At 34.8% G+C, this 71,023-nt stretch overlaps 7 protein-coding genes across 10 annotated transcripts; all 7 read right to left on the bottom strand.

The window, feature by feature from the left end:
* Window positions 1–1,637: 1,637 nt before the first annotated feature.
* Window positions 1,638–12,807, bottom strand: LOC132311937 (V-type proton ATPase subunit G 1-like). 2 transcript variants are annotated; one of them, XM_059810093.1, is made up of 4 exons: window positions 12,706–12,807; window positions 3,450–3,539; window positions 2,594–2,694; window positions 1,638–1,977 (listed from the first exon to the last, which is right to left on the bottom strand). In XM_059810093.1, the coding sequence occupies exons 2-4, from the start codon at window positions 3,535–3,537 to the stop codon at window positions 1,834–1,836; spliced, it is 333 nt and encodes a 110-aa protein (XP_059666076.1). In that variant the 5' UTR covers window positions 3,538–3,539; window positions 12,706–12,807; the 3' UTR covers window positions 1,638–1,833. The 2 variants fall into 2 exon arrangements, with proteins under 2 accessions (XP_059666076.1, XP_059666077.1); XM_059810094.1 differs by lacking the exon at window positions 12,706–12,807 and adding an exon at window positions 12,662–12,686.
* A 7,598-nt stretch (window positions 12,808–20,405) lies between these two features.
* Window positions 20,406–26,677, bottom strand: LOC132311933 (protein disulfide isomerase-like 1-4). The gene is made up of 12 exons (XM_059810087.1): window positions 26,007–26,677; window positions 24,749–24,878; window positions 23,759–23,924; window positions 23,559–23,677; window positions 23,396–23,476; window positions 21,966–22,052; window positions 21,797–21,871; window positions 21,625–21,693; window positions 21,455–21,535; window positions 21,213–21,347; window positions 20,910–20,966; window positions 20,406–20,804 (listed from the first exon to the last, which is right to left on the bottom strand). The coding sequence occupies exons 1-12, from the start codon at window positions 26,531–26,533 to the stop codon at window positions 20,631–20,633; spliced, it is 1,701 nt and encodes a 566-aa protein (XP_059666070.1). The 5' UTR covers window positions 26,534–26,677; the 3' UTR covers window positions 20,406–20,630.
* A 2,748-nt stretch (window positions 26,678–29,425) lies between these two features.
* LOC132311934 (protein disulfide isomerase-like 1-4) lies at window positions 29,426–38,898 on the bottom strand. Of its 3 annotated transcripts, none has more exons than XM_059810088.1 (13): window positions 38,353–38,898; window positions 36,296–36,425; window positions 35,263–35,428; window positions 35,063–35,181; window positions 34,893–34,973; window positions 32,305–32,391; window positions 32,138–32,212; window positions 31,930–31,998; window positions 31,760–31,840; window positions 31,526–31,660; window positions 31,297–31,353; window positions 30,947–31,179; window positions 29,426–29,836 (listed from the first exon to the last, which is right to left on the bottom strand). In XM_059810088.1, exons 1-12 carry the CDS (start codon window positions 38,841–38,843, stop codon window positions 31,054–31,056), a joined length of 1,617 nt encoding a protein of 538 aa, XP_059666071.1. In that variant the 5' UTR covers window positions 38,844–38,898; the 3' UTR covers window positions 29,426–29,836; window positions 30,947–31,053. The 3 variants fall into 3 exon arrangements, with proteins under 3 accessions (XP_059666071.1, XP_059666072.1, XP_059666073.1); XM_059810089.1 differs by having other exon boundaries at window positions 29,426–29,827; XM_059810090.1 differs by having other exon boundaries at window positions 34,893–34,919.
* A 1,377-nt stretch (window positions 38,899–40,275) lies between these two features.
* On the bottom strand, window positions 40,276–45,047 carry LOC132311935 (protein disulfide isomerase-like 1-4). The gene is made up of 9 exons (XM_059810091.1): window positions 44,402–45,047; window positions 43,210–43,348; window positions 42,782–42,947; window positions 42,581–42,699; window positions 42,387–42,467; window positions 42,143–42,277; window positions 41,636–41,692; window positions 41,411–41,539; window positions 40,276–40,901 (listed from the first exon to the last, which is right to left on the bottom strand). Exons 1-8 carry the CDS (start codon window positions 44,860–44,862, stop codon window positions 41,417–41,419), a joined length of 1,281 nt encoding a protein of 426 aa, XP_059666074.1. The 5' UTR covers window positions 44,863–45,047; the 3' UTR covers window positions 40,276–40,901; window positions 41,411–41,416.
* A 6,144-nt stretch (window positions 45,048–51,191) lies between these two features.
* LOC132311936 (uncharacterized) lies at window positions 51,192–57,346 on the bottom strand. Its single transcript, XM_059810092.1, has 2 exons — window positions 56,974–57,346; window positions 51,192–51,429 (listed from the first exon to the last, which is right to left on the bottom strand). The coding sequence occupies exons 1-2, from the start codon at window positions 57,239–57,241 to the stop codon at window positions 51,407–51,409; spliced, it is 291 nt and encodes a 96-aa protein (XP_059666075.1). The 5' UTR covers window positions 57,242–57,346; the 3' UTR covers window positions 51,192–51,406.
* Window positions 57,347–64,544: 7,198 nt separating this feature from the next.
* LOC132314298 (probable aquaporin PIP2-5) lies at window positions 64,545–65,305 on the bottom strand (the record flags this gene model as incomplete). The annotated part of the gene is made up of 2 exons (XM_059813173.1): window positions 64,545–64,973; window positions 65,108–65,305. Coding segments are annotated over 2 exons (318 nt in total), but the record flags the coding sequence as incomplete, so codon positions are not given.
* A 1,233-nt stretch (window positions 65,306–66,538) lies between these two features.
* LOC132311932 (probable aquaporin PIP2-5) lies at window positions 66,539–70,244 on the bottom strand. The gene is made up of 4 exons (XM_059810086.1): window positions 69,823–70,244; window positions 68,812–69,107; window positions 67,091–67,231; window positions 66,539–66,978 (listed from the first exon to the last, which is right to left on the bottom strand). The coding sequence occupies exons 1-4, from the start codon at window positions 70,118–70,120 to the stop codon at window positions 66,859–66,861; spliced, it is 855 nt and encodes a 284-aa protein (XP_059666069.1). The 5' UTR covers window positions 70,121–70,244; the 3' UTR covers window positions 66,539–66,858.
* Between the last annotated feature and the right edge of the window lie 779 nt (window positions 70,245–71,023).

The following is a 71,023-nucleotide window of genomic DNA, read 5'->3' as shown; positions in this document are numbered from 1 at the left end:
TTTAATTTTATGCAAAAAGGGTGAAATCTTCCATTATTATTTTTCTTTTTTCCGATGATATTTCACCACGGGCTCTAAATTAGTAATATCTTATTTACTTTTAAAAGTGAATGGTGACATTTTTTCTTTCTTTCTTTCTTTTATTTATTTATTTATTATTATTTTTTATTCCGACAAAACTCAATGCTATAACCAGTTAGTTTACGAAGGGATCTCGATCTTTTAATGTACATTCTTTAATGTCATAGTAAACGCATAACACATTATTCAAGGTGCAACACTATTATTTCAAAATAATAGCATTGTATTTTGATTTCCTGCTATGTAATGAAAAATGCTACACAATTAAGTGTAAGTTGCAATGGTGTTGCAACCTCAATGTGATATGTTACGAGCTCAATTGCAATACATTAAATCGAGACTACGATATAATTATTTCGGCCTCCATTGCAATTTTGGTGTTTGAATGCCTGCACGGCTCATGCCAGGGATTATCACTGAGATACTTTAGTCATTTAGCTGGTAAAGTATAAAAAAATAATACTCCATCCATCCCATATTAGTAGTTCATTTTTCTCTTTTTACATGCCCTAAATTAGTTGTCATCTTTAAAAAGTCAAAGCATTTTTTCATTATATTTCCATCATTGTCCTTTATCTTTGTAAAAAAATTCAAACTATCTAACTATATATATATTTAAATTTTAAAAGGATAATTTAGTAATTTTAAAAGAAAACAATGCATTAATTGCATGTCTCCTTGAAAACATCAATTTCTAAATATAAACTTCTATGTGGAACAAAGGGAGTAATAATAATAATAATAATAATAATATATATATATATATATATTGTTCAAGATCTATCATACAGTCAATTTAACAATACAGTCAATTTAAATTAGTATAAAAATTATTTCAAAAAAATTGCTTTACATGAATATGCAAAGCAATGCCGGCTCAAGGTAATATATATATATATATATATATATATATATATATATATATTTCCTAGTTGGTATTCACAAACACTCCTGACCTCCTTTGAGAAATAAGGCCTGGTACCACTAAGCCACATGCCTGTTAGTTATTTATTTTTATTTTCTTTTTTGTATTTTCTAATGTTTGGTTATTATAAAATATTTATAAATAAAAAAATTATTAAAACCTAACAAAAATAACTTATTCATCAACTTTCTACAAACTATTTTACACATTTTATCCGATAAACTCAACCTAAACCTTTACAACCCACCGAAAAAAAAAAATATATATATATTTTACGTTGGAGAAAAACTAGATCATCAATCTTACAAATTGACAACTTAAAGTCAGCAGCACCAAAAGGATAATCTGCACTACCATCCAAGTTGTCGGATTGTTTCATTTTTACGATCGGATTCTTTTTATTTTTTATTTTTTATTTTAAACTTTTTTCATATGAATATTCAAACTATTCGGAGGCAATTTTTAGCCTAAAATGAAATAAAAACCCTTCAAAGTTAAAATAGTAGATTTAAGTTGAGTAATGGTTGTCCAACTGCAAATTATCTAACTCTTCAAAATTTTCTGTTGTTTTGGCAAAATACAATGTGGAACTTCCTTTCATAGGGAAGAAGCCATAAACTGTGCAAGTTCCTTTCATAAGAGGGCACATATCGAATTGTTTTATTTGATGATCAAGATTCAAGACACGATTAACAAATACGAACGATGAATATAGTAAACATATAGATTAAATCAATCATAGTCATCAAGTGAGACATCCAAGTTTTTATATATGGGGTGAAAAAACAAGTGATTCTTCATAAATTCAGCAGATTACCCCCAAGAGCTCAGTTCTTAACAGTTGTCACTTGCTTCAGAAGCATCTGAACAACATCATGAGAAATTCTGGCAGCTTCTATCTTCAGGTGATGAATGTTTGCCTCCGTTTCGTGCTCGAGGCGCTTCACATTAGCACCTGAGTCTCCACTGCTCTGTTAATGAAACCGAGGGTGCTAATTACTATATAAATAGAACACTAAATGTATAGACATATCAATTAGCATTACCTTCTGTGTGTGTGTGTGTGTGTGTGTGTGTGTGTGTGTGTGTGTGTGTGTGTGTGTGCATATATATCATCAATTAGACATTCTAGATTTCTCCTGTATCATACAGACAACAGTTACAAATGTGGGATTGGAATATTACTCCCATAGTGATCAACTCTTGGCAAGATTATCGAGTTTGGAAAACAAGTTCAAACAACATTTGAGTGAGATTTAAAGAAATCAATAAATGGGGGAAGTATGTTTTTCCAATATGAATTTATTTTAAGTAGTTCATTTACGGTTTACCAATATATATATATATATACATACATACATACATACATATATAAATAGAAGCATTATACAACAGTCATCACATATTTGTATAGGCCTGGGTTAAATAACTTCAGTGAAAAAGCTACATGTAGACACAGTTCAGCACATCTTAGTTATAAATAGAATTTTTAGGTTGGAACCTGCCGGTAGATTTAATTCAATATAGCTTTCGTATGAATATGGATGGACTTTGATTGAGATATTAGTTTTCTTTTTTGGTAATTACCTCTGCAATCTTCTTTAGAAATTCATATTCCATTTGAGTACGGAATTGATAAGTCTCTTTCTCAGCCTCTTCTTTGGCCCGTTTTAGTCTAGCCATTTTTGCTGAAAACAAAAGCCAAAGCAAATATAAATTAGTTGTCAGAATTTAGAATTCAACTAATAAGACAGCTTAATATGGAAGCCACAAATGTCTATAATAAGTATGCAAGTAATTTTGCCTGCATGCCCTCCTTATTTGATGGCAAAACAAGGGTCGACCCACAGGCAGACAAAACATATGTGATGCTTGTAGAATGCAACTTGTGACCTCTTTCATAATCACGATAGAAAATTTTAATAAAAGATGCTTGTAAGGGATTTTCTATTGGCTAACACATGCCTCAGCAATCCGTTTCCAACCATCCAACACATGGGGCGAGAGACCTAGGGAGCATGGATGAGGATCTCAATTTGCAGGGGTTGCGACATGCAAGTGCTCGGTAGGACTCTACATGGCATGAGCAGAGTTGAGTTCTAGAGCCTTTCACAACTATGTAGAGAAGTATGGAATAAGGAATGCGGATGTCTATAAATAAAGGAGGGTGTCATTAGTAAAAAAACAAACACCAAAGCACATGTAGTGTCTTGTTACGGATGGAGCGTCTTGTGAAGATTGTAGCAAGATGCAATAATGATAACTCAGACAGGAGCATAAGTGCGAGCATAACTGCACACACACCAATCTCCATCTCCTTGACCCACACCCATCCCAATCCAATTCTTCAATCAATCATTTTTTTATTAACACAAATTTGAATTCAAAGTTAAATTTGAATTCAAAGTTAAAACATATCAAATATATAAAGGGAAGTGTTTACCATTTCTAGCAGTATTAACAATGTGCTGAGCATCTTGTTCTGCAGCTAGTAAATGTTGAATTCCATTCCGACTCGTGTTGGCTTCCATAGCTGTTCAAAGTCGTTACACAAAAATATAAGATTTTAAAAGATGAGATAAAAATTACATGTGATATACTGAACACAACCAAAATGACTTCAAAATTATAAAATTACACAAAATTGAAAAAAGACACTCTTCTGAAAGTACTTTATAAAATTAAAAAGGGCATTCTCTAAAACTACTTTGGTTTTATAATGCCGGACAAGAATTTAACAGAGCAAGTTTAGCATCATATTTCCTGAATATATTTACCTCTCCATTGAATAACCTCATGAAAAGCAGATTTGTTATTAGGTGAGGTGAAAAAAAGGACGCATTTCCATATTAGTATCCTTCTTCATACTAAGAAATAAAAATGCTCTAAAAGTTGCAGAATCCGTATCATCACAATTCAAAAGGGTTAAAAGCTATCTACAGTCATGAAGATCAGTTGATGCCACCATAATGTGAATGGATTCTGCTGAAACTGAAGCACAACTTTGGCTGTGCTTTCCAATAATACTTCATCATCACATTCAACTTATATTAGAGTGCTGGGAATGCAGCAGTCTGGGCAGAAAGGTGAAGTGCTGAAGCAATTCATTTTAGATTGTGATTGAATTAGGCCTCATTTTTGTTGGGCACAGCGAAAGTGTAACAACAAACAAACACACATCACAAAACAAAAAACAAGATATGCAAGGTTCACCCAAAATCAGAGAGAATATCGAACACCGTACCGTGTACACAAACTCCTGCTCACCATGTACCACCCACAAGACTCCCTCTTGCCATCAGTGCTCTCTCTACCAAACTCATAAACTCCCTCGTGAGGCTACATTTCTCAACTCAAAACTCTCAACAATGACCTAGGTATCTATTTATAGATCTCAAAACTCAATTCCTTGTTGAACAATAATTACAATTCCTTAGAGTCATATTTGCCAACCAAGAAATTACCTAATACAATACAACTCTAAAATAGAAACCTTATTACAATAGGAATTTGAGACACAATCCTAACAGTTTTGGTATAGTTATTGCTTCGATTTGACTTATTTATTAGTTAGTGTTTCAAAACAACAGTTTGGGAATACATATGTTTAAGTATTTTGCCTTCACATGGAGTTTTTCTAACCTCGTTTGGCAACTCAATTTTTATTTTTATTTTTATTCTTTGGCAACGAAAGAAACATAACTTGAAAGCTCAATTTCATTGCCAGGAATGATGAAGTATGTGGAGTGTTGACACCATGGCAGTCCTTGAAATATTGAATTGTAGGATTCAATTTATTCAGTTTCTACCTTTGGGTAGCCCATCTTCCATCTCAAATATGTGAATCTTTTATACCATTATAGCAGTAAGGAAGGTTACGGCCAAGTTTTGGGGTTTGGGGGGGGGGCGGGGGGGGGGGTGGGGGTAGCACTACCATGGTTACTGTCTCTCCATATTTTTCATAAAAATGACAGGCTGACAGTATGCCACATTAGCATATCAAAGAGTACTACTGCCATACTGCTCAAAATGTTAAACTTACATATGTATAAAATTTATTCATGTTTTCCATGTTTATACACATCTTCTAAAATGCAACAAAGAAAATAAATCAACCCAACCCACCATTACCAGCCATGCACATGCATCTATACTACTCATGGCTGTTTCAAAGGGATTCTTAGGCATCATAAAAATCCATGCCCAAAGCTAGTAAAGTTCCCCAATTCTCTCTGCCCTTCGATCAGACCATTTAAGAGTAACTGACATAGGAATAATGGACCACAATTCCATAAAAAGTTCAAAACTAATGACTGTTCTAAAAGGCAAAGCATATTTTGATTCTGAGCTATTCAAAGACGTCAAAACTGAAAATCCATAGGAGAAAGCGCCTTATGAAAATTTGAATTTTTATTCTGATGCATAGAAGGCAAAACCTCCAAGTACTGTTTAGAAATCGAAATATAAAATAGATCATAAAATAAATAAATAAATAAATAACCACTCTAAATTGACATTTTCAACATGGGTTTAAAAGAAATTCAAGGCACAAAACCCTTAATAAACACAAATAGGAAAGCGACAAACATAAGAAGAAGGAAATTGAGAGGGAGACAGTAGAGAAGATTTACATTTATGTATAGAAAGAGAAAGTAAAGAAGAAGAACAAACTGTAATCTGCGCTGTAAGAGGGAAGGATGCATTTCCTCTTGGTCCTACCTTCTTTTCAATTTTTATTCATCCCTCATATAAAATGGAACAAAACTCTCCTCATTACTCTCAATTCCTTAACTGATCAATCAATCAACAGAATGGAAGCATATTAATTGTTATATTGAAAGGTGTGTGACCAATTGGAGATTGGTTTAATGAGTGAGCTTAGCCCCGTGTTTCTCTTAAGCTCTTAGAGTTATTTCCAGACCACTACCCTCCCTTATGCCACACACCACTATACTAGATCATTCTTCTTTTTATTAGCAAAAGCAAGTTTAAATATTTGCAAACATGGATAATGACAAATCGCAATCTAAGTCAATGACCAATATCTATTCAATAAAATTGTAGATAAAGTTTTCGCGAGGAAATTTTGCCATACTTCCCTTTGGGGCAACCCACTGTCGTAATTTGACTGATTTTCATTGGCATTTTTAACCAAAAACCAAAACAATCATTCACATTGTGGATCTACTAAAAAGCATACAATCCAAGAAAATTGTAACAATTTCCTTAAAAAACAATCATTCACATTGTGGATCTACTAAAAAGCATACAATCCAAGAAAATTGTAACAATTTCCTTAAAAAATATATAATAAAAAAGGAAAAGAAAAAAAGAACATTTAAGGCTACCAATCTAAAGAATAAGAAGTTCAGATGATGTGTAACATCCAAATACATCCACACCAGTTTTGATATTAAGCCTAAAGGCAAAGAACTATAAACTATGTTTTTTTTCTCTTTTCTATATGTAAGTTGCGCACACAGACACCTATTATTGTCCATTGGGACCCTAAACCTTCCATATGGAAGGAAGAGGTGTGGTATCATTTGGGCTAAGTTCTTGGTTTTAACCATAAACTATGTTAATGACAAGATGAAAACGAACATAGAGTCAAAATTTAACCAATTTCTTTGACCATAACAAAAAGGGTTGAAATAGAGAGAGAGAGAGAGAAAAAAAAAAACTATGAAAACTAGAAGGGTTATAACGATTGCAACCATTGAACAAACTAATGACCACCAAAAAATACCACAGGCAACAACCTGCCACAAGTTAATTCCACACAATGTGACTTGATGATTTAAAAGAACCAGTCATTACAGTCGAGCAGAACAAATAATCAAGAATAACCATCTAAGGCATGTGCCTTGTACACTTGAATAGCTAGACAAATAACCAAGAATTACTGTTCAAATGTTACCAAATGTGTTTTTCTATCTAAAGGATGTACCTTGTACATTTTAACAAATTTGGACACGGAATTTGTTACCACAAACACAGCGAACCCAAGAAACGACCAAGAAACGTGACAAAAAAAAAAATAAACACGCCGCACACAAAGAACACAAAGATTTAGTGTATTTTGGCAAAGCCTACGCCCATGGTGAAGGAATTTTTTTTTTTTTTCCTAAATGCATGGTGAAGGAATTCACTATGTGAATCTCAAGATTACAAGTTTCATCCCCCAAACCCTAACTCTCGCTCTCACTCTCTTTTTATGATTTTCAGTGTCTCTCTATTTCCCACTCCAAACCCTAAACGCAGTTATATATCGGGCTACAAGAGAGTACTAATTAGAGTCCACGACCAGCAAACAAAACGACTCAAAAATATTCCAAAGGGTCGTCAGGTCGAAATTGGTCGCAACGCAACCCAAAACCAAACTCGGGCCACAACATCACAATTCTCCACCTTGGCTCAAATTACGCCAAGGTCCACAATCTCCAACTACTTCTTCCACCTCCTTCACATTCACTTAAGGGCCTCAGCAACTGCAAACATCAATCAAGTTCAGACATTGTCTAAACATTATAGTAAGAATGACCCTAGTCATCATAACTGTTGGATTTTCTGTTGTCCCAATCTTCCTCACTGCAATAGCACCCAGTGCAATCACATCTCTGATGAAGTGAAACCTGACATCAATATGCTTGGTCCTCTCATGGGACATCTGATTTTTAATCGAATGTATGGCACTCTTGTTGTCATAAAACACGGTCTACATCTTATTGCAAGCCCAAATCACCAACCAAGCTTTTCAACCATATAGCTTCCTTCACTGCGTCTGTAGCTGCCATGTACTCAACCTCAGTAATAGACAATGCAACTGTGGACTGCAAAGTCATCTTCCTACTTATCACACTCCCACAAAGAGTGAAGACTTACCCTGTCAAGGACCTCATCCTATCAAGATCTCCAGCATAATCCGAATCAACATATCCAACAGCACTCCCACACGTATCGCTACCATAGACTAAGCCAATGTCTACATTGTTTCGCAGGTACCGCAATATCAACCGCACTCCCTGCCAATGGACCTTTCCATGTATATCCATGTATTTGCTCACTACACTAACTCCATATGAAATGTCTGGCCTAGTGAACACCATGACATATATGATGCTACCAACTGCAATAGCATAAGGAATACGACAGATGTGCTCCACCCCCTTCTTGGTCTGTGGTGACAATCCTATTGAAAGTCTGAAGTGGGCTGCCAATGAAGTACTCACATGCTTCAATGCTTGCATACCGAAACGTTTCAACACCTTCTTAATGTAGATCCTCTAAGACAAATACAATCTGCCCGCTTCTCTAACCCGATGAATTTCCATACCCAAAATCCTCTTTGCAGTACCAAGATCCTTCATCCTAAATTCACCACTAAGTTGAGCCTTTAACATGTTGTTGTAAACTATCAACATGTCATCAACATATAGCAACAAGTACAAATACGAACCATTTAAGAGCCTCCTATGATACACACAACTGTCAAACTCACTCCTACAGTAGCCACTCCCAACCGTAAAGGTGTCAAATCACTTGTACCACTGTTTAATAGATTGTTTCAGCCCATACAAGGACTTCTTCAGTAGGCAAATATGATCTCCTTTCCTAGAATCTCAAACCTCTCAAGCTAATGCGTATGATATAAATCTGCACTTCCAACTCACCATGTAAAAAAGCAATCATCACATCAAGCTGTTCAAGCTCCAAGGCTCCAAGTCATACAGAGCAACCATAACAAGCAACACCCTGATTGAGTTATATTTCACCACAGGAGAAAAGACTTCATTGAAGTTCACCCCTTCCCTTTGTGTAACAACCTTTCACCACCAAGCATGCCTTGAACCTCACATCTTCCACTCTTGGATTTCCTTCTTCTTGAAGACCCATTTACAGCCCACAATCTTCTGGCCCTAAGGCTTCTTAACTAGCTCACAAGTTTGATTCTTATGAAAAGACTCAATCTCCTCACTCATGGCAACAGGCCAATGTGTTGACTCTCCATTTGTGATGGCCTCATGATAAGTACATAGTACCTGCTGACCAATACCCTCTGTCACACTAAGTGCATAAGCAAACGAATCAGCATGTAAAAACCCATACTTCTGAGGTGACCTAGTCTCCCTCCTAGGTCTGTCGCTAGCCACACAACTATGTATCTCCCTCACTCCGAATCTACACCTGCTTATCAATCGACCGATCAAGATCATCCTCTAACTGAACCTCTACATTCTCCACATATTCATTGTTCACTGACATCCTGAGCCCCTATTGAATCAACTACCTCCTTTTGTGGAGTAAGCATCACAGACTCATGAAAGGTCACATCCCTGCTAACAAGTATCTTTTTTTCCAAAGCCTCTGGACACCATAATCTGTATCCCTTGACCATAGGCTGATAACCAAGAAATATGCATTTCTTAGCCCTCGATTCAAGCTTCCCCTCATTCACATAAGCATACGCAGGACACCCAAATATTCTCAGATTACTGTAACTATCAAGAAAACCAGTCATATCTCCTCTAGAGTCTTACAGTTGATAGCAGTTGATGGAGACAGGTTCACCAAGTAACTAGTTGTAGAAACAGCTTCAAACCAGAACGCTTTGCCTAACCCTTTATTAAACAACATATACCGTGCCCTCTCCAACAACATTCTATTCCTCCATTCTGCTGCGAAGTCTTCCTCACTATGTGATGTCACACAATTAGTCTTGCATAACTCATTAAATTTTCCATAAAAAATTTTCAAGCCATCACGGTATCGCCTATCCTCGAGAGCTTAATTTATTTTCCAATATGCTTCTCAATCAAGGTCTTCCACTGCTTGAATGTAACGAAAGCTTCATTCTTGTGCTTCAAAATATAAATCCAAACTTTGCAAGAAAAGCCATCAATCAACGTCATCATATATCTACCACCACCATATGAAGCAACCTGAGAGGGACCCCAAAGATCAGAATGGATATAATCCACCATACCCTTGGTTTTATGAATTCCCATACGGACTCCATTCTGCACTGCTTCCTAAAGACATAATGCTCACAAAAATCCAGCTTCCCAATTTTCTGACCACGAAGTAGACCTTGCTTACTCAGAACATCTATCCTCCTCACTCATGCCCAAGCCTCATATGCTACATTCTCGTAGTATCTGAATCCGGATCCGAAGACGATACAACAACTAAACCTATGACGATGCTACCTTACAAAGCATACAAACCATGCTTCTTCAGTCCCTTCATCACCACAAGAGAACCCTTTGAAACCCGAATAACTCCACCTCCAGCCTTGTTAGTGCACTTGATGGAATCTAACGTACCCAGGGAAGTCAAACTATTCCTCTACATGTCTGACATTAGTCAATGTCCTCCATATGTCATCATACATCTTGATTTGAACTGCACCAATACCTATTTGGACATGCGTGAAATGAGCAACGCGAATCAAGAATTCACTCATAGCAAGAGCTGGTAACATAAATTGTGAGAACATTACCACCATCTGAATCATTAACCTCTACAACAACCACACTATCAACTTCAGAGGATTTTCCCTTTCCCTTCTTATGCTTCGGAAAGTCTTTCTTGAAGTGCCCTTCCTTGTAACAAGTGTAGCATCTTATCACATTCGTTTTATTCTTAGACTTGGAATGACTTCTGCTACCAAACCCTCCCTTCTGATTCGTTCTCCCTCTAACAACCAACCCTTCTGTCGAACATTTTGTATTGCCCTCAAACACCATCCTCTGTAACTCTTTGGAATTTAGAGTTTATCTTCACGTCTTCTATGGACAAAGTAGTTCTACCATACATCATCATATCTGTGATGTTGTGGCTTGAATTTGGTGTCGGGTTGTGTAGCGACCCGTTGAACGAGCTTTGTGTGGGCCTAAGCCCACCAAAGCTTTGGGGGTTCGGGGGCGTACCCCTGAGGAAAAATTTTGATCCGTTTTTGCTTATGGGTCGTGGACCCTAATTAGTACTCTCAATATTAGGGTTTAGATTCATTATGCGAAAATCTAGAGATTACAAGTTTCAGCCCCCAAACCCTAGCTCTTACTCTCACTCTCTTTTTACGATTTTCAGTGTCTCTCTATTTCACACTCCAAACCCTAAATGCCCTTTATATAATCCTATAACGTCCAAATTTGGGCCACAACATCACAAAATCTTTACCCAATTTTTGTCCAAGAAACTATATAATGGAATGATGTATTACAAAATTCAATGGTCTCAATATACTACATCATAAAGATGTTTAAATTTAGTTTTCTATTTAAATCTTCTCCCGTTTCTCTTACATAACCTTCTGCACTCTTACTTTCATCTTGTTTTTTGAAAAACCACCAACACCAAATGCATTTTAAACAAATGACATGTTCCAGAAAGCAGATTAGAACAGTTTGTTGGTTCAAAAGAATCCAAGAAAAAATTGGCAAAAAATCTAATTAGACTGCCACTTGCCTCAAAAACTTAAGTTATTAGGTAAGGCTCAACAATATGTAACATGATCACTAACCCCCTCCCTCACGTACAACAATGGCTCACACATGAAGAAGTAAATAGGCAGGCCAAACAGCAAAACGAATGTAAATGTGGAGACTTGAACTCAAGATCTCTTTTAACCAAGGTACCACTTGCTCCAAGACCTTAAGATGTTAGGCAGTGGGCCAAACAATGTATGTCATGCTCTTTTAACAATCAAAGCGTATATTTTGCCAAAATCCACCAAAAAAGATAGCCACACTAAAAACTGAAAAAAAGTTGAAACCCCAAACTAAGAACACTCTCAGATTGAATAAAATGTGAATTTATCCATATCCATCAAAACAAACTAATACCCAAGGCAAACCAAAGAGAGAGTTGCTCTCAAATTCTTCCCCCATCAAAATGTGCTCCTAAACAGAAGGGGATCCCTAGTTATTTCGGCTACTCAATTTTTTATGACTAGCTCCATTTCTTATACTAGTTAAAACTGAATTTCATGTTGGACAAAGAATAGCAAACTTTTTTAAACAAATCCCAAAAAGAGTCTCTACAAAAAAAGTAATCCTAGTTGTGTTAAGAATTTGAGATGAAATTCCAAAAATGGGACTCTAATATATATAAACTATTCTTGCAGTATAAATATACAATGCACTTGGTATTATGACCTCAGTTTCCAAAGTGCAAACACTACATATTGTGAAATTTATACCTGATCCAAAAATTGATCATCCATGAATAACCCAGTCTCGAAGAAAAAAGAAAAAAAAAAAAAAACACATTAAAGGAATAAGCATAAGCAAATATATACATAAACATAAAAACAAAAAATAAAACCTCTTAAACCCTTAAATTTGAGCGAAATTAATAATACCCATAGATGATTTTTCACTCAAAAAGTAAAATTTGAAGTCATCAACACAGAGCCATTAACTGGAAGTGTCTTATCAACGTAAAATGAGTCAATTTATTATTAATTGAACAGACAAAAAAGAAGAAAGATTTGGAAACAAAGCAGATCAATGCGACTCTTGATTGAAAATCTACTGAATAAAAAGGGCAATCTGTGGTAGCAAACATGAAATCACAAACAGAAACAAGCAAGCATGTGATCTGTACATGTCATGTATATATATATATATATATATGAGAGAGGGACAAGACCAGAGAATCTAGAAGATGATAACTTGGATGAGAGAGATACGTACCTACAGAATTGGTGTTTGTCGAGTGTTAGTCAACGAGATTTGAGGTGTTGTGTTGTGACGTTGGACTCCAATTTGAACCAGAATATTATTTTTATTTCGCATACATGTATATAGAAACTTTTTTATATATGTTAATTTTTTTTTTTTTTCTCGTCCCCATAGTTCCCCGGCCAGGCTGGTCCACTAAATTTATTTTTCTTTGTAAAACACTTCTTGTCCTGAAATTTTTTATACATGCAAGTATATAATTTAGAGTAGTGATAGGCATAAATATGGAAAATACTCTGGTCCTGTCCTATTAAGAGGGATTGTATCTTGCATAATAACGTGTTGAGGTTGAAATTTCTTTTAAATTTAAAAAAATACAAAAATAGATTATACCTATTTTTTAAGATTAAACCCGACACAACTATTTTTTTTCCTCTTTTTGTTCCCATTTGTGTATCTTCATCTGCAACTTTTTTTTTCTTTAGTCGCCAATCATTCCAAACCTAAGATTCCTATCAGGACCTCCATCACTCTGCTTCAAATTGGATTTCGATTTTGATTTGGTCTTAACAAGGATTGATTCATTTTCTTAAAATAGATATGTTAAAACATTATATTTGTGTAATTTTTCTCTCTTTCAAATAACTTAAATCGAGTAAGAAATTTTATTCAAATTTTGAGTTTCTTTCACTTTCAAAAACAAAGACAACGGTTTCTGTTCTGTTCCATTTGCTCTCATTCTTATTTACAGAAAAGGGTAGAAAATAAAAATAAGATTGAAACCTAGAATTGAGTGAAAAAATGAATAACTTTCATATATAGCATGTATAAAAAATAGTTGAGGTGGATTTTAAAAAGGGAGAAATAGAAATAGTTAGTTCAATTTTTTTAAGGATAGTTTTTTATCTTAAGAAAATTAAAAATAAAAGAAAAAGGTAGAAAATACAATTTTTCATAAGTTAATTAAAAATAACATTCAAAGTTGAGTAAGGAAAAAAATAGATCGGTCGGGTTTAACTATAAAAAAACCAGTTAGTCTGCCGCTAATGTTCTATAGTAAGCATGCAAATTTATCTTTGACAACGTTAATTTACTTACTTAGTGGGAAGTTGTATTTGGCTCAGGTAAAGACAATTTTATTTTGTGATCACAATTATTATCCTAATTTACTAGATTTTTCATATTAGTGCCCATGCGTATGGAAAATTTGTAACTTAAGTGTCTAGTTTTGAGACACGGTGTGTCCTTATTGAAACACGGTAGGACTAATGCATGGCATGAATATTGTATTGAATAGATGCACATGCAAAATATATGTGATGTTGGAGTTGAGTTTGTTAGTATCAGTGACCATTGGTGTCTTATATCATTGATGATATATTGACGTCATTGATCATATATTAGTAGACTCGAAGGTACTCCAAATTGAATGGTAGAGGTGTTTCTTATAAATATATGGATTAACTGCTATAGTACACTCAATGATCATTTTGATCTTGAAGTGATCGGAATTAATTATTGTTAGACTAAGTGGGAGAATGTAAGCAAAATTAATAGTCTAACATTAATTTCACACAGATTAATAACTATCCATATATTTAAGAGGGGTTGCACCATATTTAATTGATGTGCATTATATCATATTAATTCCTAAAGGTGTCTCATGAATAGTCACATATGAAGTGGTGTATTGGTTGATGGAACCAACACAACTCTTCATATATAATGGACCGGTCCCAACCCTCGTCTATATATATGCATTAAAATTATGGAGTCTATCATCCTGACCGCATAGAGAAGATTAGAGGGTTGAAGGTCATCTCTAATCAGAATATGTCAGGAATATTGTACTTCTCTTCAATATAGTTTCTATATCCGGGTATGTCTTCCTCTATATAAATTTATGCATTGGAGTCATGAATCCTATTTGGGTTGTAATTGCTTACATATCTTTCATAAGAAAAATACTTGCATAAACCATGCCTAAATAACCATCAAAATACCATACGAACATGCTTGCATATACCGTGCTCAATACTTAACACACTATAAATTAAAATAAACTGCACAAACTGTATCTACCACTTGTCGTTACCATACTCCTCATACTTGTCATCTTATCAAAATCAACATGCTTTTTAATCAATATCACATAAACATTCCACACACATGGCAATGTAACATAGATTTTAGCATTTAAATATGTAAATATGCGAACATTTAGTAAGGAAAATGTCTTTCAAAACTGTGAACACATAAACATTTAAGCAAATAAGCATGTTTCTCAAATAACAAACACTTTAACACATAAGCACATAGACAATGCAATCCACCTTCCACACAACCCTATGTAGGCCCTACCCATCATCCTAATGGTTTTTGAACTATCGTTTTGACGACCCGAACCCAAGGGTCCGAATCTCTAACCGGGTTCTTACCCGAACTCGAAGTCGTCTAAGTGCATTACCGTCCTTTCCAATGTTAAGACACCTTTTACACACATACCAAGGTCAATACGTCATAACTACGTCACATACAAGCTCCATGATGGCCCAAAGTAACATTCCATTCATTCAAAAATATAAAAATGCATGTCTTATACATAGTCCCATGCTCATATACAAGAATTGTACTTTAATTACATCAAATTACAATCCATGAGGCATAATTACAATGACAAAAGTCCATAAGTCACAATACCGAATACAACAAGCTAAGGTTTTACAAAATAATGGGACTTAGATACAAAAATAACAAAATGATCTTCTAATCCAAACTAAGCCTATGGTGGAACGTCATCCGCCACTTCCCTTTCCGTGTCTTGAAAATGACAAAAATAAAGGGTGAGCACAACGGCTTAGTAGAAGTCACCCAAGGCGTCAGTTTTGGACTCCCTTGAGCCATGTAACACACAATGGGATAAAAGATATTGGGAACATGCATTGGGAGTCCATATAGCATTTACATTACAACAAGCATTATCCTCAGTCACACAATACAATTTTACAAAATGCCATGTATAATATGAAAAGTAATGCACCTTGTCACATACTTGGTCTCTACCGACCCACTTCCCACTTTTTGAGAATCGCTAACTGACTTTAACAAGGCAAGATTAATAGCTATTCCCGGTTCCAAATTCGGCAACCGTTTCGGGCCTAGTACCAACTTTTTCACACCTTACACCGGGCCGTGCTCCCTCTAGGTCAAGCTAACTCCAGACTCGCAAAATCCGGTTCATTTAAAAAAAAAAAAAAAAAAAAAAAAAAAATTCCCCTTTTAAATAAAAAGTTTTCTTTTGAAAAACTTCCCTTTCCAAAACCATTTCAAAACCCCTTTTCTTATCATGCCATGAGATGCAACATTTTTCTTACTATTAACTGCAAAGTCATCACAACAACACTAATAATACCAACATGGCATTTACAATTCCATAGACTTAAATAAGGAATTTTTAATACAATTTTTTTTCAATTATAATCATGGCATGCTCATCAAGTAATCATAATAACACAATAACATGTTATCAACTTACACATCAATATAATTTCCACATAACAAAGTCATACATGTTTTTTTCACAAAATTGAAATTAAATCATACTTTAACACTTAAACATGTTATTAACACCAACAAGACAACAATATCGTTTTATATATACAAATCTCAAAACTTTAAAGGAAAAAAAATATAGAATTGCTCAAATAAAGACAAAGCATGAGGTATTAGGAAAACCCCTACCTCAAATAGAGAACAACCAAGCAAAGCCCCAATTTTCCCAAAATTCAAAAATGGCAAGGTGCTCCAAACTGAAATTTGCTCCGATCAAAACGGAGCTCTCATCGTACTAGTCGACTTTGTCTTCATTGGCAAAGTCTAAATCTCCAAGGATAAAGAGGGATCTAAGTTTGCATAGTGGAAGAAAAATGAAAATAAAGCCTCTATATAGAGAGAAGAAAAAAATGGGAAAGAAATGAAGTCTGTAATGACTTAAAGTCATTTAGTAATGAGTATGATAAAAGTGGACCCCATGGGTTACTAAAAATCTCATTAACATAAACTTTTATATATATATATATATATATATATATATATATACCACAAGATAATACTACTATATATTTAAATATATAATCATGTACACAAATATCAAATAAATATGTATGGAATGCAATGGACCTGAAACACAATTCTCGTACACAACAACCTCGGTAGTGGATCCCACTTGGGACCTCTCGGCCCGAAAAATAAAAAAATACTGAAATGACAGTCAATACATTTTCAAGAGTCCTGAACTCAAGGAAATGCCCGAACTACTCTCAGGATACACCCGATACACCTCACGGTGTCTGACACGTAAAACGAGATAAGATGAAAATATTCCCAAAAAATAGAAAATGAGAAAACATAATTAAAGAGATGAATGCCTTTCATTCTCCTACCTCGTCTTGCTTTCTTTAATTTCCTTCACAAATGGAGCTTAAGAGTCGCCCTCTATAAAATAAAACTGCTATAATAATAATTCATTTCATGGGAGACACAACCATGCAATACATATATTATTGATTCAAGTCTCCCACCTCATTTTCAAGCAAAATGAGAAGGAGAGAAAATTTTCAAAGAAATGATCTCCTGGCAGCAAAACTAAATCGTGATCGCCGGACGTTGTCTCAACGTTTCTTGTAGACCATTCCTCCGAACCCTACAGCAGCAGCGGCACCCAAAACTCCTATCACAATTCCATCCTTCTGGCCACCACTCGGTCCACTTGAAGAGCCTTCAGATATGGGTGGCGTGTTAGCTGGAGGTGGAGGTGAATCAGGTGATGGTGGTGTTGCAGGTGGTTCGGCATCTGATGGGGTTGGGGTTGGTGCAGGTGATGGTGGTGTTGCAGTGGAAGGGCCTGGTGCGGGTGCGGGTGCGGGTTCGGGTTCGGGTGCAGATGCAGATGCAGGTGCAGGTGAAGTTGGATCAAAGTTATAATCAGTAATACTAAAAGTATATAATCAGTAATACTAAAAGAAGATAGAGGCAACGTCTAACAAGTCTTGCCATGGCTCAACGCAAGTTGATCAAACTATGACAGGTAGTGAAGGAGCTCAGAAGTCAATCCAGAGTATATATATTATAGTGTATAAAGAGAAAGAGAGAGAGTAGCCTTTAATTTAGATACAAATGTCGATAGAAGCAAGGGCTTGAAGGAGAAAAGGACAGACTTAATACTTAAAAGATATTCAAATTGGAAATTCCATCAATATGTGTTTGTGTTTGTGTTTGTGTGTGTGTGTGTGTGTGTGTGAGAGAGAGAGAGAGAGAGAAAGCAGTTGACATTTTCATAGCATGGTGCATCACGCCTGGGAAATGTTAGAAAAAGATGACCAATAAATTCGCTAAAGGCAAGAGTTCGTAACTATTGTCATTTACTTTTTACAAGAATTGTGATATAACAAGAGATTTTATACCCTCTTGGTGTTTTAGGAAAGGTCTAGCTAGAGCTTAATAATCATTTCGGGTCTTTCTTTTTTCTATTTTTGCTAGCCATAGTCGCGACTATGACTTAACGGCCGCTTGTTTGATTGATCAAGAAAATCATCAACTAATAAAAAAAATCCAATACCTTATTTTTAATTGGAACCGAATTTACCTTGAATTTCCATATGATAAACGAAATTTTTTCTGGTGTAAAAAATAAAATTGATTATACTCGGTTGTTGGCTCTACTAAGAGCTCTGCATAAATGAAGTTGAAGTGATAGCTTCCGCTTTTCTGTTTTTTTTACATAAAAACTTAGAAACAATTAACTTTGAGAATATATATATATATATATATATATATATATATATATATAATTTAAATTGTTAATTGTTTGATTTAAACTAGCCGTGTATTAGGCATTGCCAAATATAGTGGCCTAGCCAAGCTTTACTTGAGAGAACCAGAACTCAGATTTTATCTGGTAAAATATTTCTTGCACTTTTTTTTTTTTTTTTTTCACAATGTTAATATTCATACATTTTTTCTATTTGTGCTAAGCACCTTGACATGCGAACCAGGAAAATAACAATACTATTATAATAATTTGAGAAGACCCTTCTATATTAAAATAATACTTTGCAATTATATATTATCACTCGAAAAAAATAAATAAATTTAAACAAAAAAATATATTGTATTAGCTTAAAAAAATATATATATTGTATTATATTAAAATTACCGTATCTGGAGCTACTGTCATAGTAGATTAACTAAAAAATTATCCCACAAAGAAGAAAAAACATGATGATGTTATATATTATAGTAGGGCCCACAAGTATATTATATCTATGCAAATGGATATAAGAATTGTAGGCCTACAACTTATATCAGTAATGATTACACCAAAATGATATGCACGAAGGAATCATATCTGATTGGTGCTGTGTCTCTGTTATAGCAAGTTAGTTCTCATATTTCTTTTACAATAGATGAAGATTTCTTCCCTTTTTCGGAGGAGGGGTAAGAATGAAAAATTAGCACTTCCTTTTTGTTGTTACTAGAATTTCCTAAAAAATTTAGAAATGGCAAAACATAAAGAGATGAATGCCTTTTATTCTCCTTCCTCGTTTTGCTTTCTTTAATTTCCTTCACAAATCGAGCTTAAGAGTCGCCCTCTATAAAATAAAACTGCTATAATAATAATTCATTTCATGGGAGACAAAACCATGCAATACATATATTATTGATTCAACTCTCCCACCTCATTTTCCAGTAAAAGAGAAGGAAAGAAAATTTTCAAAGAAGTGATCTCCTGGCAGCAAAACCAAATCGTGATCGCCGGATGTTGTCTCGACGTTTCTTGTAGACCATTCCTCCGAACCCCACAGCAGCACCGGCACCCAAAAATCCTATCACAATTCCAGCCTTCTGGCCACCACTCAGTCCACTTGAAGAGCCTTCAGATACGGGTGGCGTGTTAGCTGGAGGTGGAGGTGATGGTGTTGCAGGTGGTTTGGCATCTGTTGGGGTTGGGGTTGGGGTTGGGGTTGGTGGAGTTGATGGTGGTGTTGCAGTGGAAAGGTCTGGTCCGGGTGCGGGTGCGGATGCAGGTGCGGGTGAAGTTGGATCAAAGTTAATAATCAGTAATACTAAAAGAAGATAGAGGCAATGTCTAACAAGTCTTGCCATGGCTCAACACAAGTTGATCAAACTATTAACTATGACAGGTAGTGAACGAGCTCAGAAGTCAATCCAGAGTGTATATATATATATTAGTGTAGAAAGAGAAAGAGAGAGAGAGAACCGTTAATTTAGATACAAATGTCGATAGAAGCAAGGACTTGAAGGAGAAAAGGACAGACTTACAAGAGATTCAGATTGGAAATTCCGTCAATATGTATGTGTTTGTGTGGTTGTGGGTGTGTGTGTGTGTGAGAGAGAGAGAGAGAGTGCAGTTGACATTTTCATAGCATAGTGCATCACGCATGGGAAATGTTAGAAAAAGATGACCAATAAATTCGGTAAAGGCAAGAGTTCATAACTATCGTCATTTACTTATTACAAGTATTGTGATAACAAGAGATTTTATATTCGAATTTCAAATAATACTTTTCTCACTTCAAAGTATGTTATGGTTATAGAAACGATCGATCGACCTAAGAGAGTAGGATCCCAATTCTCCCAGCACAAGTTATATAAGATACCAAAAAGAAAGAATAGCTTGAGAGAGGAAGGAATTAAATGAAATGACAAGGCATGAAAAAGTTTATTGCTTTTCACAGACTTCAAAGGGAAACAAGCTATCAGAGTTCTAAATTGAACACTAACTGCAACAGAAAGATAAATTTATTATGAGATTTGTTCCCCCTCTTTCTTGTCAGCCATTTTCATATCTATGTAACTAGCACCTTATCTAACAAAAAAAAAAAAAAAAAAAAACCCTCTTCCGATGTGATAGAACCTCACAATTCATCCTTCACATTGTCGCTACTGCTCTTCTCCTCCTGGCTCTCTTTGGGTTCAGAAACCTTGGGTTTCTGGGTAGAGGCTGGCTTCTGGAGCTTGAAAGGGGTGGTGGCTTGCTTCTTAAGGAATTTGTAGAACGCCACTACTGTACGGTCAGTGTCCACAGTGATCTGCAAAACCGAAAATCAAACAAGGCAATATCAAATAAATTGTTAGGAGTGTGGTATATAAAATAAAAAAGGTGGGGGTAAGAGAGAGCCAATCGTTGCACTGACCGGATCAAAGCTCTTATTGCCAGCTGGGAAGAAAAGAAGCGTAGGGAAACCATCAGCCTGCAGATACAAAAAACACAACTTATACTTTGTATTCAATTTTATTGTCGAAGAGCATAATGGAGGAGAAATGTTACAAGTTATAACATTCAGCCACTCCATCCATCCAACAAGTGCATACTGAGTTCATCGTTATCCTATCTCTCTCTTTTTTGGGCGTGGGAAAATGAGCAACTAGATGAGAGTATTCGAGGCAAAAGAGAATCTACAACAGAATGAAGGCTTTTGCAATTTTGCAATTAGTACCTTGGCCCTTGGGTGCTCATTTGTGGTTCCATCCATCTTGGCTATAACAAGTGAATCAATGCCTCTTACATGCTTGGCGAGTTTGTTGTATATTGGCTCCAGTGATTGGCAATGCCCACACCAAGGAGCATATATCTGATTTGAAACCAGAAAGCCAGTCACAACCAGACATCAGAATGAACCAATAATAAAAAGGATATTGATTGCAATTATATATCACTGTTGATGAAGAAAATTAATACCTCAAGAAGAACGTCTTTTGACTCATCCAGAACAATTTCATCAAAGTTGTTGCCAACCACTACTTTTACATCCCCGTCGTTCTATATGAATTCATATGTGGAAAAGTAAGTTAGACCAAGGGCATGAGAATGCATATCAATCAACAGCGCAATTAAGTCCAGCAACTTACCTTCTCCGGTATTGGATCAGACTTGTAGAACGGCTTAAGCTTGTCTTCTAGGAAATTCTCTCCAAATGACTATAGGATGACAGAGATCATACAATAACAGAAAATAAGTAATATTTGTGCAAATCTCAGTGTCATCCAACATAAAACTAGAAGAATGCTAGTGAATACAAACCTTAATGCTGCTCAAGGTTAATTCACCATCCAAAACAAACTTTCTCGCATCATCATTTCCTGTGTATGCTATGACCTGCACGTAAATGAACACACATACCAAAATCAAGTTTATTTTATTTCATGCAATTTAAGATTGATGAGAAATGGGGAAAAAAATGAAAACTCACTCTAGGAGCATCTCCAGCAACACCAAAGTATTCTGAAACTGGTTTCCCAACATCATCATTGTCCTTTTCCACGTAAACAAAGAGAAGCTGCAAGAAAGTCATAATAAAAATAGATTATAAAATGGAAATGAGTTTGCATAAGAACAAGGATACAATCAAAGTACAGAAATGTCTACTTCAAGAGCACATAATATAAAGGAAACACTGAAAGGAAGTGTGATATGGTACACTTCCCTTCATTGATGAAAAATGTGCCATTTGTTGACATGAGACTCGTACAGAAGAGTACATTTTCATTTACTTCAAAATTAATGGCTGGTCTATATATATATTTTTTGATAAGTAAGAAAAATGCATTAGAAAAGTGTTCAAAAGGGAACGCATCCCAAGAACAACACAAAGGCCGCAAGGGACCCTAAGGCCCAAGAAACCCAGAAATTCAACTGTCTCCTCTAGGGATGAACAATGTCCGGTCTATAATTACTGTGATAATATTGCAGTTGGATTTTACTATTGAAGGTAACTTTCTATGGCTCCTCAGTTTAACAGGACTAAACTTAAAGACATTTAAACATATATATGGTTACAAAGAGATAGAGTCAACAAACAAAAGATCCTTCCTACGTCCTCAACATGAACCTCAAAAGAAAAGATGCTTTGCCAAATATATTCAACACGAAGAACTAGGTAGTTCATTCTTGTCCTTTCTCCACAAACCAAACTGACACCATCTTAGGCTACACCCAGCAAATTCCAAGAAGAGAAAACTAATTGCCCAAAGTTCCTGAGCTACCTAACAATTTAAGAAAAGGTGATCCACTGATTCCCATGCCCCTTTTACACACACCTATTTGAAGCACACCAGTCTGTAATAAATTAATAATTAGATGATCTACAAGGCATTTTTCTTCATCCCCCATTCATGATAGAAAAGCCACCTCTGGGGACTAATGGCACCCCAAAACCACTTTTACACAAAAAAACAAACTTGTGAATGATACACTGTCTAGATTGGGAAGGTTGCCAGGTCTGATACATGTCGTCACTATTGTAATGTAATGCCCTTTTATGCAACTCCATGGATCATAGTGAAGATATTACCATTGAAAGGCAAATAAAACAATTATATACAGAAAAAATCCCTACACTAGACAAATGACAAAGATATCCCCAAACAAAATGGTCAAGTCAATAACAGAGACAAGCATTTTGGTTTGACAATTCCCATGTAAGAAATCTGGATGATTCAACCAATTGGCAAAAAGGACATCCATTAGGACATAGAATAGGATAAAGATTGTAGAGATTAGCATAACAGAAATAAATTACTATTATCATGGCTAAGTCCGAGTTCTGAAAGCCAACAGATTCATCCTGTGGATGGTGTTCATAATGAGATACTCAAAACAAGGGTAAGTTTCGATATTCACCTTTCCCTTGAAAGCTTTTGCTGCCTCATGGAATGCAGGTAAAAACTTCTCTGAATCCTTCGAAGTAGCAAAAAGCAACAACTGGAGAGGAAAAAAAATGTAAACACAATAAAATATTAGAATCCCTTCATATGAGACAAGAGGCATTAGCACAAGGAGTTACCTGTTTCTTAATCGGATTCTCAAATATTAGTGGAGCACTTTCCCTTGTAAAGGTAGTCACCAGAGGAAGCTTGTTCTCAAATACAAATTCAGCTATTGCCGATTTGGTGAATTTACTATCTGCAGACCTTACTGTAAGTGTGAGTTTTTGTGAAACATATTTAAAGTAACCAAATCATTTGAGATGTTGAGAAAACTTACCGAAGTGGCTAATTTTTTCAGCCTCCTTCTTCAACAAGACCAGAGCTGGACGTTTTAATTTAGGATCGATGTGGAAAAGCTTTGCCACATCAGGACTAGCAGTCTGATAGAAGTTGACATCATCTTCCAGTCTTGAAGCAGAAGCAAGCTCCTCATTTTCTGGACCCTGGAAATATTGTGTGCGATTGAGTTTTAAAGCAAATTAATCAAAGAGCAGTTTTTGCACTCACATATTTCCCACTTCAAGAATTGCAATAGTTAATCTTATGGAAGTTCAGAGGCTCGGAGGCTGCACGCTGAACTTGGTGTCTTATGCTATATCAAATGGAATTAACCATTTATAACTGCCACAAATTAATTAAATAACTGGAGTGGTAAAGGTTAATTTGGAAATTAAAAAATTTACTGAGGCTCATTTTTTTTTTATTGAGTTTGACCTGAACAAGTCCATGAAAACACACAAGCTACTGAAACTTTCAACTAGATAAGATTAATCACTATACACATTTTAATAAGAATTGATTTTTGTAAGCTGATAAGTATAGTTCATTATTTATGATTTTTATGATCTCATGATATATCTAAGGCCCCATAAATTTCTACTAAACCAAAAGAATAAAGTTAAGTACATTATTTTACAGTACTTTATGTTTATAGATTGGAAAATGGAAGTATAGAGAAAAATATAGTTACAGGGGGAAACACCACGATAAGAAACACTCCTACTCAATAATCAACAAAAAACTTGAGAAAAACTTTAGCGATATTAAAAAACCATGGTATCAACCTGGTTTTGTTGTCGACTATATCTCTAGCAACTTATTGTCAAGGTAATTCAGAGAATGCAAGGAGTGAAATATAAGGGGTACTCAACTCATATGCATGTCATGGGGAGGGAAACTAATGGGAAATTTAATAATACTTGGCTATAGATGTCAATAAAGATAAATAAGAAGAAAAAATAAAAACACAACTTGATTGAGGAAATACCACCAAATTGTCAAGGAAGCCCAAAACTATTATTGATTCGGCAGTCAATATACGTTCTGCTTCCTCTATTGTTGTAACATTATGTATACCTGGGCCCGTCTTCTTCTTCACCCAAGTCACAATAGCATCCCTGCAAAGTTTCAAGCATGAATAAATAATGCAAAATGAGATCTGATTAAACCAACTAGCAGAAGAGATAACAGTATTTGCTCATAAAATGTACAGTGATAATCTAAAAATTGGTATTGTTATTATAATTTCTTAAAATGGCACCCTAACTTTCATAACGTGATTAAAAAAAAAAAAAACCTTCAATATGTTCAGTCTGAATCCTGAGAGTAAATAAGCTCATGTTTGGGTGGAAAACAGAATTTTAGATTGCCCTAACTTTCTCCTGTTCTTGACTTTCCCAAAGGTACCCTCCCAGCAAAGTTTTAAATAACTCCATTCCCACTCTTGCTTCAGCAACCCAGTCCCAAACCACCATTGATCATGTCTTCATGAGAACCCAAATTCTTTGTCCTCATCATCTCCATTTTGATTATTTGCGAAACATATGATCATATCACCTTGGGTCGTCATATATTTTTTTGAAGTTTAAGATTATCTTCTCTTTACAAGCTCCTCTTTGAGACATCTTCTTATACTTCCACTGGTTTCCTCTTCAATTGTAATTGGAAATTGAGGATTACGAATTTGCAAAAGATTGAACTGAATTTCTAAGAATTATTCGAATCTTCTGATGCTATTTCAAGTGTTATTCTTTTAATTACTGTATTTAATATAACGTCAAACGTAAGTTGGCAGTAAGAGGAAACCCGCTATGATGGACAGGAAGTGAGATGAGCTATGGCAACTTGAAATTGCTGAGTCCACAATGGAAAACACCATTCATGTGATAGATTATTGACCAATGGGACAAACACGAGCGAAGGTGCTTGCCAGAGTAGCAAGGGTTCAAACAACTGTTCTTCATTTGTTTCTTCTGTAGTGTAAATTAGTTTCTTGAATATAGAAATATTAACATGTTGAGCACAGACATTGTTGAGGGTAATTGGGGGCTTTTAGAAAAATGGTATTGAAGATTCCATCAATTATGATAAAATTGAGCTTATTGAAATGACATTATTGAGAATTTAAATCAAATTCTTCCCTTTCTTTTTTCTCCATTTCCATAGCACATCCAGTTAATGAGATAAATAAACACAATTCAAAATCAAATTCACCAAAAAATCAAAGCAATTGAAAAAATACTTACTTGTGCCTCTGACCAGAATAAGGCTTGTGAATCCCATCAATGAAGAAAAACACAGTAGGAAATCCCTGAATCTCATACTTCTGCGCCAGCTCATTCTCCTCCGTGGCATCCACCTTCGCCAGCACCACCTCGCCCTTCAGCTCCGTGGCGGCCGCCGCGTACTCCGGCGCCAGAGACTGGCAGTGCCCGCACCACGGCGCGTAGAATTCCACCATCACGTACCGATTCTTCGCCACGAAGTCGCTGAAATTCGATTCCTTCAACACAACCACGTCCTTCTCGTCGAACTCCGGCGGCGTGTACGAGTCGTGGCCGTCGGAACCGGACGACTCCTCTTCGAGGTCGTCGTAGTTCTCGAAATCTCTCTGGTGATTCGGATCTGGTTGTGACGAAACGGCGTCGTCCTCTTCGAGGAAACTAAGATCTTCGTCGAGATCATTATCGTCTTGTTTGGAGAGAGTTGCAGAGAATAGATTGAAACAGAGAAGGAGCGAAATTAAGAGAATGAGAAGAGTTCTGGTCGCCATCGTTGAGGCGTCTCCCTCCGGACAATGCAGAGAGAGATTTTTAGAGAGAGAAAATTTCTAGAGAGAGAGAGGGGATTACAGTCTGCGGAGCGATTAGCGTGGGTTTTATTTGTATCATCATTACAGTGTGTAGAGTCGAGCAAGTGAAGGCGTTACACTCGCACTGGCGCATTCAGTGCGTGAATCGAGCTTATGATTGCCACGTGGTGAGCGGAGATTCTGTTTGGAAGAGTAAGAACGAATCGTGGAGAGACGCGTGTTATTGTGAGTCACACTACATGACTCTGACCTTACGAGGCTAATATAAGTCGTCGACGGATCTCAGATTCGAAGTTTGGGTGGTTTTAATTTTATGGAAGGTGACGGACTAGTGGATTAGAATGTGTGTATTAAATTACTATTATTATTTGATTAGGAGACTATATTTGTGCTTCAGTTTTTTTTACATTTGCACTTTATTTTATTTATTTTTCTTAATGTGAAAGACAAAAAAATTCATAAATTAATTAATGCATCACTTCTTATTTTATTATACCATAATTACCCTTTGCACTATAATTTTTTTTTTTTTTTTTTTTTTTTACCTCCTTTACTTAATCTAAAATTATAATTTAACGTTGCAATAAACCAATTGTTTATATGGAATATTAAATGTACTAACTAATTTTAGATAAAATTGCCATTTCATCGTCATCTTCTTCACTTTTTTTTTTTCTATATCAGTTATTCCTTTTGTTGAAAATTCCTCTTTCTATAAAATACTTTTTTTGAAAAATAATTTTTGATTTTTTTTTTTCAATTAATTAATAGTATATTTTGTTAATGTTTCAAAAAAAAAAAAAAAAAAAATTATACCCCAAGGAGAAAAAAAAAAAAAATTAGAGAAAATATTTTGAAGGTGAATTCTATTGACGTAGGTTTTGACATAATATGCATCTCAATTTTTTTATTTTTTTGTTTTTTTTTTTTATAAAATCCTTGTTTTTGAAATTTTATTGTCAAAGTAGTTAGGGCTTTTCTTTTCAACCAAAAAAAACTTTAGAATTTAAATAAATTTCAAATTAATTCTTAAAAATCACATGAAGAAAAAAAATTGAAATTAAACTCAAAACACACCAAACAAAAGGGAAAAAAATATATAAAATTACCATCACAAACCACATCAATTGTGTTGAATGGCTAATGAAGTATTGATAATTCTTACATGCTTTCAGTGCTAATATTTCATTTTTACATACAAAGATTAATATTAAACCCCAATGGAAAAAGATGGAGAGAGTGAAACAAATATATATTTCTATAATTGAGAGAGTAATTGTTGTATTTGAAAAAAATAATTATTAATTTATAAAATTAGGGATAGAAGTGTCATTTCCCTAAAAAAGTTGGATGTATTAATATGGTAATTCATAATTACCATTTATAATTTTGAATTTAAGATTACAACGATGACACGATATATTTATTGTTGTCTTTTGAATTGAATTAAATCCATTATTCCATCTAATTAATATATGAACGGACAATAAAGTAAGGAATCAGGTACTTGTGCAAAAGTATTGTGAATATTTTTATCATTTACTCTCTTCATCATCACACTTTAATAGTTTATCTTTCTTTCCTTTTTTTCTTTGGTTTTCCCAACGCACGAGCCTTATATAAAATTTTAAAATAGAATTAATGCATTTTCATAAATACACTTCAAGTTTTGGAATATTTAATATAAATATTTAAATTTTAAAACGTAATTTGAGATTTTTAAAAAAGAAAGGGATGACAAAACTTGACACGCCACGTCAAAACGATTCGAACACGAGAATAGATAAATGAGTTTGGGTTTACCTTAAATGAATTTGGGGTTGACACAATTAACCCGTTTAATTAATAGTGTCATATTAGAGTTGAGGGGTTCAACACATATAACCCGTTTAGACCAATTTAACTAAAAGTAAAATTTCATAATCGTAATAACATCACTCGTATAATTCATTATTTGTTTAAACCTAATTACTAAAGACAACAATATTTATTAGTTCTTTAGTTGATGTATATATTTTTTGTATTATTTATTATTTGATTGAGTATTATAAATAATTTAAATAATATAATGTCTGATTTTGGTAAATGGGTCATTAAGCTCGTTAACACGTCTAACCCGTTCAACAAATAGATCGGGTTAGAGTTGATGATTTCTGACACAATTATTAAATGGGTTGTTTTAAGTTAACCTCTTAAGTGGAATACCCTTAAGTTAACATGATACGATTATGATACACGAACACGAATTACTACCCCTAGCATTAATGCTAGTAGTCAATCATACTCAAATGACTCTGGGTTGGCCTGGGATTAGCATGACGCCGAATTAAAGATTGAATTGGATTTAACTCTGATGTTAATGCTTGTGGTCAGTAAAGGTGGCAAACTCAAACGCCTCTAGGTCTGATCTTGGCCTAGGATTGAGCATGACACCAGATCAATAATTGGATTGAGTTTTACTATGATACGAACGGTAAGTCGAACGTTTACCCTCGAATTCAAAAGCTTAAGCTATTAAATAATATGCATGTTCACTTATTTATATTCATTTCACTTTCCATTCAAATCTGCTTTGGATCAAGCATTTTTCCTTCTAGGAATTTTTTTTAAAAAAAAAAAAAAAATTTAAAAGAGAAATTTATTTTCTTTGTTTGATTGTATTAGAATTGCAAAGAAAAAGAAACTATTACGGAATAAAGAGGAAATAATTTTAAATGAACCCAATTTCTCTTTACCAAAAAAGACCTCCAATAGGGTTGGCATGACTCGGTACCTAGTCAACAACATGAAAATTTTATATGTTGAAGAGAGAAACTGCGCTTAAACTTGAAGAATTGCTCAAGACAATTGGTATGATCATCTAAAAAAGGCAGTGACTCTTCGAATTGGATAGAATGAGAAGGGATAAGCATCAAATACAATGAACCAAAACATGAATATAAAAATAAAAATTCAATTCTAGCCAAAATGAGAGATGTTATGATGAAGCATATAATTGTGCAGTTTTTTTAATCTATCTTCTTCTGTAACTTATTTCAAATAACTATTTAACACTGTCATTTGATACGGCGTGAAGGATCAGCTTCGTTTCCCGTAAGATTCAGACGAAACTACAAACTTATAAACTAAAAGGCTGCTTTGTAAAATATGGTTTCCTGTCAATTTATTTTCACAGTCTCACTTGTACAAAGGAGGATTCAATGACCAGAAGTGCTCCCAAATGGGGGTATTGTCAGTTTTCTTCCTCATCAAGAACTGCAAATACTTAAAAACATTCAATATCAGAGGGCAAAGCTTTTTGTTAATTAGGGGCATCAAAATGTTGTATGCAAATCTTTACTAAATCTGATATCAAGGAAGGCTAAATTAGATGACAGTGATATGGAGAAATTATAACCATAACGATGAAAAACTCAAAAAAAAAAAATATATATATATATATATATATATATAGAACGCAGCCCAAATCTAGTTAATCTATTTCAGTCCTTGCAGAAAAGCAGACACCAAATGGCATAGAATAAAACTCAACTCTAGGAACCCCATTGCAGTTCCGTAATACCAAAAAGTGTAATCAGAAACTTGAGCATAGGATCAGGAGGTAGTGATTGAAAACTCATTTAAAGAAAACATAGCTTCAATAAAAAGCAAAGCACAATTCAATAATACCCTTTCAGCAGTACAACAAAAACAACTAGGATGATCACATGGAAGGAAACTGAAGCCAAAATCGCAAACAAAAACAAGACAAGTGTTTTCACCAAGAAAAATTACGAAATTTTTATATCGTCCAATGAAGTTCTAGGTGTCTTCACCTTAATTTGCTTTACCATCAAGGCTTCCCAAATGAAAGTACATTTTTTCATTACTTTCATCTCCCATGTGCAGATATGTTGAAACATATTATTGCTTTCCATCAAACCTACCTCCCAAGGGCTTGAAAAGGCTAATAGAAATGAGATGATTGATCGACGGGTACAACGTCACGCATTAAGAAAATGACTTTCTTTACCATCACTTAAAGAAAAAACAATTATCAATGTGCACTCGAAATTCTAATTCCAAAATAATAATGAAAACCGAGGCAAATACAAATTCAAAATAACTATATCTGAATTATAGTGGCATCATGAAAATCCTTTCAGAAAACTGTAGATTTCCCAAAACAATATGAAAGTCATCATAAGCAAATTATTCTTAGCTCCCCTATTGATCTATATATGATACATATATTTTAATATGTGCTGATTAAATAAATTTTCTATCATCATGTGTATTTCAATATACTCGAGATATTTTATTGCGTATGCTCGTAAGAATAGAAACATTCAGCGGAAGTTCTAAGAGTTATGCAGAAAATTGAACTATTAATACCTTTCCTTCATGTGAGAATGTAGTTTCTTCTCTGGATTACTAAGTTAAAATGATCTTAAATACACTCCTTGCTCATCCTTGTGGTGTTGCAGTCCACGTACCAGTAGTCAATGACTCGATGCTGCTTGTAACATATTATTATTCTCCTGTGTATGTTTAGTAGTCAATGCAACAGCATGCTTCTTAAGGAATTCATAGAATGCCACAACTGTATGGTCAGTGTCCACAGTGATCTGCAAAACCAAAAATCATACAAGGCCATCAAGTAAAATGTTAGAAGCGTTGTATTACTTTGTTTAAAAAAAAAAATTACACATCACATCGGTTTGAAAAATACAAATTGCACTAACCGGATCAAAGCTCTTATTGCCAGCTGGGAAGAAAAGAAGCGTAGGGAAGCCATCAGCCTATAGATGCAAAGAAATGTTACAACATTCAGCCACTCCATTGATCCAACACGTGAATGCTCTAATAAATCATTGCTCTCTTTTTTGGTGTAGAAAAATGAGCAACTAGAGAATGAAAGTATTGGAGGAGAAAGAAAATCAACAACTAAATGAAGGCTTTTGCAATTAGTACCTTGGCCCTTGGGTGCTTATTTGTGGTTCCATCCATCTTGGCAATAACAAGTGAATCAATGCCTCTTACATGCTTGGCGAGTTTGTTGTATATTGGCTCCAGCGATTGACAATGCCCACACCAAGGAGCGTATATCTTCCAGAAAACCAGCCACAACCAGATATCAGAATGAACCAGTAATTAAAAGGGAATTGATTATGATTAGATATCACTGCCAATGAAGAAATTTAATACCTCAAGAAGAACATCTTCTGACTCATCCAGAACAATTTCATCGAAGTTATTGCCAACCACTACTTTTACATCTCCGTCATTCTACATGAATTCATATGTGGAAAAGTAAGTTAGACCAAGGGCATGAGAGTGCATATCAGTCACCAGCGCAATTAAGTCCAGCAACTTACCTTCTCTGGTATTGGATCTGACTTGTAGAAAGGCTTAAGCTTCCCTTCTAGGAAATTCTCTCCAAATGACTATAGGATGACAGAGATCATATAACAACAGAAAACTAATATAGATTTTAATTCCTCGGAGAACTGATATTTGTACAAATCTCAGTCTCGACCAACATAAAACTAGAATAATTACATAAAAGGAACAGTGAATTCAAACCTTAATGCTGCTCAAGGTCAATTCACCATCCAAAACAAATTTTTTCGCATCATCATTTCCTGTGTATGCTAGGACCTGCATGTAAACACCCATACCAAAATTATGTTTTTTTTTTTTTTTTTTCTTTCCAAGCAATTTTGGATTCATGAGAAATGGGAAAAACTCACTCTAGGAGCATCTACAGCAGCACCAAAGTATTCTGATTCTAGTTGCCCAACATCCCCACTGTCCTTTTCCACGTAAACAAAGAGAAGCTGCAAGAAAGCCAAAAAGATAATGAAAATAGATTATTAAATGGAAACTGAGTTGCATTAGAACAAGGATACAATCAAAATACACAGATGTCAACTTCAAGAGCACATAATATAAAGGCGATGCTAAGGAAGTATGATATAGTACATTTCTCTTCATTATGAACAATGTGCCACTTGTTGACATGAGACTCGTATAGAAGAATCCACTTTCATTTACTTCGAAAGCAATGGTGGGTCTATATTTACTGTGATTATATTGTAGTTGGACTTTACTATTGAAGGTAACTTTTTATGGCTCCTCACTTTAACAGAATTAAACTTAAAAGACATTTAAACATATATCTGTCCATTTTTATTGAAAAAAAAAAGAAGTTATTGAAACCTTAACAAGCGGAATCAAACTGAAATGCACCTGGGGCATACACAGATCTAATTACAAAGAGAGAGAATTCTAAAGTCAACAAACAAAAGATCCTTCCTACATCTTCAACATGAACCTCAAATGAAAAGATGCTTTGCCAAATAAACCAACACAAAGAAATAAGTAGTTCATTCTACTCCTTTCTCCACAAACCAAACCAACATCATCTTGTTGACTTGTTCACCATCTGAGGCTACACGCAGCAAATTTAAGAAGAGAAAACACAATTCTCCAAAGCTCCTGAGCTACCTTACAATGTAAGAGAAGGTGTGATGTAGGACAAGAGCAGCCTCGAATAGTTGAAACATATAAGAGTTTATTGGCTGAAAATTCTAATTAACAGGATTGGGTTCAAGACGTGTTAGTTAAAGAAAGGATTTGGAAATAACAAAAACCTATTGGAATCACACCAACAGGTCTAGGCATCACGCCTAGAGAAGGCCTCACACCCTCATATTTTGTGAATCACTCACAAAGAAAGTTCAAAGACATTTCTTTATTCATTCATTCACCGAATCACAAAGTTTACATCCTATCCTTTTTATAGCAACTTATGACCCTTGGATTACCCCATAATTGAGCTAATCAATAGTTGACTCTGTAGCATAATAAAAGTAACCAATATTTGACTGATGCAAATTACCATAACTATTCAATTTGACCAAACCTCCCAATTATGCCAAGACTCCAAGCGGAGCCCACTTCATCTAGCACGTGCCAAATTAAGACTTGAGCCTTAGAACCCTCCTTTTTGCCCCTTTTATACCCCTTTAAAGATTGTTGCCATAGATCTCCATCAAGGTGATCCACTGATTCAGTCCCCCATTTTACACACCAAACAATATGGTCAAGTCAATAACAGAGCCAGGCATTTTGGTTTGACAATTCCCATGTACGTAATCTTGACGATTTAGCCAATTGGCAAAAAGAACATCCATTAGAACATAGAATAGGATAAAAAAATTTAGAAATTGCATAACAGAGCTAAATTATTATTATTTGTTAGAGAATATATGGAGAATGCATATTGTATTGCATTATTGAAGAGTACATAAGGGTCCTATATATAGGACAACATTTTGGGGTAGGTGAGTGTTCATCAAGTAATCTATACATGGTAACTAGGTAGGTGTACGTATCCATGGTAACTAGGTAGGCGTAGGTGTGCTGGAAACCTACGTGGTAGGTAGGGGATATTATAGTACCTTTGTAATATAAGATCCCCCCTCAAACTCAAGTGTGTTATATGCAAACAACTTGAGTTTGGAAACGAGATCACGAAAGTGGCCCAGAAAAGATTTGGTGGAGATGGGTTTTCACCCATGATGTAGCTGACGTGTTTGATGACATGGCAACTAACGTGGTAGGTGACTTGGCACCTCTGTTGCATGGCAACTTGGCAACTGATGTGGTAGGTGACGTTGCACAAATACTGGCACCGTTGCTGATTGTGTCTGTCATTGAACCGATGTTAACGTGTCTAACATTGCAGGTAAGGACAAATTGATGGCGTTGGTGAAGGTGGAGGTGTGACAAAAAAAATTTGGGAGGCGCGTGAGAGCGCATGGAGTCTTTTTTCAGGGATGTTTTTGACAGCATTTCAACAGTCTAAGGCTGTTCTTTCTAGTGATGTGATCTGAAACTTGAAATAGTTCCTGGAAGACCTATTCCAATGAGTGGAAGTGATTGAACACCATGTGTGGAGTGACAACACTGATGGCGGAACGGTGGTGGAGTGTGATGTTTTTTGGCGGAGGAAAAAAAATACTACTAGATGGTTTTGTTTGTAGAATTTTGACAATTGACCGCCGCCGGAGATGGAGATAATGGTGCCATCCCCGGCGGTGAGCACGATAAACTGATAAGATTGTTACCGACAGACTCTGATTACATGTTAGAGAATATATGGAGAATGTATATTGTATTGCATTATCAACGAGTACACAAGGGTCCTATATTATAGGAGAACATTTGGGGGTAGGTGCGTGATGATCAAGTCATCCGTACATGGTAACTAGGTAGGTGTAGGTATACATGGTAACTAGGTATGCTCAAAACAAGGGTCAGTTTCGATATTCACCTTTCCCTTGAAAGCTTTTGCTGCCTCCTGGAATGCAGGTATAAACTTTTCAGAATCATTCAAAGTAGCAAAAAGCCACAACTGGAGAGGGGGGAAAAAAACATTATGTAAAATTGTGAAATATTAGAATTCCTTCATATGAGATAAGAGGCATTAGCACAAGGTGTTACCTGTTTCTTAATCGGATTCTCAAATATTAGTGGAGCACTTTCCCTGGTAAAGATGGTCACCAAAGGAATCTTATTCTCAAATACAAATTCAGCTATTGCCGATTTGGTGAATTGACTATCTGTAGACCTAACTCAAAGTGTGAATTTTTGTGAAACGTATTTAAAGTAGCCAAATCATTTGAGATGTTGAGAAAACTTACTGAAGTGGCTAATTTTTTCAGCCTCCTTCTTCACCAAGACCAGAGTTGGACGTTTTGAATGAGGATTGATGTGGAAAAGCTTAGCCACATCAGGACTAGCAGTCTGATAGAAGTTGACATCATCTTCCAATACTGAAGCAGCAGCAAGCTCCTTGCTTTCTGGACCCTGCAAATATTGTGTGAAATGAAGTTTAAAAGCGAAATAATCAAAGAGCAGTCTTTGCACTCACATATTTCCCACTTCGAGAGTCACAAAGGTTTATCTTATGGAAGCTCAGAGGCTGCACAATAAACTTAGTGTTTCTTATGCTATATAAAATGGAATTAACCATTTATAACTGCCACAAACTAATTATATAACTGGAGTGGTAAAGGTTAATTTGGAAATTAAAAAAATTATCTACTTGAAAAAAAAATAATAATAATAATTTCTTGGGCTCATTTTATTAATATTATTTTCCCCCGAGTTTGACCTGAACAAGTCCATGAAAACACACAGGCCACAAGAGCCTTCAACTAAATAAGATTAGTCACTATTCACACTTTATTAGGAGTTGATTGATTTTTGTAAACTTATAAGTCTATTTCATTATTTATGATTTTTAGGATATAATGATATATTTAAGGACCAATACATTTCAATTAAACCAAAAAGAATAAAGTTAGAAGAACATCGTTTTTCAGTACTCTATGTATTAATAGATTGGAAAATGGAAGTATAGAGCAAAATATAGTTACCAGGAAAAAACACACTAAGAAACACTTCTCCTCAATAATCAACAAAAACTTGAGAAATACTTTTAGCAGTGTTAAAAAAGCATAGTATCAACCTGGCTTTGTTGTAGACTATATCTCTACCAACATATCGTCAAGGTAATTCAGAGAATGCAGCGAGTAAAATATAAGGGGTACTCAACTCATATGCATTTCATGAGGTGGGAAACTAACGGCAAATTTAATAATACTTGGCTATAGATGTCTATTAAGGAAAATAAGAATAAAAATTGAAAACCCAAATTGATTGAGGAAATACCACCAAAGCGTCAAGGAAGCCCAAGACTATTTTTGATCCAGCAGTCAATATTCGTTCTGCTTCCTCTATTGTCGTAACATTGTCAATACTTGGGCACGTCTTCTTCTTCACCCAAGTCACAATAGCATCCCTGCATATTATAGTTTGAAGTTTCAAGCAAGAATAAACAATGCAAAACTATATCTAGTTACACCAACTAGCAGAAGAGAGAACAGTATTTGCTCATAAATGTACAGTGATATTCAATCTAAAAATTGGTATTTGTTACTATAATTTCTTAAAATGCACCCTAACTTTCAGAACGTGAAAAAAAAAAAAAATTAAAAAAAAAAAAAAAAAAATCAATATGTTCAGTTTGAATACTTAGAGTAAATAAGCTCATGTGTGGGTGGAAAACAGAATTTTGGATTGCAGAGAAACGAAGAAAAAAAAAAATTGGGATTTTTGACTTAATCATCTTACAACCCCATAAAACAAAAATCAAATGAGTTCCCACGGTCCAATTCAATAGACCTAGGAGCAAACTAAGGATCTGCCCAAGTCTTACCCAGGATAACTGAAAGAGAAGCACCTCTTTTTTTTTTTCCTTTTTTTTTTTCTCTTCTTTTCCCTGTACCAGCCTCGAACCCTAGCCCTTAAGGATGGGAGTTTAGAGTCTTTAGACCCCAACCCAGTAAGACAAAGGTGGACCAGTAAAGAGGAGCACCTCCATAGGATATTCCACTATCCAAGCTAGTATCAAATTGCCTATGAATTTAAAGAGTTGCATTAACACAAGGAGGATCATCTGATACTGCCTTTGTCCCTTTTTATTATTTGCCCCAACTTTCTACCATTCTCGATTTTCCCAAAGCTACCCTCTCAGCAAAGTTGTAAATCTTGCCATTCCCACTCTTGCTTCAGCCAGTCTTATTTCCAATTATTTAGTTGATTTAGGCAATATATATTTCCTTATTTTTCCTATATAAGGATGCTAATGTAACATAATTAGGGGAATGGAATTGAAAGAATGAAAATTTAAGATTTTTGGTGGCTAATCCCCAATTCAAAGGATTATTGGTGAATGGTGGTTGATCTCCAAACAAAAGATCAATTTAGGTTCTAGAACCCTAACACAGACCATCATTGTTCATGTATTCCTGAGAACCCAAATCCTTTGTCCTCGTCATCTCCGTTTTCATTATTTGCAAACATATCACCTTGAGATTTAACTGAATTTCTAAGAATTATTCAAATCTTCTGATGCTATTTCAAGTGTTATTCTTTTAATTAATTTGATTTAAAGTCAAACCTAAGTTGGTAGTAAGAGGAAACTCGCTATGACATACGGGAAAGATGAACTATGGTGGACTTGAAAAACCTGTGTACACACTGGAAAACACCATTCATCTGATAGATTATTGACCAATGGGACAAACACAAACTAAGGTCCTTGCCAGAGTAGCAATAGTCCAAACTGTTACTCTTCATTTGTTTCTTCTGTAGTGTGAAGAAGCTCATATTGGAAATAGAAATATTACCATGTTGAGCTAAAAGACCGTTGAGGGGAGTGGGGGCTTTAGAAAAATAAGTTCATTCTAAATGCTTGAAATATCTTACTCAAACAAATATCAAAAATGAGAAAAATATGTCAAAAAAAGGGTATTGAAGGCACCAATTATGATAAAATCGAGTTTATTCATTATCATCATCATCATCTTGGCCTTAATCACATATGAATGGGTTAGCCGCATGAATTCTCTATTTCCCAATCTTTTCTAGTACATGAAATTTCACACATTTTATTTTTTAATAACCTCATTCCATGTTATTTTTGGTCACCCTGTCCGTCTTTTATCTTCTACTGAGTATTACACATTTTATTCTTAGCTCTGAAAAAAGAAAAATGACATTCTTGAAAATTCAAAATGAAATTCTTCCCTTTCTTTTTTTCTCCATTTCCATAGCACATCCAGTTAATGGGACAAATAATCATAATTCAAAATCAAATTCATCGGGAAAAAAAAAAAGGAAATTAAAGCAATTGGAAAAATAAAAATAAAAATAAATACACTTACTTTGTCCTCTGACCAGAATAAGGGTTGTGAACACCATGAATGAAGAAAAACATAGTAGGATAACCCGCAATCTTGTACTTCTGCGCCAGCTTATACTCCTCCGTCGCATCCACCTTGGCCAGCAACGCCTCGCCGTTCAGCTCCGTCGCGGCTGCCGCATACTCCGGCGCCAGGGCCTGGCAGTGCACGCACCACGGCGCGTAGAATTCCACCATCACGTACCGATTCTTCAATACAAAGTCGCTGAAATTCGATTCCCTCAACACAACCACGTCCTTCTCGTCGATCGGTGGTGGCGAGTACGAGTCACGGCCGTTGGAACCGGAGGACTTCTCCTTGTGGAAACTGAGATCTCCGTCGAGATCGTTGTCGTGGTGATTGGAGAGTATTGCAGAGAAAAAGAAGATGTTGAAGCAGATGAGGAGTGAAAGTGCGAGGATGAGAAGAGTTCTAGTCCCCCGGGCGTCTCCCTCCGGACATTGCAGAGACATTTTAGAGAGAGAATTTCTAGAGGGAGAAAGAGAGGGTGAATTTGAAAGTCGGGAGTTGGTCTGACATTCGAGAAATTATTAGATTCAGTTAACAAGAATAAAAGACGAATTGTGGAGAGACACGTGTTATTGTGCAAGACTACAAGACCACGAGTATTTTGCAAGTAAAATTTAGGTCGTTGTCATTGAGGATAGTTTAATTTGGTAAAAAGAATAGAAAAATTGACTGATTTTAGTGATTTATTGTAAATAAATTTTGATATTAATTTTTATTGTGTAATATTCATATAATCATCGTTTAAATGGGTTTTTTTTTTTTTTTTTTTTTTCTCATGGTTTAAATAGTTAAATGCATACCTTAATTATTGTACATGATCATAAAATATGATAATAGTAAGAAAGAAATAAAAGTTTATGGCAATTGTCATAATGGGTGGTGATAGAGTAGTGAAATGTATATAGCAAATTAGTAATTGTATATTCAAGTAATTTATATTGGACCACATCAAGTTATATTCACACTTTACTTTTATATTTACCTTAGAACTTTATTAAATATATATATATATATATATATATATATATATATGAAGTGAATTACAATTGAAATACACTCAGTCATCACAATTATTCTAAAAATGAATTAAAGTCAAGATAATTTCAATAAAACACAATTGAAGAAACATAATATCTTTTCTGCAACTTCAAGGAAATTATCCCATACTTGTGGGACAAGAGAATTATTTGTATCCGACGATGAATTATGAAGTACAAGACTCGACAAGACCGTGGTCGACAATATATATATATATTATTTAAATATTACTCTCTCCTTCCTTTCTAACTACTAATCCCTAACATTCTTGTCAAAGAGCAAGTTGAAAATTAATAGTGGAAAGTGAATAAAAAGAGAATAAGTTTTTTTATTGTGTTTTTTATTAGTATATGAAAACTTTTTAAAAAATTATGAAAAATTATCATTTTATGATGTAAATAGTAAAAACTTATCGTAAAAGAAATGATATTATTGTAACTTGCAAGTTCACAAACTTTTCCATGAAGAAAAAAAAAAATGTGTATTTTTTGTAGGGAAATTTTTTATGAAAAAATTAGATGGTTATGGATAAATTTTACTTTTCCTACTAACCTTAAAGTGTTAGAGAAAAATTTTATTTCCTTTCTTTTCTTGCTATTCCCATCTAAGCAAATGGAGAGTCTATGGCAATGTAAGAAATATATACCCTAAAAATTGGAACACAAAATTTTTAAATACAACAAATAAAAACTTTACACATAATCCGTTTAGCTTGTTTAGATTATAGATTTTTAAAAACAACAAATAAATTTCTAAGTAGAAATTTTGTACAATAACATTACCTTACCCAGAAAAAAAAATAAAAAATAAAAATAAAAAAAAATAAATAAATAAATAAAAATAATAATAATAATAATAAATAAAAAGAAAGGTTTCTAAATATTATGAAGCAATATATACTAAGCACCTATGACCTACCCCTGAATTACAACAAAGACTGCCCAACGTTCTCTACATTTTCAACCTTTCCCTTCCATTTCACTCCATCCAAACACCTCCTCAAAACTATGCCTCTCGCTCCAGAGTCATTATCAAGCCATTACTGAAGAAGCCAGCAAGCAATCTTTGTGCAGTTTGATAACATAATATAGAAATAAAAATTCATTAGTAGCCAAAATAAGAGAGATGATTATGAAAATGCATAAAATTGTGCAGTTTGATTAATCAACACTCTTGTTTAACATATTTCAAACAACTATTTACTGAACAAGACTATCTACAAGACAATCCAGGTTTGATACCAAGCTGAAGAATCAGCACCATTTCCTCTAAGAGTCAGATTAAACTACAAACTTATACGATACCACACAAATAATTCGATTTATAAAATCTTTTGTAGAATATGGTTTGCTGTGAATTTATTATCACAATCTCACTTGTAGCAGGGTGGATTCAATGACCAAATGTGCTCCCACCAAATGGGGGGTATTGTTAGTTTGCTTCCTCATCAAGAACTGCAAAGACTGAAAAATAGAAAATATCAGAGGCCAAAGATTTTTGTTAATTAAGCAATTGTAAGGGCATCAAAATGTTGAATGTTAACTCTTTCCTAAATCTAATATCTAGGAAGGCTCCCCTATCGATCAATATATATGATACAGTTTTTTTAATCGTGTATGCTCCAAAGAAAAGAAACATTCAGTGGAAGTTCTAAGAGTTATGCAGAAAATTCACACGTGAAAAATTATTTTCCTCATTGTATCACACTCGTTGTCGTTATTCTAAAACAACAGTGGCATATATAGTTTTTAGCTCCATGTTCCTTCCCTATTCAAAACCTACCAACTGGCACAACAATGTTGAGATTCTCCCCGGTCCTCGAACATATTTATGCAACATTCACAGCATTGCAAGTATTGCAATAATCCACAGGTACAATATGAATGCAACAGTTTTGGGGGAAAAGAGTATCAAGTTAAAATGATCACAAGTACACTCTTTGCTCATCCTTCTAGTGTTTCAGTCCACGTACCAGTACTCAATGAGTCAATGCTGCTTGTAACATATTATTCTCCTGTGTATGTTTAGTAGTAAATGCAACGGCATGGTTCTTAAGGAATTCGTAGAACGCCACTACTGTACGGTCAGTGTCCACAGTGATCTGCAAAACCGAAAATCATACAAGGCAACATCACGTAATTCGCTAGAAGTGTGGTATTATTTTGTTAAAATAAAAAATTTCAAACATCAGCCTGACCGGATCAAAGCTCTTATTGCCAGCTGGGAAGAAAAGAAGCGTAGGGAAGCCATCAGCCTGCAGATGCAAAGATCGTAACTTGTTCTTAATTGTTTTCAGTTTTATTGCTGAAGAACATAACGGAGAAGAAATGTTATGACATTCAGCCACTCCATCCATCCAACAAGCACGATACTCAAAGATTGTAACTTGTTCTTAGTTGTTTTCAGTTTTATTGCTGAAGAACATAATGGAGAAGAAATGTTACGACATTCAGCCACTCCATCCATCCAACAAGCACGATACTCAAAGATCGTAACTTGTTCTTTATTGTTTTCAGTTTTATTGCTGAAGAACATAATGGAGAAGAAATGTTACGACATTCAGCCACTCCATCCATCCAACAAGCACGATACTCAAATGAATCATGGCTCTCTTTTTGGTGCTTAAAAATGAGCAATTAGAGAATGAAAGTATTGGAGGAGAAAGAAACTCTACAACATAATGAAGGTCTTTTGCAATTAGTACCTTGGCCCTTGGGTGCTCATTTGTGGTTCCATCCATCTTGGCTATAACAAGTGAATCAATGCCACTTACATGCTTGGCGAGTTCGTTGTATATTGGCTCCAGCGATTGACAATGCCCACACCAAGGAGCGTATATCTGGATTTAAAACCATAAAGCCAGTCACAGCCAAACATCAGAATGAAGCAATAATTAAAAGGCAATTGATTAAGATTAGATTTCACTGCCAATGAAGAAAATTTAATACCTCAAGAAGAACATCTTTTGACTCATCCAGAACAATTTCATCGAAGTCATTGACAACCACTACTTTTACATCTCCCTCATTCTGCATGAATTCATATGTGGAAAAGTAAGTTAGACCAAGGGCATAAGAATGCATATCAGTCACTATTGTCAATGAAGAAAATTAATACCTCAAATATTATCACAAGTTTTTACCTGTTTCTTAATCGGATTCTCAACTATTAGTGGAGCACTTTCCCTGGTAAAGATGGTCACCGGAGGAATCTTATTCTCAGATACAAATTCAGCTATTCCCGATTTGGTGAATTGACTATCTGTAGACCTATCTGAAAGTGTGAATATTTGTGAAACGTATTTAAAGTAGAAATAATCAGTTGAGATGTTGGGAAGACTTACTGAAGTGGCTAATTTTTTCAGCCACCTTCGTCACCAAGACCAGAGCTGGACGTTTTGATTGAGGACTGATGTGGAAAAGCTTAGCCACATCAGGACTAGCAGTCTGATAGAAGTTGACATCATCTTCCAGTCCTGAAGCACAAGCAAGCTCCTTGCTTTCTGGACCCTACAAATATTGTTTTGAAATGGAGTTTAAAAGCAAATTAATCAAAGAGTAGTCTTTGCACTCACATATTTCCCACTCCAAGAGTCACAAAACTTTATCTCACGGAAGTTCAGAGGCTCTGAGGCTGCACACTAAACTTAGTGTTTCTTATGCTATATAAAAACTAGAGTGGTTAAGGTTAATTAATTTGGAAATGAAAAAAAATTATCTACTTGAAGTGTGAAAAAAAAAAATTTGAATCCCAACTTGATTGAGGAAATACCTCCAAGGTGTCGAGGAAGCCCAAAACTATTTTTGATCCAGCAGTCAATATTGACAATATATGTTCTGCTTCTTCTATTGTCGTAACATTTTCTATGGTTGGGCACATCTTCTTCCGCACCCAAGTCGCAATAGCATCCCTGAGTATTATAGTTTGAAGTTTCAAGCATGACTAAACAGTGGAAAACTAGATCTAGTTACACCAACTAGCAGAAGAGACAACAGTATTTGCTCATAAATGTACAGTGATATTCAATCTAAAAATTAGTATTGTTACTATAATTTATTAAAATGGCACCCTAGCTAATTTTCATAACATGATTACGAAAATTCAATATGTTCAGTTTGAATCCTGAGAGTAAATAAGCTCGTGTTTGGGTGGAAAACAGAATTTTGGATTGCCAAGAAAAAAAAGACCAAAAAGTTTGGGGAATCTGAATTTGAAAAAGATTATATTGAATTTCTAAGAATTATTGGAATCTTCTGATGCTATTTCAAGTAGCTATTCTTTTAATTATTTGACTTTAAGTGAGATGAAATATGGTGGAGTCGAAAAACCTGTGTACACACTGGAAAACACCATTCATCTGATAGATAATTGACCAAAGGGACAAACACAAACGAAGGTACTTGCCAGAGTAGCAAGGGTTCAAACTATTGTTCTTCATTTGTTTCTTCTGTAGTGTAAATGAACTCACATTAGATATTGATATATTACCATTTGAGCACAGTGATTGTTGAGGGGAGTGGAGGCTTTTAGAAAATGAAGTTCATTCTTAATGCTCGAAAGATCTTAGTCCAAAAATGATGAAAAATGGAGAAACATTTCAAAAGATGGTATTGAAGGCTTCACCAATTATAATAAAATTGAGTTTATTCATCATCGACGTTGTTGCCGTCGCCTTAATCTCATATGAATGGGTTAGCTATATGAATTTTCTCACTCCGATCTTTTCTATCACAAGCCATCTCACTTACTATATTTAACTTTTTAAAGTCATTTTTAATAACCTCATTGTTATTTTTGGTCTTTTATTTCAATTTATTCTTAGCTCTTAAACAGAAAGATGACATTCTTGAAAATTAAAAATCAAAATTTTCCCTTTCTTCTTCTCCATTTCCATAGCAAAACCATGAGATAAATAATCACAATTTAAAATCAAAGCAATTGAAAAAAAAAAAAAGGAACTTACTTTTTCCTATGACCATAATAGTCACCATAATAAGGCTTGTGAACACCACCAATGAATAAAAACATAGTAGGATACCCCTGAATCTTGTACTTGTGCGCCAGCCCAAGCTCCTCCGTCGCGTCCACCTTCGCCAGCACCGCCTCTTCCTTCAGCTCCGTGGCGGCCGCAGCATACTCCGGCGCCAGAGCCTTGCAGAAATAGCACCACGGCGCATAGAATAGCACCATCACGTGCCGATTCTTCTCCACAAAGTCGCTGAAATTCGATTCCCTCAACACAACCACGTCGTTGTCGTCGATCGGCCAAGGCGGCGGGGGCGGCTGGTACGAGTCGTGGCCGTCGACCTCCTCGATGAAACTGAGATCATCGTTGTCATAGTGTTTGAAGAGAGATGTAGAGAAGAAGACGTTGAAGAAGATAATGAGTGAAAGTGAGAGAATGATAATAGTTTTGGTCGCCATCGTTGGGGCGTCTCTAATCTCTCCCTCCGGACAATGCAGAGAGACCCTTCTGTAGACGACTATAATTCCTGTACAATACACTCTGCCGGCCGGAAAGTTGTATTTTTTATTGGGCGGAGTATTAGATGACCGTTACTCCCAAGTCCCAAGGGGTTTTATTATTGTTACTATGTCACTGAATAACTTGTAAAATGAATCATTATCTTAATCTGATGTAAATTACACAAGGAACATAAAATTATTACATAAAGACCCACAAGGAAGCTAGCGACACAAAAGATAATCTTTAATCTCAGAGCTAGATGACAAAAAATGAAATGGCATGGGAGAGAGGCCCAAGTAAGAGAAGGTGGATTGGAAAGTGATGAGTCAAGATATGACGGTGACATTGAGAATTTGTTTGATTTGTCATCTAAAAATAGTAATTAAAATTTTAAAAATAAAAAAATATAAGATAATTATAAAATAATTTTATGAAAATATGTATTTTTTCTTAAGTGTAATGCTCTCAGGAGAGTTCTCAAGCTCTACATTTTAACCAATCAATTGAAAGGTGCATTAAATAATTTATTTGAATTTTTACATATCTTAAAGAACTATCTCAATCTAATTTTCTGATTGAGGTTTTAAAAAACGGTTTTTAAAAATCATCAACCAAACAATTTTTGTACAATTTTTGTACAATTTTTTGATTCTCTATTTTTAGAAATTTGAACCAAACACGTCTTCAGTTTACATGAATAAGGGCAAATTATGGAGAGGCATGGGACACACTACAAGACTTTAACTTTATGAATAAGTGCACGAATCTTTGCAGACAGGGCTTACTTGTAGGGGTGTCGTACCCAATGAACTTGTGTAATTTAAGTTTGTCAATAAATTTCTTAAATTCCAAATTAACTTGAAAGTAGGATAATCGAATTGTGATGATTTATTCTAAATTAATAAATAGAAAAATAAAATAAACTAAAGAACAATGATTAAATAGGATGTAAAAAATAGAGAGAGAACTAGGGGTATGATTTAACCACTAACGTTGTACCACCAGTCAATTGCATCAATTTGTTGAAGATATATCATATAACATGCATAAGGAATTAATCAGAGCTACAAGCACATATTAATTCAGCTAGAAAATAATATAATTTAAAGCTAAGCATTGACTATCTCCGATTAGTATAAACCATCTACCTAATTACTTTACTCTATGGTGTATCATGGTCTATCTTTTTTAGGCATAATCCATCAAATCTCTAACATCAAATTCAGATAAATACCATTGTATAATCATCTCATTCATAATCCATCAAATCTCTAACATCATATTCAGATAAATACCATTGTGTAATCATCTCATTCACAACTACAAGAAGTGAATGAGTTGTGTTCAATCACAAGATTAAAATATTTAAGACAAGATAGAAAAATATTTATAATTGAATTAAAACTCTAAAATCGATTTTTATTGAAAAGTCAATTAAAAATTCAATAGATTACACAATCATGCATAATAAAAATTGTTCTCCAATAAATAAATACAATCAAACTAGTGTACTGAGCTAGGGCTACATCACAACCCTAGCAAAACGTTTAGCCAAGCATGACTGGAGTAGAATTCTTCATAGTTAAGGAAGACATCTTCACCGCCATGAATTGATCACTTCCTTGCTTCTGAATGCTTCTCTTCTGATCTCCGCCTCAAGCTCCTCTGTATGATCATTCAATGTTGTAGAGGATTCCCTTTACTTTTTCATATAGAAGACATACATAAAAATTCTGACAAATAAGGACTCCAAAATTCGTACAGACTTCCAGCCCAATTTTGACAAGGTAAACAGCTGTTTTATGGAATCCTCGTGAAATACAAAATTGTAACTCTTTGAATTTCCTTTCAACACTTATAAGAATTTAGCTGTTTTGACACTCGAGGAAAGAGATACATCCAGATTACCAAAACGGGTTCAAATTACCAACTTAGGTGAAAGTTTCCTTTTTAGAGTAGGATTTTTCCTTGGGAAAATTCCACCCTAATCCTACTTTTCAATCCCAAAGACAAATAAATCCCAAAAAAAAATTTATAAGACAAAGAAGTCTTACTTTACATAAATATTTCCAATCAAGTCCTAAACTAAATAGAATCCCTATTTTACCCGTTTCCATATTCCCCCCACTCTCAACCCCTTTTCTCCCTTAAGCAATCCTATGTCAAATCAAGGAAAAAAAAAAAAAAAAAAAGACGAACAAGAAGGAACCAAATAATAGAGAGCAGGAAATTAAACATCAACAACTAATGTAATTTAATTATAAGATCCAATTAGTGAGAATAAATTAACCATATACATACACAAGGCGGCAACAACGTCGTCGCTGCATATTGCAAGCTGCCATAACTTCACTGCCGCAAATCGCCGCCACCACGGCAAATCGCTCCCGTTGCTGCGGATCGATTTGCCAGTGAGGACAATCTGCAAATCGCTGCCAGAATCGATGGGGTCACCGGAATCCATGGAGCCCATAGTTGCCGATAAGGTGTCTCTCCTATCTCCGTTCTCTGTTCCTCATCTTCCCCCCCCCCCCCCCAAACACCAACACACACACACACACACACACACACACACATATATCCCGATCTCATCGCGAAAATCGTTACAGAAGGGGGCAACCAGACGACCTTGCTCGAAAAGAGCTTCAATCAAGGAAGAAGGAAGGCTGAAGGGGGTTCGACTTTGGACGATGTCGAGGACTCAGCCGCGATGGAGGGGTTGGCCAGTGAGAGCTCAGCCGTGATGGTCTGATTGGTGATGGAATAAGAAGCTCGGCTATAAGCTTGCTGCGCGGCTTGGCGGGATGGAACAGCAGTCGAGAACAGCGACTGTGATGGATCCGGCGGGGACGGGCTGGCAGTGAGTTCGGCGAGGATGAACTCAGCCAGTGGAGACGAACGGCGGCAAGAATTGGCCAACTGACTCGGAACGGAGGACTTGGCTGTGTTGGTGAACTCGCGCAATTTGGCGGTCACAACGAGCTCTGTTTTGGTAAAAAGACCAACCAGACAAATCAGAGGAAAGAGATTTTGAGGAGAAAAGTGTGGTCTCATCGTCGTCGTCGTCGTCGCAGCTAAACCACCCAACTGAGTCAAACCTTTGGTTCCTCAAATGGATTCCCGGACTGGTTAAGGGAGAAAGGGGTTTGAGGGTGAGGGGAATATGGAAAGGGTAAAATAGGGATTCTATTTAGTTTAGAACTTGATTGGAAATATTTTTGTAAAGTAGGACTTTTTTGTCCTATAAATTTTTTTTTAGGACTTCTTTGTCTTTGAGGTTAAAAAGCAGGACTAAGGTGGAATTTTTCCTTTTTTTTGCTTTTTTCCTTTTCTTCTTCTTTCCATTCTCATCAGCTTGTGACTTCTTTTGGACTATTTTTTAAGTATAATTAGATTTGGATCTTCAAAATTGCTTAGTTCCACGGAATGTCATCTTTTAAAGTTCAAAATCACTGGTCTTGACTAATTTTACAATTATAGCCCTAAAATAAATAAAAACAAGGGTAAAGTGCATTAAACCCCCCTGAACTATTGGGGTATGTGCAAGAAACCCCCCTGAACTATAAAAATTGTAAAAAAACCCCCTTAACTATTAGGGTATGTGCAAGAAACCCCCCTGAACTATAAAAGTTGCAAAAAAAACCCCTGAACTATTGGGTATGTGCAAAAAAACCCCCTGAACTATATATTTTTTTGCAGTTTACCCCATCCACGCGAATCGATTGACTGAAAGGGACGATGAAGCCGAGGAATTTGTTGCTGGGATCGGTGGGTCTCCTGTTATAGCTCGATCATAGCCGCTGCACCACTAGCCAGATCCGTCGGCCATATATATCGCACTTCTCTGTACCGTTGCGTCAGCCCATTGCCGTCACCGCCTTGTCCGCCGTTCAGCTCACCTTGCTCGCCAGTCCATTCCACCATTCATTCCAATCTCGCCGGCCCATTCCGCCATCTCCATAGCCGAGCACATCGCCGTCCATGTTTCGAGCACATAGCCGTCCACAGTTCACCGCCGAGCCCCCTTGAGCTAGCCGCCGCCTCCACAGTTCACGGCCGAGTCAACCGAGCTCTCATCACAGCCGAGTCCTCCGCGCACAAGCCGCCATCATCCGAGACTGAGCCATCCCGCCGACCTCGGATTTCTTTGGTCTCTTCTCTCTCTCTCTAGCTCTCAGTTTTGGGTTGTGTTGGGTGAAAGGCATCTTTTGGCAGAAAAAAAAAAGTAAGAAGTGTATAAGTTAAAACGACGCAGTGTACGTGTTATAAGGATAAACTGGTCTTTCAAAATTTTCGGTACCGGAAGTTGATGTCATGGGGGTAAATTGCAACAAAATCATAGTTCGGGGGGGTAAATTGCAATAAAATCATAGTTCAGGGGGATTTTTTGTAGTTTAGGGGGGTTTCTTGCAAATGACCAATAGTTCAAGGGGATAAATTGCAACAAAATCATAGTTTAGGGGGTTTTTTGTAGTTCAGGGGGGTTTCTTGCAAATGACCAATAGTTCAGGGGGGTTTAATGCACTTTACCCTAAAAATAATGTAAAATTACAAATAAACTATTATTAAGAGAATAAAACATGTAAGTAAATAGGTTAAAATGTATAACATTCAGCGCCTAACAAAGGCAAAATTAAACCGTGGTTGATGAATCTAAGATTTCGAAGTTTAATTTTAAGGAAGGTGACGGAGTACTGGAATGAGTATAGGATATTATAAGTAATTCTGTTGTATTTCGGAAAGTAAAATAATCATTGCTTTATGACATTATTAATACAACATCTATTACTAATTTATAAAATTATTTTCTTTGTAAATTTTTTGTGTATATGTATCAAAATCTATCTTTCCATCTCTCTCTAAATACTTAAAAAGCAATATGAATTCTAAAATTCAACACCAGTTTTGCAACAAGTGGATATGGGTTTGTCATTTATTTATCTTTTTATTATTATTATTTTTGTCAATTATAAGAAACTCATTTATCCATTTTCCTTTCGGGACTCGAAAATCCATTTTGAGACATAGAGACCACAAAACTCGTAGTATACTCGTCATTTGAAAAGCTAAAGTTTGTTCAAAATATGAACTTTAGTTTTCAAATATTTCCCAACTTGAAAATATAATGTTGAATTGTTTTCAAAAGTGACAATACATTAAACTCATATCCTCCCTTAAATAAGAATATCAAATAGGGACCCATTGAATTAGGTCCAAGGGAGTAAATTAATACTACCTAATAATAAAATAAAATAAACGTTCCATTTATTCAAAGGAGATTGGGAATTTCCTTTTAACGGCAGGTTTTCAAAATTTCAAAGTGGATAGTTGAAAGTATATGATATTGTAAGGCCACCAAAAAAAAAAAAAAAAAAAAGGCTTGCTTGGTTCAAATTTTTAAAAAGAGTTGTCAAAGAATTAAACTACTAGCCAAACAAATTTTTGTACAATTTTTCACATTTTACTTCTTACAAAACAGAAAACTGAAAAAAGCCAACCAAAAGTCCTTTTTTGCACTGGTTTTATCTGTTTCTTCTTTCTATCAATTAAAACATTGATGGAAGAAGAATCCAAGCTTTATCAATATGGTAATATAAGGAACTATAAACCCTAATAATAGGAAACGCAACTTTTAAACACAACAAATAAACTTTGTTCAACTCCTATATAATCCGTTTAGCTTCTTTAGATTAGAGATAAATTTTAAATACAACAAATTAATATAATAGCATTATAATTTATAACCATTCAAAAATATAACCTTACCACACACAAACAACAACAAACAAACAAAAAATGAAAGAGGTTTCTAAATATTAGTGACCAGTTCAGAATGCCCAACTATACATTTGGAATTTGGATCGAGAGAGGAAGACAGTTGTAATCACAACTTGTTTGTCAAAGATTTGATAGAAAAAAATATATATATAAATGGAAGGATGGAAAATGACATTCTATGTGAGAGCTAAGTTACATAAAGCGTAGGCGGGAGTGGGAGTGGGAGCAAGAGCAGGAACGCGAAAGCGGCAAAATTAAGTCACAAATAATGAAAAAAGGAGCGAGAGCGCACGCGGAAAGGGATGGCCATCAAATACAATGAAGCAAAACGTAATATAGAAACAAAAATTCAATTGTAGCCAAAATGAGTGAGATGATTATGAAGAAGCATATAACCGTGCAAATTGATTGATCAATATTCTTGGCTAATATATTTCAAAGAACTATTTACACCATCATTTGTGCTAACAAACTATACAAATCACAACACTATCTAATAACCACTACATAAGTAAATCAGATCACCCAAATTTGATACCAAAGTGAAAAATCAGCATAGTTTCCTGTAAAATTCAAACTAAACTACTAACTTACACGATAAGAGACAACTAATAAGGCAGTTAAAAAGCTTTGTAAAATATCGTTTCCTATCAATTTATTTTCACAATCTCACTTGTACCAAGGGGGATTCAATGACCAGAAATGCTCCCAAATGAGGTATTGTCAGTTTTCTTCCTCATCAAAAACTGCAAAGAGGAAAAACACTAAATATCAGAGGTAACCAAAGCAATTGCAGGGATAAAAATGTTGTATGCAAATCTTTCCTAAATCTAATATCAAAGAAGGCTCACTTAGATATCAGTGATACACACACCTGCAAGTATAAAGAGATTAAACCACAAAAATGATCAAAAGACAGAGCATAAAACACCACCCAAATTGAGCAAATCTATTTCAGTCCAGTAGAAAACAGTTTCATAATACCCAACATTGTAATAAGAAACTTGAGCACAGTATCACGCCTCACCTATTTGCAGGGAGGTTGCGCCACGCAGGCAACACACTAGCACTAAGGAGGACTCTGGCGTCTACATGGCATGAGTAAAGTTGAGTTCTAGAGTGTTTCACATTTGTGTGGAGATTGTGGAGTATTGTAGAGAACAATGGAGGATTTTAGAACATTGGAGAGTTGGTAGAAGTTGGTAAATTGAAAAAGATTCTAGAAGAGCTTAGGGATTTGAAGAATTTGTAAATATGTAGAGATTTTGGTGAAGATGTGAAGAGTTCTAGAGACTAGATCTTTTCCATGGATTGTAATGCATCCTAGCCGTTTGGAGGATGGCTATAAATTGGTAAGGGTGTTATGGATAGAAAACAAGGGTCTAAGCCTTGACCAAATCGAAACTCATTTAAATAAACATATAAGTACAATTCAATAATACCAAAATTACTCAAAGATGAAACATATATATTTTATTAGTGGTCGGCACTCAAGATAGCTTATTGGTTGGTGATGGTCATCTACTGATTATCCCTACCAAAATATGTTCTAATACAAGGCTTTCATGGTGTTCTACCATCTGCAAGGCTTAAATCATCACACAAGGGTGTATTGTCTTTTATGACACAATTACACAAGGGTTTGAGATAGTGCATTGCAACCATTATACCTACTCAGGCTACTTTGTTGTGTAATTTGAGGTTCAACACATGAAAATTGGCTACAGGGTTTTTCAGGGGTCAACGAAAATATCTCAATCAAAGTACCTTTTAATTCACTAGACCTTTTTAATATGTAAAGATTTAATCTTTGAAATAAAATGAGAGTTTTGAGTTAAACTTATTCGAGTTCACTTTGAAGTCACAAAACGTGTTTTAATGAATAAAGATTGAATCTTTGAATGAATATAGCTCAATATAAGTACCTTTTTAAGTCACTAGACCTTTTTAATGTATAACAAATTGAAAACAACATAATTTTCATTTTTTCCTTAAAAAACACACAAATCTATATACATATATGTATATTGCATTTTACATTGAAGCATAACGAGTATATGATATATGTACTTACTATTTAAATAAAATACAGTAAATAAATGAATTAGGGACCATTACTTTGTATGATGATAAAACTTTAGAATATCAAACATGAAACAAAAAAGCAACTTTTAAGCATACACGTAATCCTCAAGCAGCTTAGCTCATTAACTTCTTCTAATTCGTAGTAAACCATATACTATGATAGATAAATAAAGAAAAAGGAATTGAGTAAGGGGCTTTCCCCTATGTCTTTCATTATTTTATTCAGTAAGATATGGTTCCAATCTTTTTATAGCTGTTGCAGCATGGACAAGAGGGATCACCCAAAATGAGTCAAGCACATACACGACACACGCCCTCTACCCAATGGCGACTTGAATTCCATCCTTTATTTTTTGTGAGAATGATGAGAAAATACTATTTAACCATTCGGTGATAACGCTCCAAGGGAAAAATGGAGAGAGAGAGAGAGAGAGAGAGCTGGTTTTGTGATCTGCATTGAAAAAAGATAAGAGCAGAAGTTAGATAATATGGTGATTTTACTTCATCCAAGCTCTTGTCAAATATGAAATCGGCAATGTCCAACAAACCAATTTATGGTTTGACAGTTGGTGTTACCTTGGCCCTTTGCACCTCCTATTGACTGCAGCTTAATTACAAGAATCTGCAATCGACTCCCACACCATAGTAAGCAATTGAAGGTCCATAGACAACTGGTCTTTCTCACCTTCCATAGACAATTGCATTCCTCAATTATTCAGTCCACACACTCTTCCTCTTCAATTCTTATACAGAATCAACAAATTCAAGTGCATTCCATCCCAATCAGGAAAAGTAACTATCCCACACACCTTGAAATTCCTTTTCCATCAACCTTACCTTCCCTGCCCCATCTTGGTTTCAACCTTTCATTCTGAAGCATAGCTTCATGCTATGGTTGGCTATCCTCCAAAAGTTACCCACTCTTGACCAAAAATCACTCGCCTCCATATACCCAACTCACGTGCCCTTTGCTTGTCTGCCCCACTTGTTCTTTCAATGTCCCTCTGTTGCCCCTATTTAGAGTTACTTCCAGTCAAAATGTGCTTTTTATATCCTTAATAGCATGGGCTTCACAACACTAGGAATGGAAAAGCTAACTCTCTCTTTGCTTTGGTATACATGTTTGGCTCAAGTAAAACACAAGGATTTTTGGTAATGTCTCTCTAACGGCTAACTCTTTACTCCATAGAACAAACTATGTAGTAAGAGAGATGGTTGTTTCATGCTGAAACTTGATTGCCCTTTTGTAGCTCGAATAGCTTGGAAATGGGCTCTGACCACCACCTCATCCACCTGACTGGGCAGTGTTGGCAAAGTTCCTTTGCCACCCTCTGCATTCGATCACCAGACTGGGCTTACCATTGCTCAACAGTCTCTCTCTTGGGCCTCTAACTTGGGCCTTGTAAAGTTTCTTCAATATACAATTACCATTTACCTTTGGGAAAGAAAAAAAAAGAACAAGACATAGTTGTGAGTATGGCAAGGGATAATCATTTGAGTCATCGTTTCTGCATAAATCGTGCACCAGTCTTTAAGTTTAGAGACACGTTCTTTTTCTGTTTTCTATTGCTTTTTAGCAAATAACTCACTGTGATATCTCACATCGCCTGGGAGGAGAAGTTGCTCGCACTCATAAGGGGGATGCCTCCTACTTGTGTAAACGTGTTTTGAAAATCATGAGCACGGAGAGGGTAGAAAGTGGAAAATATCTACACGGGTCCTCACTCACTTCACCTCTCTCCATGACAGCAATGTGTACTCTAAATTTCTATTTATTTATTTTTTCTTTTGGATGAAAAATAAATTTATAAGGCAATTTCCTTGGCAGGGTCCTCAATTATTTCAAGTACAGCTATATGCCAAAAGATCTGATTTTAAGGACAAACTATCATGACATCCACCTAATAAGGAAGACCGAGGCAAATACAAATTAAAAATAACCATATCTGAATTTTAGTGGCATCGCGAAAATCCTGTCAGAAAAGTGAAAACTATAGTTCTTAAAACAATAAGAAAGTCATCATAAGACACTTATTCTTAGCTCCCCTATCAATCAATATATATGTATACATACATTTAAATATATGTTAGCACATCGTTTGGTGTTAATTAAATAAATTTTCTATCATGTGTATTTCAATGTATTCGAGCTATTTTTATTACGTATGCTCGAAAGAATAGAAACATTCAGCGGAAGTTGTAAGAGTTATGCAGAAAATTTAACTATTAAAACCTTTCATTCATGTGGGAATGTTAGTTTCTTCTCTGGACTACTACTCTAATCTCCTCAAGCTGATTATTTCCAAACATCATCCTTTCCCTAACTAAAGAAACTTCCACACAAATTATTTTTCCTCGTTGTATCACACTCTTCATCAGTTCTTCTATAAGGACAGTGGCATATATACTTAATCCCATGTTCCTACCCTAATCAAAACCCACCGATTGGCACAACAATGTTGATATTCTCCCCAGTCCTTGAACATACTTATGCAAAATTCACAGCAATGCATGTACTTTAATAATCCATAGGTAAAATATGAATGCAACAGTTTTGGGGAAAAAGAGTATCAAGTTAAAATGCTCATAAGCACATTCTTTGCTCATCCTTGTAGTATTGCAGTCCACGTACAAGAAGTCAATGCTGCTTGTAACATACTATTCTGCTGCGTATGTCTATATGGATATTGGATAGATGCAGTAATTTAATCCTGAAGCTAGACAAACTGAAAAATCTATGGCATAAATGAATAACAAGACCAATATCAGCTTCTTTCTTTTCATTATTGAACCCAACATTCTCTTTTTATTAGGAAAAAGCTCTACAGGGATGCTGTCACTGAGCTTGCACCCTTATAGCCATTAAATTGTGAAGTTGTGAGGTCAGCCTCTCAATCCAATATGTACCAGGATGCGAGCTCACTAATCACCCTCATTATAGACTTCCTCTTTTTGTAATTACAATTCTCATTCAATTCAAAAACTAACAAAAATCAACAGGTGTTCTCTCATTTGCTTTTCGCATCATAATTAGTCACTTGACCACCTTCTATCTCAAATTCATCACATTGAAAACCACATTCACTCATTTATATCACTTATTTGAGTAGAACCAACCTAGTAATTTACTACCAAACTTATGAGGCCAAATGGTTACAAAACATACCAGAGAATACACCCTAGTCACACCAGTAGTGTTTTCGATAATATCCCATCAAAATCATGATGGTCTGATGACATAGAAGGGTCCACTGCCATAAATCAAAAGGAATGTGTATTATCATCGGTTACTACCCACTAATGGACATCAATATTGTCTTGAAATGCTTAAATGTATCTCTCGGTCAATATTAATCTTCTTGTTATCTGCAATTTAAATGGAGTAACCATGCTCCCTAGTTTCATGCACAAGAATCATTTTACGAATTGCTTAAGGAATTCAAAGGATTAGAGAGAAAAATGGTAAGATACAAGGAAAGGCTAAAATAAGCTCCAATTGTAGGCACACTTATGACACTAATATCAAGTATCACATATCAGTAGATAGACACATTCTGTCCTTGTCATTTTTCCATTCATTGTTCTCCCTGTTTGTCTGTACTTTGCACCCAAAACAGAGAACCTAAATTGTGCCAACAAAAATGCTAATATGAGTGTTGAAAAGTTCTATCATCACCCTATGGTATTGTGTTGATTCACAATTTACAAACCTACTCATCATCTCCCCTATTATATATATCTAAGTATATTCGTCAGTCAATTATACTTCCATCTCATGAATTCTAAATCGCTCAGAAGCTCTTCACTCAGCTTTTATATATTATGCACAAAGGAGACCGGTCATCAAGCTTGACCTTCCAAATAAACTTGAAATGAGAGGCCAACAATACTATCTATAAGGAACTAATAGAGTTAACTGCAATTGGAATATTGGATCTCAAAAAAACATATAGCTTAATCTACCTTAACAAAATATATCAATTCAGCATAACCCAATTCATAAATATAGTAAACCAACAAATTAAAATACATGTAGAATTGTGTGTATTATGTATATAGACAAAATATATCAATTCAGCAAAACCCAGTTCATAAATTAAGTAAACCAACAAGTTAATTCATCAAAACATATATACATATATATATATATATATATATATAGAGAGAGAGAGAGAGAGAGAGAGAGAGAGAGAGCGGGGGGTTACCTCCACAGCAGAAACAACAATAGCAGCAAGAGAGGATCATGAGTAGCTCTCGGCAGAATAAAACGGGCCCAGTAAAAACACTGTGTGAATCGGTTTTTGGGTCGACAGAAACATCTTGTTCTTGATCGTTATCCAAGAGTTTCTCTTGATTGATACTGTTGGGAGATTGGTGCTTCTCCGTCTTCATTCTATGGAGGTTCCATTCCAATTTCTTCAGGTAATCGAGCTTGAATGAGTTCCTGATCCTCATCGATGGCCATAGATGCATCTTTCTCTCTCTTGTTTGTGCAAGGGCAAATGAAATGAATTCTCTCTCTCTAGCCCATACTGTGCGGATGTATCAAGAGAAATTAATTGAATTGAATTTGGCTTTTGTTTTAAAATAGGGCAGTGTCATTGTCGATAGCTCAAATAACATAACCTATTAATGAGGAATGCTATCGTGGGGTCGTCCTCGTGACAGTTTTTATTATTATTCTTTATATTTTTTATGATCATGTATAAATAATACGAGAGTGCAGTTTTTAAAAGGATGGTATGAGAATTATAAGTTAAAATTTTATAATAAAATTCATGATCATATAAATCATTTAAATTTTGTTCTTAAAGGCAAAGTGGTGTTGGCAAGAATTCAAAAACTCCTTGAGGTCTCACTTTCAAATCGCATACGTAACTTAAATAGTGCAACCATACGCACGTCCTTTGAAAAAAAAAAAAAAAAACAATTAGTTAAAATTTAAAATTATCTTTAATCATCTGGTATATTTTTATTTGAAAGTATTTTAAACTGATTTTTTTTTTTAAGAGTGAGATCACTTTAATATTAAGTGTGATTTGTCCATTACTTCTATTAAAGTATTAATTATGAGGAAATTTCGTGGTAGTATTAGTTGTTGGAGTATCAATTAAGGCCGTTTTTCAAAAAACATATCTTTTATTTTCACATAATTGAAAACGTTAAATGAAATAGCATGAAAATTGATTAGTGTTTTCAGGGAAAAACAAAATTGGTTCGTTTTAAACCTTTTGGAATTTAGATATGAAACTCTTATTATCAGGATAAAAAAATAAATGGAAAACTACAAAATTGAAGCCTCTTATTTTATTTTCCTAAACAAATTGAAGCCATGTTAAGCGCAAAAGTACAATAAGAACGTTTCTTAAAAGTAAGACTATAAGTTCGGCTGGCCCAATCCCGCCAATCCCATTAAGTTAAAAGTGCAACAATAAACAATCCCATTAAGTTTTTTCATTACATTAATAGGTCATTTATGTAATTTTGGAGGTTTGTAGCCGGTCCAATAAACACCCCGAAGTCCCTAACTAATTCAGAGGGCCCAACGATTCAAGAGTCCAACTGCAATCAAGTGGGACCCAATTTTTTTTTTTTTTTCTTTTTTGGTTTTTTGAGACCCAAATGTTCATAAAACAAAATTTGGCGTGGACATGTTTGGACATCCTTTCAATATCAAAGAATTTATTTGATATTAATATAACAATCCATCTTGGCTAAATATATATATTCATATATATTATATATAAAACAATCCATCATTTTGAATTGGGTAAATTTTTTTATTATATTCAAGGACACTTATCAGATATGTTCTTGAGCCCAAATCTGTAGTTTAAAAGCTCGTCTCATTAATTTATGGGCAAATATTGTTGTACCTTGCGGGTGACAAAATGTATTGGAACCCATTAACATGATCTCTTCTGAAAGCAATTATAATACAAGAAAGATAATAGGCATTGAAGCTTCTTGATCTTTCGATGCTGGGTCCTCTACTACAACATGTTGTAAATTTTAAACATAATTAAATCTCGTCCTTTACTTGTCAAATTACACTTATCTTTCTTCAGATTTGTAGTAAATAATTTATACTTCTTCTTCGTTAACGGTCAACGACCAAAAATATTAATATCAACAATTTTGAAACTTTTAAATTTCAATTCTATTTTTAAAAAACGTGTTTATTGTAATAAAATACAACATGTATATAAGGACAAAAATATAATTACAAACTTAACAAATCTAGCAGTGGTCAATATCGTGACGAAATCTCGGTAAAAGTTATTATAGTTTACCCTTAAATTTATCTAGAATGAGTAGATTTAATGTATTAAAACTACATTTAATTGTGTTGAGCTCCCTCGAGCATGACATAATTAAATCTAACTAGTAGATAGATACTTGAGTATGGCCTCTGATCTCAACCCTCTTCATAGTTGGTTGAGTCCCTTGCTCACAATTATATAAGCAATGGAATAATCACCCCAATCAGCACATGAGATGGTATGCAAGATTAATGAAATTTCACAATTACCATAAACGATTCCATTACATTGCGAACCCGAACCCATACCCATACCCATTACACAAGATCTTCGAACTTGAAATGCTCTACAAGTAAAAAGTAAAATAAAATATACACACCCACATAATATATACATCTCAAATACAGAGTACCATTTGCATCAATAGTGTCAAACTGCATTAATCCTGCAACCTCCGGCATGACTACAACACATGAAAAAGCTGCTTTTGGTGTTAGAAATGAGTAGAGTCCATTCACGTCATATAAAGACTGGAAAATCCAGGTTCGAGAATCCAAAATTGAACGGCGAGATCTCCCGGCGGTTCCGATAAGCGAAGTAGTGGAAAGTAGGATTTGCGAGAAATGAAATACAATGGAGGAAGAAGAAGAAGATGGTGGTGATTGGTGCCATTTCTTTCTAGGTGTTGTGGGTGCTTTTTGAAACTGCTTTGCTTTGAATTTATGGGCTTTTGGTTGGGTATAGACTTTAGAGAGGGCTTTGTTGCTTGTGCTTGAGAAGGTGTGTTGTAAAAGTTTTTAGACTTCTGAGGCAGAATGCTTGATGCATACACCAATTAATTTGCTTCTAGCACGGGAAACTTGATAATGATTTGTTGCTTTTCTTTGGGAAAAGTCGTAACGTGGGTCTGTGATTTGAATGTTTTCACTAAGGTTGTGTTTGGGGAGTTGGAACTTTGGAATGGGCGAAATTAGAGAGAAAAAAAATAGTTAAATTTTAAGTAATTTTGAACCAAATTTTATTCCAATTCTACCAATTTTAATTTTAAAACTCTTATTCCATGTAGTTGAACATAGCATGAAAATCCAAATCCAAGCTGTGACGATTTTCAATTGTTCTTATAGATGATTTTACCAGGTTGATAATGAATTTTGCCAATATTTACCTTTTGTTAACTACTATAATGTTTAATTTTTATTCTCTATGCAAATAAAATAAAATAAAATAAAATAAAAATTATCATTGGAAAGACACAAAGGCCAAGCCATCAACTTAGGCATACAAATCTTAAAGTAAAGATAAAGACATACAAATCTTAAAGTAAAACAAGAAAAAATGAAGAATATAGTCCAAATTTGTTGAGAACAAGAGTCAAAGCTCAAGAACAAAAACAACCACGAGAGAAGAGCAACAACATGAGTGACCCAAAGGCCTAACCATCATCAAGGCAACAACTCTAAAACTACATCCACAAGGCACCTCCAATAAGAAGAAAACCACCCAAACCAGAAGATCAAATCAAATGAAAAAAATCAGATCAAGTTGAGAACAACCAAAATCGACATAAATAAGAGATCTAACCGGAGAAAAAACAGCAGATCCGCTCATATTAGCCGGAAATAAGCTGAACATGAGTAGATCTAACCAAACAAAAACAAAAAAAAGTACGAAAAATACCCACATATCAAACTTATTGACACACGCCGAGTTTATTAAAGCTGTAAAAGACAAAACGACACCTCTCTACTCCCATGGAAGGGAGCAAGGAGAAAAACAGAAGAGAAGAAGGGGTGTGTTACAGAGACAAAGGGTAAAGTTCTTTAAGCAAATACAAATGGGTGAAAATTTATCATTATAATAATGAAATTCACAGTGAGAAATCGGTGTGAGTTTTGATTCATTCATGGAAGCCTTAGGTAGCCTGCGTAGGTGCAAGAGTGTAGATATTAAAATATAGATTTGGACTTAAATTTACATGGATATGCTCATGGTCCATATTAGAGCTTTGAAAAAACTCGAGACAAAAAATAAAATTTGGTATTACTTTGACCAAAGTAACTACAGTATATTCTTGCACTCAAATTGTCATCCTCAGAGCAACCCCAGCATAAGCAAAGTGTACAATATGTGAGTCTGTGTGGGATGAAAGGCTCTACTATGCGGATTACACATTAGTGAGGCCCATCTCATATTACACATTCCAGTCTTCACAGCTAAAGAATAAAGTAGTGCCTAACAATGAGCAGAAGCGACAGGCGCAGTGGGCCACTGCGTGGGCCATTGTGTGTGAGATAATGATATAAAATGAAAAAATGATATTGTGTGATGGTGTGTAAAATAATTATTGTATGTGTATTGGATTTATTAATTAATGTAAAAATAGTCATATTTTAATTAATTAAAAAAAAAGTCATTTTTTCTAAATAAATAAAAAGAGTCATTTAATTTGCATGAGGTACTTTTTGACTTACCAATTTTATTTATTTATTTATTACATAATAATTTAATCAGTTTGCATAATAATATAAAAAATAACATTTTATTCAATTAATAAATTTAAACATCTTTATCACGTACTGATTTAATTAATTCGCATAATAATATAAAAATTATATTTTATTCGATTATACCAAATTTAAACATCTTCATCACCAAATTAATTCCACAAATGTTCCATCAGATATCTTCTGAGATCAGCATTTTCTGCTCTATTACGAATTCTTCTAAAACGACTGGAAATGTGTGCCGCCAACATTGTTGGGTTTCGAATGTATTGTGGGAGGGATATTGGCTCATTCGGAGGAGGTGTCCATTACAAAATGTGTCCGCGCTCATCTTCAATGATCATATTATGCAATATGATGCGCATTCTCATTATCTTGTTTAAATCTTCTTTATCCCAATAATATAGAGGTCCTTTCGTCATAACCCACCTGATCTGCAACACGTCAAACGCTCGTTCAACATCTTTCCTAATAGTTTTTTGTTTTTTAGCAAACAATTTCTCTTTACCAATTATTGAGTGTGGGATGGTCTAAATCAAAGTTGCCCACTTGGGATAAATACCATCATATAGGTAATACCCCATTGTACATCGATGCCCATTTACCTCATAATTAATCGGAGGTATTGTGCCATTGATCAGGCTATTGAATACTGGGGAATGATCCAAGACATTCACGTCATTGTTTAAACCAGCCATACCAAAGAAAGCATGCCAGATCTACAGTTCTTTCGATGCAACCGCCTCCAATATGAGGGTAGCCTTATGATTTCTTTCCTTGTGTGTGCCATGCCACCCTGTAAGGCAGTTCTTCCATACCCAATGCATACAATCTATAGAGCCAAGCATACCTGGGAAGCCTCTTTCCTCCTCTTCTCGAAGCAGACGTGCAATGTCATCTTCGTTCAGTGTACGTTGGTACTGCCCTGCATACACCGCAATTATAGCATCACAAAAGCGTTTCAAGCTTTCAAACGCAGTGGTTTCAGAAATCTTTATGTACTCATCACAAAGATCTGCTGAAATTCCATATGCGAGTATGCGTATTGCAACTGTCATTTTCTGTATAGGAGTGAAACCCATACGACCGAGGGCATCAGGCTTCTAGATGAACCATTCATCATATGATGTAACACTGTTTAAAATGCGAATAAACAACTATCGGCGCATCCGAAATCATCTACGAAACATCTCGGTTGGAAAAGTGAAATTTTCAGCAAAATAATCTTAGAATAGTCGCTGGGCTGCTTCCTCTCGATCACGTTTAATATATCTTTTCTTACGATGCCGAAAAAATGCTTTTACCTTCTCAGGCAATAACAGTTGCATCACTGCATTCATCCTTTTTTTACGTTCTTCAAAAAAAAATTCCCTGTAAGAAGATGAAAAGGAACTCAATGGAGAAATTGACCCGGACACTGGAATAGATTGTGATGATGAAGCCATTTTTTTTCTATAATAAAGATAAAGACTCAACGAAAAGAAAATGAATTCGAATATGTAAAGAAGTGGACTTGGTAATTGAAAAAAATGAGAGAATCAGTTGTTTATATAGCCATTGAGAATATAATTGTTGAAGAAAAAACAAACAGAATATATCCGTTAGGAAAAAGACAAACATAATATAGCTGTTAGAATAAGACAAACATAATATAACCGTGAAAATAAGTGTATAACCACATTATTAGTAATTGATTGTACATTTATTTTGTAGACTTCAAATTCTTGTTGTACATTCATTTTTTCATTTTACACTTTATTATATTATTATTTTTAAAAAATTAAAATAAAATTTATTATTATTATTATATTATTATTTTTTTCTAACAGTTTTATTCTCAACAACTATTACTAATGACTATAATTATTTGCTCCGATTATATATTTAGACACAAGATTTTACATATATATATATATATATATATATATATATATATATATATATATATATATATTAAAAAACAATAATATTACTTATTTTCACGGTTATATTATGTTTGTCTTATTCTAACGGCTATATTATGTTTGTCTTTTTCCTAACGGATATATTCTGTTTGTGATGATGGAGCCATTTTTTTTCTATAATAAAGATAAAAACTCAAAGAAAAGAAAATGAATTCGAATATGTAAAGAAGTGGACTTGGTAATTGAAAAAAATGAGAGAATCAGTTGTTTATATAGCCATTAAGAATATAGTTGTTGAATAAAAAACAAACAGAATATATCTGTTAGGAAAAAGACAAACATAATATAGCCGTTAGAATAAGACAAACATAATATAACCGTGAAAATAAGTAATATTATTGTTTTTTAATATATATATATGTAAAATCTTGTGTCTAAATATATAATCGGAGCAAATAATTATAGCCATTAGTATTAGTTGTTGAGAATAAAACTGTTAGAAAAAAATAATAAAATAATAATAATAATAAATTTTATTTTAAATTTTTAAAAATAATAATATAATAAATTGTAGAATGAAAAAATGAATGTACAACAAAAATTTGATAACGTGGTTATACACTTTGCATAAAGTGTGGAATGGGAAACAACCCCACTGGTGGGGTTGCTCTCAATTAATGAAAATGGATATCGACTCATCAAAGATATGATTCATATCTTTAGCTGTAGTCAAAGCCTCGTGCATGTTTGTCAATTATTGGGCCATTTAAAGTTTTTTCCCAGTAAATTTTAAGGCCAACCCACTTGGGATCATGTCGTATGTATTCATCATAAGTGTCTAATCTTAAATACCCATGGTATTATTTTGGAGAAAATATTAAATACTCTTAGTATTGTTTTGAAAAAAATATTAAATATGAATGTGGTGATGAGCCTCACCACATTCATGGAGTGGGATGACCATATTATACCGTGTATACTTTTCGTATTATAGATTAGACAAAAGTTATTTTATTTGTTTTTTCAATTGCTTCATAACCGCCGTTTCTAAGTCCTACTAATTAAAAACACACATTTCAAATGCTTCATAATGACCCTAAAAATCGCACAAAAAGAAATCCACTGATTAACTAGTTTAAGATTAGATTGAAAGGTAGAGTAGCAAGACAAACATGTCGATAATCCAAAAGAGACTTTATCTACATTTCCATGGTCCTTAGATACTCTCGTCCTCACATCTAATCATGAACAATAAAAACAAAGAGAAACAATGAGAGCTCAAGAAAGAAACCTCCAATACATAGCACAAACCATCGATCATCCGTTATTCATTTCCTTTTTCTCATTTCGTCTCTTCCTTTTGAATTTTTCCCACAACACAATCAAGAAGGAAGCATGAGTTCTCTCTAAGAAATCAGGTATGGGGATTGCTCCTGAATGACCCCAGGGCTTTCACGGCTCCGGCTCTCGAGATGAATTTGTTGTACAAGGCTGCAATGACTGCACCTTTGAAGGGTCCAACCCAAAAGATCCACTGAAAAATAGATTAACAAAACAAATTTAAGGTCAGATAACTATTAATCTTAAAAAAAAAAAAAAAAAAAAAAAAAAAAAAAAAAAAAAAAAAAAATGATGATGATCAATGAGATTTTGGGGAAAGATACTGACTTGGTCCTCCCATGCCTTTTTTTGGCCGTAGATCACTGCAGTTCCAAGGCTCCTGGCAGGGTTGATGCCTGTGCCGGTGATTGGAATGGTGGCCAAGTGAACCATGAACACTGCGAATCCGATTGGAAGTGATGCCAATACCTTGAGAATTCGGAACCAAACACAAAGCCATATTGTTTCATCTTCAATTTGGGTTGTTTAGTTGTGATGGTGTGGTTGGGAGTAGGTGGGTGGAAAAAAAAAATTTGTAAACAAAGGGTGTTGTTTGGTTGTGATTTTTTTTTTTAACATATCTCTAAATTGATTGATAGCAAAGAGTATTGAATGATGTAGTTGTGTCAGTTAGCTTTGATTGTGTGTTTGGGAATGGGTGGAGAATTTTTTTTTTTTTTTTTTTTTTTTTTTTTTTAAATTTGGTTAACTAATTTTGAAACTCAAATTGAAGATTACAAATCTTTTTATTTTTCTTGTTTGGGAGAGAAGAAAGAGGGGCTGAATAATTCTAGAACGTGATGAGATCTTTTAGATGCAAGAATAGACGGTTAAGATTAAGCTATAATTTTTTTTTTTTAAGAATCAATTGTTGTGAACATGCGTAATACGCAAGTAGGAGAGAGAGATTAAGCTTTCCAATCCGAAAAATATTTGAATTCGGGTTCATGGGTAGAGCCTATTTTGAACTTTTTTTTAATAAAAATTTTATTGTACTTATGTCATCTTATTATATTTTTATAAAATTTTAATGGTAAGTAATACACTGCATTTTCAATACTAAAAAATATCTTAATACATACATATTCTGCCATGATATTTTTAAAAAAAAAAAATTAAAATTAAATTCAAATGGGAAAAAAGAGGGAAAAAAATTAGGCCGATGTTTTGAAAAATAAAAATAAAAATAAGACAAATGGGTTGACCCGTATACCTGCTCGGCCGTAAATATTCAGATTGGGTCTCACGAGTTGAAACCCAAGTTTGGATTACATCGAGTTGGCCCAACCTAATCCAAAGTCGGATTGAGGTTAGGTTTGGCGCGGGCCAGGGCGGGCAACCCCAAGTTGAACCCCTAATTATTGGCCCATTTAAAGTTTAATTATTTGCCCAACCCACTTGGAATCATGTTGTATGTGCAATGTGAGAGGGTATGGTGATCCATCACAATTCACAAGCACCTAACCTTTATCTCATGTTTTGATTAAACAAAGTTACTTTCTTTGTTTTTTCAATTGCTTGCTTCATAAGGGGACCCTTTAAGTCGTACTAATAAAAAAATCCACTTTTAGACAAATGATCATTTCAAATGCTTATATCATACAAATGACCCTTAAGTCGTACTTTACTAATTAAAGACATACTTTAGACAAATGATCATTTCAAATACTACATAATGAATGACCCTAAAAATCATACAAAAAGAAAGAAAACCACAGATTAACTAGTTTAAAATTAGATTGAAAGGTAGAGTATAGCAAGACAAACATGTTGATAAGACAAAAGGTTCCCTTTCCAAAAGAGACTTTATCTACATTTCCATGATGGTCCTCAAATACTGTCCGTCTTCACATCTAGTCATGAACAATAAAAAAAAACAAGAGACAATGAGAGCTCAAGAAAGAAACCTCCAAAATACATACATAGCACAAACCATCCATCATCCATTATTCATCTCCTTTTTCGCATTTCGTCTCTCTTCCTTTTCAATTTTCCCACAACACAATCAAGAAGGAAGTATGAGTTCTCTCTCTAAGAAATCAGGTGTGGGGACTGCTCCTGAATGACCTTATAGCTTTCGCGGCTCCGGCTCTCAAGATGAGTTGGTGGTAGATGAATGCAATGGCTGCACCGATGAAGGGTCCGACCCAAAAAATCCACTGAAAAATAGATTAACAAAACATACTTAAGGTCAGATAACTATTAATCAAGAGAGAAAAAAAAAAAAAAAAAAAGATGATGAACAATGAGGTTTTGGGTGAATATACTGACTTGGTCATCCCACGCCTTTTTTTGGCCGTAGATCACTGCAGCTCCAAGGCTCCTGGCAGGGTTGATGCCCGTGCCGGTGATTGGAATGGTGGCCAAGTGAACCATGAACACTGCGAATCCGATTGGAAGCGGTGCCAATACCTTGAGAATTCGGAACCAAACACAAAGCCACATTAGTATGAATCATTTCAATTGTGGGAATAGATCATTGCTAGTTAAGTAAGGTCCAAATGTGTGTGCAATTGTGCATCATAGTAAAAAATAAAAAATAAATAAAACTAGCCACTAGGGTTTTTTTAGGGCAAAACCATAAGTTGAAATACATATAGGGAAAGCTTTTTCCACAGTTGGCTCTAGTTTGAAATGAATGCAATAATTTTCTACAAGACAAGCATTTTGCTAACTATTTTTCCTTGCAAACAAAGGGGTTGAGGGCGAATCTCCGGCGAGGCCATTTAGCTTGCCTCTAGTTAGAAAATAGAATTGTATAAAAATACTAACAAAAAGCTGATATTGTACGTTCTCGTTGGACAAGTATTATCGATAATGTGATATGCACAGCGAACTCAATATTTACTCAATTGGGGGGGGGGGGGGGGGGGGGGGATAAGGATTTTTTTTTGGGGACTTTTTGCAAAAGAAAACGTCGTCTATTCCTCACGTTATTGTTGGTGTTGCCAGAACCACATCAAGGTCATGGGCCCAAAATTGATATAGATAAGACTCAAGCATGGAGAATCCACCATTAAAGTGTGGAAAAATAATAATAGAAGCTATGGACCACATCAAGGTCATGGGCCCCATACTAACCACTCTTAAAGGAAAAAGAAGACAAACTCGAGTGTTCCCTTTTTGGCCTCTAGCCATCACAAATGACAACCACAAGTTCTTTACCCTACCACAAATTCTTACCCACCCCACTGCGCATGCCAAATACATATATATATATATATATATATATATATATATATATATAAATTGCATTAATCTAATAATTAAATAATACACTTCTTTATAAATCTTTTTGGGTAGGTAAACAGGGACTTTGTCCTCTTTGGTAGATACTTAATTATATATATCACATATCAAGAAAATTATTAAATATTTGATTAATAAAACAATCAAAATAAAATTCTAACTACAACATTGAAAAATTAAATAAAATTTAATTTGAAACATTATATTGAATTTATAGGGAAAAAAACCGCTCAACTATGAGATAATCTTTGGCATGGAATTGAAATGATACATGACTATTAACTAATTGTTATATATCATATTATCAAGGTATAATTAAAATGGACCACTTTTAAGGTATATAATATTTACACTCCAATAACACTTTGTCTGAATGTGAAAACGTTTTTACTACACTATTTTCCTATTTGTAAATGGTAACACACTATTTAAATCTTCAATTCTTGATTATCGCTGGTCTTTCTATTCTTGTCAGGAAAAAAACAGAAAAAAACTCATTGCATTTAGTTGAAAAAAACCATATATATATATATATATATATATATTACTAACATGTCTGAATTTTTAATAAATCAAATGACAAATTACACCCTACAAACTAAAGTGAATAATTTTTGAGTAATTAGTTCACAATTGTAGAGTGGGGCTGTGTGCTTTTTACGACACAGATTATGTGATTAAAAATGTAGAAAATCATATATATATCTATATATATATATAAAAGTATAAATTTGTGGGCTTACAGGAACATGGGAGTCTCTTGCACTCCGCTTGGGATCAGTGGCAGAGAAGACGGTGTAAACGAGCACGAATGTTCCGATGATCTCGGCCGCCAATCCGACGCCGGTGCTGTACCCCTCGGCGAGCTCGTTAGCTCCACCGCCGTACCTCTTGTAGTGTGACCTCTGGAAGGCCTTCACCAGCCCAGCACCGCAGATGGCCCCCAAACACTGAGCCACCATGTACATCACAGCTCGGATCAGAGACACCTTCCGAGCCAATAACAGCCCGAATGTCACTGCTGGGTTAATGTGACCCCCTGTGCATTCCACCATAACATTAGCATCAGAAGCTAACTTGCGCCAAAACAAACTTCACAATTACAAATAAGTCCTCCTTGAAACAAACTACTCCGTATAATTTTTTTTTCTTTTTTTTTTCTTTTTTTTGGCAATTTTTAAGTTTTTTGTCGAAAACAAAAAGGAAATTTATATATATATCATTCAAACAAAGTACTCCGTATAAATTAAAAATATATATATAGAATCTGCTTTGTTCATTTTTAAATAATAATAATAATAATTTCAACTGAAAAATAAATTAATTAATTAATTACTTTTGTTTTGTATATAAATTTTTGAAAACAAAAACTAGGAGGTGCTTGATTTATCACTTAAAAAACAACTCTCAACAAGGGAAAAGTTTTTTTTAAACAAGTTTTTTTAAATAAATTTTTATAATTTAGTTTTCAAAAACTATCAGACAAGCAAATTTTAATACAATTTCTTGATTTTCAATTTAAACAATAGAAAACTGTTTTTTTGAACACGTGTTTTATTCTAACTGAGTTTTCCTAAATCAGTTCTCAAAAGCTGTCAATCAACCAGATTTCATATAATTTTTTTGATTTTCAGTTTTTAGCAAACAAAAAATGGTTTAAATTGTTTTTAAAAAACGGAAGTAAGTAACCACCACTAAGAACTTTTCTTGTTGAAAATTTTCCAGGAAAAATGAGAGGGAGAGAGAAAACCGACCAGAAATGCCGGCAGTGCAGTAAACAAGGACGAAGATCATGCCGCCGAAGGCCCAAGCGATGCCGAGGATGCCGACGCCGCCACAGGGATCGGCGTTATCCGTCTGGCTCTTGTACCCGATCACCGTCAAAACCGTAATGTAAAGGAAGAGGAGAGTGGCAATGAACTCGGCTATGAGAGCCCTGTAGAAGGACCACTTGGTCAGCTCCACCGGGTCCAAGAGCGGCGCCGGCGGCGGGTCGTGGTAGTCCTTGGCGGAGAAGGAGCCTTGCTCCGGCACCCCTACGTCCTTCGTCATTTGCTGAACAGAAAGTTTAGAGAGAGAAACAGGGCGAGAGAGAGAACCTAGAGAGAGAAAGAAAGAGCTAGCTGTTAGTAGTTTTGATGGGAGAGAGTTTGTGGAGTGGAAAGGGAATTGAGAGGAGGGGTATATATGAGGGAGAGATTGGGTTGGAATTGATTTTTTAAGGAATTGTTTGGGTAATTAATTGGTTTGAAATTTTGTCATAATACCAATAATTCTGATCCATTTCGCTTTCACCGACCCGCCCACCATACTCTGACCCGCCACCCACCTCCCATTTTCTTTTGTTTTGTATTTTGTATGTATATACAGGTCTTTGTACACTGCCACTTGCTGTAAATCCGTATGTTTTGACGGATCGATAAAAAAAAGTTGGTTCTTGGTCTCTGTTTTGTACAGTATGTTTTGGTTGGACATTCACTAAAATCTATATAAAAATTGGTGGTTTTTACAGTGGAAGTGGTGTTCTCTCACACTCACCAACTACTTCCGACGATAAGTTAAAATGAGTTTGTTTGGTTAAGCTAATTAATTGTCAAGAATTCATAAAATAGATTGTTTTTATTAGGTTTGATGAAATCAGTATTAAAAATTATCAACAACATTTTTAAAAAATTTCAATCTGTTTTTTGTTATTTAAAAAACAAAAAACAGCATTTCAAATGAATTTTGTTTTTATGCTCATTACTCACAAAATAAAACAGCTTATCCTTTTCTAGCATTTCTAACTACCTTTTCCAAACAGATGAAAGATTTATAATTATAAATCTTTTTCTTTCTTCTGATTATTTTCTTTTATAACTAATGTTATCAACTTTCTCCTCTTCTACTTTTTTCGTAAAAAAAAAAAAATTGTTAAAAGCATTCACTTTTTCCAAATATATTAACATGCAAATC

Source organism: Cornus florida, unplaced genomic scaffold (genome assembly GCF_030987335.1).
Source record: "Cornus florida cultivar Cherokee Brave unplaced genomic scaffold, ASM3098733v1 CherokeeBrave_3.0.0_Hap2_Chr06, whole genome shotgun sequence".
In the NCBI taxonomy this organism is placed as follows: domain Eukaryota; kingdom Viridiplantae; phylum Streptophyta; class Magnoliopsida; order Cornales; family Cornaceae; genus Cornus; species Cornus florida.
Note: the sequence above shows the minus strand (reverse complement) of the source record. Positions and strands in the feature narration are given on the sequence as shown.

What these genes read in the sequence shown, in the direction of transcription:
- LOC132311937 (XM_059810093.1), bottom strand. Translation starts at nt 3,537, where the DNA reads ATGGAAGCCAACACGAGTCGGAATGGAATTCAACATTTACTAGCTGCA. An exon ending in TGTTAATACTGCTAGAAATG is followed by an intron (nt 2,695 to 3,449) that starts GTAAACACTTCC and finishes TTTTGTTTTCAG; the next exon opens with CAAAAATGGCTAGACTAAAA. An exon ending in TTCTAAAGAAGATTGCAGAG is followed by an intron (nt 1,978 to 2,593) that starts GTAATTACCAAA and finishes TTTCATTAACAG; the next exon opens with AGCAGTGGAGACTCAGGTGC.
- LOC132311936 (XM_059810092.1), bottom strand. Translation starts at nt 57,241, where the DNA reads ATGCATCTATGGCCATCGATGAGGATCAGGAACTCATTCAAGCTCGAT. An exon ending in TTGTTGTTTCTGCTGTGGAG is followed by an intron (nt 51,430 to 56,973) that starts GTAACCCCCCGC and finishes TCCTCTTTGCAG; the next exon opens with TTTTTGATGAGGAAGAAAAC.
- LOC132311934 (XM_059810088.1), bottom strand. Translation starts at nt 38,843, where the DNA reads ATGTCTCTGCAATGTCCGGAGGGAGACGCCCGGGGGACTAGAACTCTT. An exon ending in TGAAAAAATTAGCCACTTCA is followed by an intron (nt 35,182 to 35,262) that starts GTAAGTTTTCTC and finishes TTAGGTCTACAG; the next exon opens with ATAGTCAATTCACCAAATCG. An exon ending in AGAATCCGATTAAGAAACAG is followed by an intron (nt 34,974 to 35,062) that starts GTAACACCTTGT and finishes CCCCCTCTCCAG; the next exon opens with TTGTGGCTTTTTGCTACTTT.
- LOC132311932 (XM_059810086.1), bottom strand. Translation starts at nt 70,120, where the DNA reads ATGACGAAGGACGTAGGGGTGCCGGAGCAAGGCTCCTTCTCCGCCAAG. An exon ending in CTGCACTGCCGGCATTTCTG is followed by an intron (nt 69,108 to 69,822) that starts GTCGGTTTTCTC and finishes TGGAATGCACAG; the next exon opens with GGGGTCACATTAACCCAGCA. An exon ending in AAAAGGCGTGGGATGACCAA is followed by an intron (nt 66,979 to 67,090) that starts GTCAGTATATTC and finishes TCTATTTTTCAG; the next exon opens with TGGATTTTTTGGGTCGGACC.
- LOC132311933 (XM_059810087.1), bottom strand. Translation starts at nt 26,533, where the DNA reads ATGGCGACCAGAACTCTTCTCATTCTCTTAATTTCGCTCCTTCTCTGT. An exon ending in TGAAAAAATTAGCCACTTCG is followed by an intron (nt 23,678 to 23,758) that starts GTAAGTTTTCTC and finishes TAAGGTCTGCAG; the next exon opens with ATAGTAAATTCACCAAATCG. An exon ending in CAAAAGCTTTCAAGGGAAAG is followed by an intron (nt 22,053 to 23,395) that starts GTGAATATCGAA and finishes ACTTTCTTGCAG; the next exon opens with CTTCTCTTTGTTTACGTGGA.
- LOC132311935 (XM_059810091.1), bottom strand. Translation starts at nt 44,862, where the DNA reads ATGGCGACCAAAACTATTATCATTCTCTCACTTTCACTCATTATCTTC. An exon ending in GCTTCCTCGACACCTTGGAG is followed by an intron (nt 42,948 to 43,209) that starts GTATTTCCTCAA and finishes CAATATTTGTAG; the next exon opens with GGTCCAGAAAGCAAGGAGCT. An exon ending in CAAAAGATGTTCTTCTTGAG is followed by an intron (nt 42,278 to 42,386) that starts GTATTAAATTTT and finishes TTTTAAATCCAG; the next exon opens with ATATACGCTCCTTGGTGTGG.